General features: G+C 43.0%; 7 non-coding genes across 7 annotated transcripts; 2 read left to right on the forward strand and 5 right to left on the reverse strand.

The window, feature by feature from the left end:
* Positions 1-30,805: 30,805 nt before the first annotated feature.
* Positions 30,806-30,964, reverse strand: LOC120933907. The gene has a single exon (XR_005748160.1). It is a non-coding gene; the product is annotated as a U1 spliceosomal RNA (small nuclear RNA).
* Positions 30,965-32,066: 1,102 nt separating this feature from the next.
* On the reverse strand, positions 32,067-32,225 carry LOC120933911. Its single transcript, XR_005748161.1, has one exon. It is a non-coding gene; the product is annotated as a U1 spliceosomal RNA (small nuclear RNA).
* Positions 32,226-34,586: 2,361 nt separating this feature from the next.
* On the reverse strand, positions 34,587-34,683 carry LOC120934222. Its single transcript, XR_005748367.1, has one exon. It is a non-coding gene; the product is annotated as a small nucleolar RNA U13 (small nucleolar RNA).
* Positions 34,684-37,184: 2,501 nt separating this feature from the next.
* Positions 37,185-37,281, forward strand: LOC120934223. The gene has a single exon (XR_005748368.1). It is a non-coding gene; the product is annotated as a small nucleolar RNA U13 (small nucleolar RNA).
* An 11,320-nt stretch (positions 37,282-48,601) lies between these two features.
* LOC120934219 lies at positions 48,602-48,698 on the reverse strand. The gene has a single exon (XR_005748364.1). It is a non-coding gene; the product is annotated as a small nucleolar RNA U13 (small nucleolar RNA).
* A 2,224-nt stretch (positions 48,699-50,922) lies between these two features.
* Positions 50,923-51,019, reverse strand: LOC120934221. The gene has a single exon (XR_005748366.1). It is a non-coding gene; the product is annotated as a small nucleolar RNA U13 (small nucleolar RNA).
* Positions 51,020-53,148: 2,129 nt separating this feature from the next.
* LOC120934224 lies at positions 53,149-53,245 on the forward strand. The gene has a single exon (XR_005748369.1). It is a non-coding gene; the product is annotated as a small nucleolar RNA U13 (small nucleolar RNA).
* Positions 53,246-64,078: the final 10,833 nt, after the last annotated feature.

The following is a 64,078-nucleotide window of genomic DNA, read 5'->3' on the forward strand; positions in this document are numbered from 1 at the left end:
GCCAACAGTCAGCCTTGACACCGAGACAGTGGCGTTGTGTTAAAACATATTGCCAGTCAAGAGTAAATAATGATAATATTGCAGTCACAGAGATAAATATAATTTTACTGCTGGTAAGCAGGAGGGGGGAATCCAGTAGAGCAGTGGTTCTCAACTTGGGGGTCGGGACCCCTTCGGGGGTCAAATGATGATTTGCCAGGGGTCACCAAATCCTGGGCTGTTCCTGAAGTCCGCACCACTCTCACAGCCTTTTTGCAGCTGCCCAGCTGGGCTGTTCCAACAGCTGCCCACTCAGCCTCTTCGCAGCCGCTCATTCAGTTCACGGCATGGCTGAGGGACAGACTAGAGGTCCGCTGACTGGTGAGTATTGTGAGGTGGGAGGGGCTAGAGGAGACCCTATCTCCTGATTTCTGCATAGATGTCACTGCTACGAGACACCACAAAGTCAGAGACAGTGGGTAACACTACCTGTGATTCTAGTTGCCATTAAGGGTCCCCACTACAGTTCTCGGATCAGCAGATGACCTTGATCAAGAGCACCTAAGGGTGATCAGAACTCCCTCCAGCATTGCCACTCATCCCATTCCTCCCCACCAAGGAGTAAGAGAAGGAATAAAAATAGAGAATACATGGAAGGGAGAGGAAAAGAGGCAGGGGAAGAATGAAAAATGGAGAGAAAGAATAAGAGGAAAAAAAATGGCTAGAGAGAGATGGGGGAAAAAAACAAGAAATTAGGATAGCGAGAGATAAAAGGGAAAAAATCCTAAAATGTACCATATGAGGTTTTAATACTGTACGAGTGGAAGGGGCTCACGGATCACTACATTTCCGTGGGTTAGGGGCGCAAATTACTTGTCCTGCCTTGGGTGCTGACTACCCACGCTACGAAAATAATTTTACTGTTAGGGGTCCCCACAACTTGGAAACTTTTATCAAGGGGTCATAGGTCATAGGGTCTGCATAGTAGTTTGAGTAGCAAGCCTCCTGGGTCCCCAATGGTGATCTGACGATGTTTTTCAGAAGTCGATTTTAGGCACCCCTGCAATAGAAATGTACGTTTTGGTGAGATACTTCTGAGGGGTTATTCACTTCTAAAGGGACGTAGACACTGCAGCTTTTCTCATTAGAACAAAGAAATTGCATCTGCTGATTAATAGTGAACCAGTTCCTCCCATTCAGAATGGGTATGAGATCAATCTGGTGAAACAAATAGCTATTTCTTCACAGCAACAAATGGTAGGACTCTGCTGCAAATTTTTTTAAAAATCCCCAAAATGTACTTTGATTTTTTTTTCTCAACAAAATTGGAGTTACCCTTTAATTGCATGTATATGATCAACAGCTCATACTGCTAAAAACATAACTGTTATTCTTGACCCTTATTAACAAAAACAGCAGATAAAGAGTGAAACAATACCATTCTGGTGAAAGTGGTAAGATAAGCAATAAGCTTTTAGGCTTCATTTCCACTGGCGTTTTTACAGCCACTTTTCTGAGCGTTTTTTACAGCTTAAAAACGCCTGTCCATGTTATTCTATGGCATCATGCCCACATAGACGTTTTTGAGCTGCAAATGGCATAGGCGTTTTTGAGCTGTAAAAAAAACGCAGGACCAGGGCGTTCTGAAGCTCCAGAGTAGAGCTGTAAAAACGCCAGACGTTAAAAAACGCTCAAAAAGGCTCAAAAACGTGCGAAAACGCTCAAAAACGTGCAAAAACGCTCAAAAACGCGACCGCGGCATTTTTAAAGCTGCAGCTCACAAAAAAAAATTTTTTTTTTTTTTTTTTTTTTTTTTACAAAATAAACATGGACAGGCGTTTTTAAGCTGTAAAAAAGCCTAAGGCTGCATTCACACCTGAGCGTAGGGCGTTCGGTCGTTTTTTCGGGCGTTTTTTTTCACGCGTATTCATGCTTATTTGCGCGTTTGCATACAGCGTCGTGCGACGTTTTTGTACTTCGGCGTTTCTTATTTTAGCCAATAGGAAAAATTATCATCTTTTCATCACTTGTTGCTATGTTGGTAGATTTTTTTTAATCTTCTGCATGGGCGACAAGTTCTATTGATTAAAGCGACGAAACGCCCATAGCAAACGCCTGTTGTCGCGCGATACGCTCAATACGCGCGTTTCCCATTACTTTCTATGGGGAAAAAAAAACGCTCAAACGCCTCTGTCGCTCGATTCGCGCGACAAAAAAAGGTCCGGGACTTGTTTGAGCTTCGCGCGACAGGCGTTTGGGCGTTCAGGCGTTCAGGTGTGAACAGTCACCATAGGGAATAATGTTAATTCTCCCCTCTGGCGTTTGTGAGCAGTGCGCTTCAGGCGTAAAAACGCCTAGGTGTGAATGGGGCCTAACAACAGTGGCTGTAAAAACGCCAGTGGAAATGAAGCCTTATTGTGTTACTGTGAGAAGGAAGCATCCTTTCCACCCTCTGGTTGTCCCTGCTCCCTGCACTTTAATGCAGGATATTCAGGAGTCAGACTGCGAGGATGCACATCATGAAGAATGCTGGAGATGCTTTCAATAGACAGCTTTGACCTGGAAGAAAAGCATAAATGGTTATATTTGCAAACATTTTTTTTAATCCATTTTTATTAAGGTTATATAGTAAGGTATAGGGTACAGAACAGTAAAAATGAGAGGGGAGTATCTTCACAAATAACCATTAGAAACATGTGATAGAAAATAAATCTCTGCATATTAATGTCACTAAATGTCAATGACAAGACCCATGCACGTTGTGCCCTAGCTGTTATAAGACGCCCTTTCAGTGACTGCCTTTTTTCTCTTTTTGCCTTATTAGTTTCTATTTTTTTTCTTATTTTTGATTTTTCTTCATATTAACCCCATTTCCATGTATATGATTTCAAGGGGCTTATTTACAATTTATTAGATGTTGGGTGCTTCAGAAGTACTATATATTGCTTTCCTCAGTCCACTGTGTCTGTCCTTATCTGGATTGATCTTAAAGCGGAGTTCCGGCCACAATTTCACTTTTTAAATATAAATACCCCTGTAATACACAAGCTTAATGTATTCTAGTAAAGTTAGTCTGTAAACTAAGGTCCGTTTTGTTAGGTTGTTACAGCATTTAGACACTTTATAAAATAGAAATTGACTGAGGCCATCTTAAGTGTGGGCATCATGAAGCCAGACTGTATGACTTCCTGGATTTCAGCCTTGCAGATCTCGCACATGCTCAGTGCTGCACAAGCAGTGTCAGATCAGGTTTCAGCACCTGTGCTGTCCAAGTCACATGATTCTTTGAGACTGGGAAGTACACAGACTCCTGGAAAGTTACACCCACTACATTCCCAGGAGTCTGTTTGGTGTAGGTTAGGAAGCATTAAGCACCTAGGTGCAGGAAGTGGGAAGATTAACTATTCTGCCTAGCAACAACAATTTGAAGGCATCTAAAAAAAAAAAAAAAAATTTCGGAAAGGACTAATGACATTTTTTTAAAACTACTGATGTAATGTTATATTTATGGGTGGAACTCCACTTTAAATGTTCCCTACTCAGTTTTAACGCCCTACACATAATACTATGGTCATATCTGTGAGTATGCAACCTCTGCATTTATTGTTTTTTGACTATATGTAAATTGTCTAATTACTTATGTGCAAATTCTGTACAGTGCACTAATTGTAATTTATCCCTTCATCAGGGTCCTCCTGATGAAGCAACTAAATGGCGAAACATGTCAAGACCTATGCTCATTTCACTGCATTTTGGCAAATTGCTATATAACTTTATATTCTGTTTGATATCTGTGTATTTTCTATTCTTTAGTGTTAGGGCCAAGCAGGACTGGCTCTTTAATTTAGGGATTACTGATATGTCAATATTGTGATATTATGAAACTTTATAATGATGTGAATAAACTTATCATTTTATTGAGGTTCTGTGATGACTCTTGTTTAGGGTTATGTTTGCCACCTCAAAATCCTTATTTTTTCTTTTGCTTTAATTAAACTGTCATAAGGAGGTCAAGGTTATATTTGCAAACTTGCTACATCTTGACTAAATTAACTAGATTAAGAGCCGGTTCACACACAGGCGGCACGACTTTAGGGGCGATTCGGCAAGGCGATCTCAAGGCGACTTGAGAGGCAACTTGCAAAATGACTTCAGTATTGAAGTCAATGCAAGTCGCCCCGAGTTGCCCCCGAAGTCGTACAGGAACCTTTTTCTAAGTCGGAGCGACTTGCGTCGCTCCTATTAGAACGGTTCCATTGACTACTGTGGACCGCGACTTGTCAGGCGGCTGAGTCGCCTGACAGGTCGCCCCTGTGTGAACCGACTCTTAGGTGTGTTCAAATGCTGTTCTTCTATACTCAGCCAGGATGTGCAACAATAACACCGCTACCAACACATGATTACTGACTTAGCAAATGTTTTATTGGATTCTGAGAAATTAGGGCCACATATAAAGAGGCATAGACTCCATCCCAGTATTGATATATAGTATATTACAGAATATGGAGGAGTGATGGCATCGAGCGTTCAGAAGACACATTAAGCAAAGCTATATATAAGCAATGACCTAACTATTATATAAGTTTGAGGATAGATTCTAATTGGTGCCATGTTTACATTCCTCCCATGCGATGCATCCTGATTAGATTGTGCTGACATCCCCTTCGGAATTTTACTCTGCCAACTGCATGCAAAGATTAAAGAAGTTCGCTAGTAAACATATTCATCCTTCTTCTGGGAACTACTGCCCCCCCCCCCTTCCTCCTCCTTCACCTCGCACAAGGCCCTTTCCATCTTATGGGCAGGAAAAGACAAATGCTGGGCCAGACATTACTGGGCAGTGCCATAGTCACAAGAGATTGCATCAATCTTGCAGCACTGAGACATATACAAATATGGGGAGAGAGTGAGAGGCAGATAAAGAGCAAGGGGAAATTAAATGAAAGCCAACAAGATCAATGGAATCAACTGCATGGTGGCTCAACTATAGAGGAGGTCATTTAACAAGACAACACCATGGGGTTTATTTATTAAAGCTGGAGAGTGCAAAATCAGGACAATTTCTGCATAGAAACCAATCAGCTTGATCAGTTAAGCTTTGACGATAAGACTTGGAAGCTGATTGGTTTCTATGCAGAGCCTGATTTTGCACGCTCCCGCTTTAGTAAATAAACCAACATGTGACAAGAAATATATATAGGTGAACTGCTAACGTATGCATAAAATACTGCAACTGAGGCTCTAGAAAAGTCCTGAAGGTGAGCGTGGGAGGAGGTGATGAGGGAGTTAGAGAGTAGGAGGTCTTGAGAAGAACAAAGAAGACGATTAGGTTGGTATTTTGAGACTAGGTCAGTGATGTAGCTGGGGGCAGAGTTGTGGATGGCTTTGTAAGTAGTTTGAATTTAATTGTTGGGTGAGTGGAAGCTAGTGGAGGGATTGACAGTGAGGAGTAGCAGACATAGAGCGGTTGGTAAGGTGGATGAGTCTGGCAGCAGCATTTATGATGGATTGAAGGGAGATAGACTATGTAGAGGTAAGCCAATGAGGAGGGAGTTGCAGTATTTGAGGCAGGAGTGAATTAAGAGCTTTGTTGTTGTTGCGGTGGTTGAGGCGGCAAGATTTGGACAGTGATCTACTTGTAATCCATGTCATTTGTAATACTATGCAGCCAGATAGCTTCTGTGTGAACTGTAGCCTCCTGTCAAATGATTCTGTGCTCCTTCCCCTGCTGAAAGGTGTGTGTAAAGCTGCAGGGTAATCAAATAGAGGGTGGTGCAGGAATTGTGGACTATTCCGCATTAGCAATCATGGGGCTCTGTTCAGCCTACCTGACAGGGTTCCCCTCCATTTAAGGAATACTTAGCACCCAGAAAATGTTAGAACAATGAACATTTTGGTCAGAAGCATGTAACATACAGTGCAGGGGCCAGATTGATTGATCACTGGGACAAAAAGAGTAATGCCGCGTACACACGATCGGGCTTTTGCCCGGCCAAATCACATCGAAATTCCGAACATGTTCTATATCTAAAGTCCGATGGAGTGCATCGGAATTCCCGATGAAAAAACTCAGATGGGGCTACATACGATCGGAAAATCCGATCATGTGTACGGGGCATAACTCTCTCTATCTGGGAATACAGACAGCAATAAGGGGTCTCAATTATTTAGCCCTCTATCCAAAACTAGAAAAAAAAAGATTTTGCTTTAGTAATACTTCTGTATTACTGTGAACCTTAAAATCTATACAGTTCTCCCCCAACCCCATTTGAACTATTGGTTCTGGCGGACTCGGCCCAGAGGGAATTGATCTCAGGGATATACACTATACTGAACGCCTGGCCCATGGAGGTGAAAGGCTAGCATGCATATATGACTAAATGGGAAAAGGCTCTTGGCAAGGAGATTCCCATGGAACAATGGCATAAGATCTGGGTACAGGCGGCAAAGAGCTCGATTTGCACGCTTTATAAGGAAAACATCTATAAAATTTTATGTTTCTGGTATATGACCTCAGACTTCCTCCACGCCATCTACTCCACTGGTTTGAACCGCTGCTGGGGATGCCTGGGGCGAAGGGCACACTCCTTCATGTTTACTAGAGCTGCCCACTGATCGCCCCTTTTTGGGACTCGGTCCGGCAGTTGCTGGAGCGACTCCTAGAGAGGCAGATCCCTTCCTCCCCAAAATACTTCATCCTAGGTCTCCCTCCGACAGGGCTCCCGCCCCCATATAAGAAACTGGCCCGACACATTCTCACGACAGCGCGATGCCTGGTGGCGTTGCACTGGAAACGCCGATCCCCCCCTCCCCCTGAGGCCCTGTACGCCAGGGTCAAAGATGTGGAGACCATGAAGAAGATGACCGCCAGATTGCGGGATCGATTGGAGGCACACGACGAGGTCTGGGAGCTGTGGCACCGCCGGGAGGACCCACCCTGAGGAGGTACGCAGGCCGAATTGGTGACACTCCCTCTCTCCCTTACTTTTTCTCTCTTTTCCCTTCTTCTCTTTCCTCTTTATCTCTGGAGACCCCTAGCATCTCCCACTGTTATGATATTTAGAAGCTAAGATTACTGCTCAGATTAGCCACAACATGCAGTTGGTCCGTAAGGACGATGGCCAGCTCAAATTCCGCCACGTTGGCGCCATGGGTTTTGATAAGCATGCTGGCATAGTGGCAAACGCAAAGCAGAGAAAATGCATACTCTTGCTTTACTGTTAATGTAGTTTCTCTTTATTTTGTCTTTACATGCTTAAAGCACTGAATGACTGTAAGTTGTGTACACTTGAACCTCTGACCAATAAAAATTGTTATTGATAAAAAAAAACTATACAGTAAATACAAATGTTTTCTAACTCTCATGCTCTCTCTACTGCCCCCCCCCCCCCAAAAGGGGTTTGCTTATTTTTTTTCTTTATTGTCTTCCTGTTTTGCTTTGAGCTCCTTTCATTATTAGCTGTAATTAGTAGGGGTGGAAATGTTACTGATAACATATCAAAAGACAGGAACTGGCTTATGCTAATTGTGTTCACCTCTCCTTCTGGAGACTGGGTTGATCTTGTGGTGTCTTCCAGTCAGCTAAGGGACCTTAGAGGTCAAGTAATCCGAAGATAGAAGGGATAATGGTCTGGTTTCTGCTGGTATAATAATGCTGAGGGTCGGCCAACAGATGGGAAAGTAATGCTGTAAGTCACTAGAGTTCTCTAAGAATTTGTCAGAAATTAGTTCATCAGACATTGGCAAATATTAGGCCCCATATTTTAAGAGAAGTACCAATTTGCAAGTAAAAAAATACTATTTTATAGGGTTCAAATCACCCATTAGTTTCGTATATCACATTTACATAGCTGGGTTGAGAAAAAAGCATGTCCGTCAAGCTCAAATTGAAATGCAATAAAAACGTTGCACCCTAAGGCCTCGTACACACGATAGGATAGCCAGAGGACAATGGTCTGAAGGACCGTTTTCATCAGTCCAAACCGATCGTGTGTAGGCCCCATGGGTTATTTAATGGAAAAGAGTACTGCTCCAAGCCCTGCGACCTATGCTGTGCTCCCGCCCTGTAGTACTGGCAGGTGCAGACTCTGCGCTGATCCGTGGAAAAAATAAATGCTCCTGGACTGCCGCACTCTGATAGGCGATTTATTTGAAACAAAATGAACAAAGGATAAAATCCAAAGCTGTATAACATCCAAAAGTTCATGCAACACTGCAATCAATAGTAGAAAGTGGACATAGGGGACAAAAAAGCTAACATGTTTCACATCACGGATAGATGCTTAGTCATAGCTGCAGCTATCTAGCTATCTATCCATGATGTGAAACATGTTAGCTTTTTTGCCGATAGTTAGTATGCAAAAGCATCGGTTAAAAATGAACTTTGTTTATTCAGCACGTCGTTGTGTTTTACATCACGGCGTTCTGACACGGTCGGTTTTTTAACTGATGGTGTGTACGCACGACGGACCATCAGTCAGCTTCATAGGTTAACCTAAGAAAACGGTCCTTCAGACCATTGTCCTCTGGCTATCCTATCGTGTGTACAAGGCCTAAGAACTCTAAATACACATTTGATCCATCAGAAAGGTAAAATTCCTTTTAAAACTTGGCCTTGTTTGTTTTAATAGGGAAAAAATTTTATTACCTAAATAAAAATCCCTTTTTCTGCACTTGTGTTCAGAGCTTCACCCACAAAACATCAGAATTCTAGATATCATGTCACAACTGATTAATACACAAAATAAGTGCTTATCAACACAATTCAACCAAAATCAGCAATAAAGGATAAGTGAAAATTTAAATATATCAAAGTCCAATGATGTGAAAATCCTCTACGTGCTTAAAGAAAGAACTAAAAAAGGTTGAAAGAGGTAAAGCATTCGGATAGTTTTGGATCAACTAATCTTTTTTATTTCTGATATTCTTGTATATAATAATAGCCAGTTATAGACTGGGCATCTAGCCTTTTTTTGATGCAACCCGCTAAGCTGACTTCCTTTGGAAGTTTATTCTAACCTGCCAAATTAGTGCCTGAGATTATGGGCTTTTGCTGGCATCAAAACTGCTTTCATTCCATAAAAGTTGATAGGAATGCAAAAATCTAGAAGAAGGTTGATGGAGCTTAGAAATAGGTAAAATGCAGGTTATATTCTAAAGGATCTCAAAAGCATGTAAAAGCAAGTTGCAAGGTGCATCATCCCCCACAGCTTTGTTCCACTTGACCCTCCCTTCTAGATTGTAAGCTCTAACGAGCAGGGCCCTCTGATCCCTCCTGTATTGAATTGTATTGTGACTGTACTGTCTCCCCTGATGTAAAGCGCTGCGCAAACTGCTGGCGCTATATAAATCCTGTATAATAATAATAATAATTTTCCCATAGACACAATTCTAAAGCCCATCAGCACCCTTATAAACACAGGCCCTTTGCTATTGCCATCATCTTGATAAAGGGAACCTGGGTCAAAGACAGATTATTGTTAAAGGCAAATTAGCACCTTTCCGGCCCAATCTCTTCCATTAATATTGATAAGGATTTCAATAAGCACAGGGAAGACAACCTGTTTGCATTGTCTGCACTTACATGGCCTTATCTGGCCCCAAATGCCTACAAGTACAGTACATCCCCTCTTGTGAAGAGACACACATGAGCACTTTGACCAGTTGTGATTTTCCCCCTGGTTTACTGCAGGAGCTAAAAGATTGTAGCTGGGCCTTCTGGACATTCACCAGGCCCTAGGTTCCTGCCTATGTGGCATTCTTAATGATCTAGCTCTGGTCTACTCTACATGTCTCCAAGAACTTATGTTACGACTAAGGCTGTTGCTGAAACGCATCAGCTGTTTTGCTTGTCACTTTTTGTAACCAACCATTAAAATCTCTATATGGACTACAGAGTTGCTGGGTTCACACTGATACTACACGACAGTCATATCGTACTTTGCTCTGCGACATCAGTCCTACATCGGTCCTACATTGGTCCTACATCCATCCATGTCTGAAAGGGCCCTAAGGCCGGGTTCACACTGATACTACACGACAGTCATATTGTACTTTGCTCTGTGACATCAGTCCTACATCGGTCCTACATCCATCCATGTCTGAAAGGGCCCTAAGGCCTGGGTTCACACTGATACTACACGACAGTCATACAACTTTCATTCTACTTTGCTCTGCGACATCAGTTCTACATCGATTTTACATCCATCCAACTTGAATAAACAGGATACTACTTTGATCCAACTTTGTGATAGTCTGACTTGTCCTTTGACCAATCAAAACCATCCCAGTGTGAGATAAATACCTTTTTTCTGCTGCTGTAATCAACATGTCGGATGTCAAAAGTCGGATAGTAAGCACAAGGATCCTACTTTGATCCGACTTCAATGATATTCAATGGGATGAAGTAGGATCAAAGTCGGACCAAAGTAGTACAGGGAGCATTTTCAAAGTCGTACTGACTTGTGTCGGACCAGTTAAGATGGCTCCCATAGGGAAACATTGATTTTCACATTTCATGCAACATGAGCTCCCAATGTCGGAGCGTTTGTCCTACCAGTGTGAACCTAGCCTGAGTTCACACTGATACTACAAGACAGTCATACGACTTTCATCCTACTTTGCTCTGCGACATCAGTCCTACATTGGTCCAACATCCATCCGACTTGAATGAACAGGATACTACTTTGATTCAACTTTATGATAGTCTGACTTGTCCTTTGACCAATCAAAACAATCCCAGTTTGAGATAAATACCTTTTACTGCTGCTGTAATCACCATGTCGGATGTCAAAAGTCGGATGGTAACAACAAGGATCCTAATTTGATCCGACTTCAATGATATTCAATGGGCTGAAGTAGGACCAAAGTCAGACCAAAGTAGTACAGGGAGCATTTTCAAAGTCGGACCGACTTGTGTCGGACCAGTTAAGACAGCTCTCATAGGGAAACATTGATTTTCACACATCATGCGACATGAGCTCCCAATGTCGGAGCGTTTGTCGTACCAGTGTGAACCCAGCCTCAATCCTTTTACTTGTTTCTCCTTAGACCTTAGTTGACTAAATATTCTTGGCCTTTTGCAATATTTGCCTATCACCACAAACATTAGATTTATGGCCAGAATGCCATCCAATCTCTGTTGGCTGCTTTGAACTTCATGGCCTAAATTCAGTTATTACAGCATCTTTGTTGGTGGTTGCAGACAACATTGGACTTATTATATGGTGACAGAAAAAATGTTTGTGCCTGGCCAGTAATAGTTATGAAAAACATTGGAACGTTAAAACTTTTGTAGCATTTGTTTTGTAATTGACGTAAACAATGGAGAAATTAATTGATTTGACTGATGTTGATTGTCTTAGAACACCAATTTGGAAAATAAATCCCTTATTGTGAAATCTGCCTCCTTTGTTCACTGTTTTATGTTCTTTACAAAACACGAGACAAAAGACAGATTTATGTATTGTGCGTGCCTTTGTAAAGCCACATCTGAGACTGCTTGTACAGATTAAACCACATAATAACAGACTAGAAATTAATTTCTAAAACATTTTAAGCTAGTTTGTGACTTAAACTTAGATTCACATCACATGGTGGCCATAAGCAGAGCAACATTTGTATGAGGTGCAATGCATTTAAAGGAGAAGATTGGACTATATAAACAAACATACATACTCACCTCCATGCTGCAGCATCAGTCTAATGCTGCAGCTGTCCAGCTTCAGCTCTCAGTATCAGAACTGAACAATCCCATGACCACTAATCGCTCAGGTCTCTGTTCACTCTGCCCCTTAAGGCCCCTTTCACACTGGGGCGGGAGGTGCGGTGGCTGTAAAGCACCGCTATTTTTAGCGGTGCTTTACCGCAAATTTTGCGGCGCTATTCGGCCACTAGCGGCTGAAAAAGGGTTAAAAACCACCACAAAGCACCTCTACAGAGGCACTTTGCCGGCAGTATAGCCACGGTGTCCCATTGCTTTCAATGGGCAGGAGCGGTGGAGGAGCGGTATACACACCGCTCCTTCACCGCTCCAAAGATGTGGCTAACAGGACTATTTTTCCCGTCCTGCTAGCGCACCTCTCCAGTGTGAAACCCCTCAGGCTTTCACACTGGAGAAACAGCAGCCGCTGTTTCAGGATGGTTTGCAGGTGCTATTTTTAGCGCAATAGCGCCTGCAAACCGCCCCAGTGTGAAAGGGGTCCAAGTGCTTACTGGAACTGATGGACTGGAGAGGGGATAGGTGCAGCAGGCTTTTGCAGCCAGAGCCAACTGTCATTCAGGCAGCTGGGTGGATCCCAACAATATGATCTATATGTTTCCAGAGCCTAAAGCGGCTCTGTGACATCAGCTGATAGAGGGCAATAGCCTGACTCTGGGTCATAGGGGAGCAAAAGTAAGTGTCCAGTCATGTACGGTGTCCCTCTGGGCTCAATCTTGGGTCCCTTACTTTTTAGCATTTACATAAATGTTTCTACTTGGCTAACTGCTTAGATCTTATGGGCTCAATTATCACTTCTATGCTGACGACACTCAGATCTACATCTACACTAAACCAGATTCTACTTTTGGCTGCTTCTCTCCTTTCTAACTGTATTTGTGATAAAAAATAAACTTGGATGTCCCATAATTTCTTTTTAATTAAACTGTGACAAGACTGAAGTCATGCTTATTGGCACCCCCCTATCAATTATGTAAGGCCAGTCCTGATAGCCTATCTATCGGTTGCGCTGTACTTAAGCTTTAGTCTAAATTGAAGAATCTAGGGGTGATATTGGATTCTAGTTTAACCTTCGATCCACTTGTACAAATGTTGTCGGAAAAACATTTTTTTTCCACTTGAGAAACATTGCTTGGCTGCGTCCTACGCTATCATACACTGTAGCAAAAAAAGCTGATCCGTACATTCTCAACTTGACTACTGCAATGTTCTACTCGCTGGCGTATCTAAATTCACTATTAATCGACTACATTGCCAGAATCCTCACCATGTCTGGTACAAGTGATCATATTACCCCTATCCTGGAGTCTTTTCACTGGCTACCTGTCAGGTTTCACATAGAATTTAAGATCCTCTTGCTCACCTATAGGGCTCTTCATGACTTGGCATCCCATTATCTGTCTGAACTTTTATCTACTTGCCCCCCTCGTAACTTCCACCCTTTAAATTCTGGTCCTTTGTGTTTCCCCCCTACTCACCTACACACGATGGGAGACAGAACCTTCCTCTGCTATGTTCCAAAATTCTGAAATCCACTTCCAAAGAACATCAGAGAATCATCTTCTCTAGACTCATTCAAGTCAAATCTAAAACCTTTTTCATTAGACAAGCTTTCACTTAATTGTCCCTTTTTCCTTTGCTTTATCCTGTGTATTTCATGTATTTTCTTTGTAGTGCTTTAGAAAGGTACCTTTAAAGGCGCTATATAAAAAAAAGTGTATTATTATCAGGGCTCAAAATTTCAAGTCTTGAGCCACTAGCCAGGCCTCAAGGGTTACTCGCCACTAGTTTCCCCACCCAACCCCTACCCTGCTGCGCCCCTAATTCTGCCGCTAATCACACCCTCATAAATTATCTTGTGAAATGTTTTATGCAGCATTAAGTTACAAAAATAAATATTAACAACAACTTTATCAGTTCCCCCTCAGCACAGCCTCGCCGTGCCCACCATTGCAAGCCAGATTATGACAATAGGAAGAGGAGAGCCGTGGGATCGCTTATCGGTATAGCACGCTGTTACAACTTAATTTGAAATTTCCTCCGCTCTGCTCGATCCCACAGCCCCGCCTCCTCCTGACCCCGCACCTTTAATAGACAGAATGCGAGTCCAAAGAGATATGTTGTCAATCACAGGCGCGGAGTCAGGAGGAGGCGGGGCTGTGGGAGTGAGCAGAGCAGAGGAAATTTCAATGTAAGTTGTAACGGCTTGCTATACCGCTCTGCGATTCCCACGGCTCTCCTCTTCCTCTATGCTCTCTGCCATCTGAGCGATTACTGGGAGAACAAAATGCGAGTAGGCGAGTGGAAAATTTGAGGTCTGTTATTATTATTATTAGTGCTGCTCCTGTGACCCAAAATTAAAGTATGGCCAAACACTTTAGCGATACTTCTCTTTTAAACATAGATTCTGATGGCCGCATCAGTATTATTATAGCTTATGCTTAGGGGTATCCATTGGTGTCATTAATCGTGATAGATAGATAGATAGATAGATAGATAGATAGATAGATAGATAGATAGATAGACAGACAGACAGACAGACAGATAGATAGATAGATAGATAGATAGATAGATAGATAGATAGATAGATAGATAGATAGATAGATAGATAGATACTGGAAATGTTTTAATCCTGAATTTCTCTATACTGCAAATTAGCCAGAAACACTTTATATAAACATCTGTTATAAATTGGATGATTATGTGGGCATATTTGCAGCATTATGTAGGTAAAGATGCTTTAGGTGGGATCTAGGAGACAGGAAGGGTAATGTATACAACCCTGTCGGTACAATAACACCATGTACTGTACATTACACAGGGCTATTATGTCACAGCATTGCGTACGTCGTCTCCCTGTCACCAAGATGAATGGGAAGTGTAGAAGACTGCAGCCAGAGGAAAACCCTATTGTTAAGAGAGACAGACGCGTTGTTCCTGTGCCAGCTCATTAATGCCATTAGCCAGCCTTTCTTTTAGGATTTGGCTCACATCGCTGTGTAGAGGTGTGCTAAGCAGCTTAGTACATAATAACAAGTAATCAGGCTAGTTACAGGCTCAACTTTCAAACTTTAGTTACACATTTGTTGTTGATGCAGTTTTGAAAAATCCACTTATCTGTGCAAATGTATGCTACTAAAACCTAAGATTTGTAACTCGAAGCAGAATGGACAGGCCCTCCTTGATGACTGATAGGACACGTGCTTAGTTTTTTTTTATTTCGTTGTTTGTACACTTTTTGAATTTTCCTTCCTCTGCCTGCGGCCCATATAAGTTTTTGGTTGGGGGATAAGTTGCGCTCTATTTATGAACTTTGAAGCCCAAAGAAAATATCATTGGTGGATTATTAAGGGGCAATTTTCCCGACCCAGAAAAAGGGGGCCTTTCAAAATCTAAAGTCCATTAATGGCAATTACACAAAGGAAAATAAGACTGAAATGATGGGCTCAGAGTATATTGCAGTGTCCTTCAGAAGAAACTTTGAATCTGTACTGCATCAAAAGTTGAACTGTACCATAGCCAAAGTAACTTTTAAGCCCCTGCACACTATTGTGTTGCAGTAATGTATGGTAAAATGAACCACAACATACTGTTACAGTGTCAGTCAATGTCCTTTTTGAAGCACTGCAACACAATCACACACATACAAAAATGGGAAGAAATTCTGGACAGCCGCACTCCAAAAAAATGTACATTTTTGAATAAAAGGCAGAAACTTTTTGGGAGTGCGGCTGTCCAGAATGTCTTCCCATTTTTGCATTGTTACATGCATTGCCAGCACCTGGGGCTTCTAATCTGGACTTAATGCACTTGCATTAATGCACAACCACAACCCTATGAAACGAGAATGGACCCATAAACAGTGCCAAGTGGAATGATCTGTATAAGTAAGAAATCTAGTAGCAGCAGAAGTTAAAGACTGGGTACAGCATATTTTCTGCAAAGGCTTTACATTTTTTTACTATGAAAAGCTATGAAGTGAAGAACATTTTAACATCCATATGGGGCCCCAAACAGCCACCAATTCTGCCCTTATAATCAACCATTTTAATAGGAAAATAACCTGCTGGCACCTACTGTATAGGCGCCCCACTTTTTCTGAATGCCAGGCTGTCCAGATTGGTCAATTTCCTAGACTAGAATCTGAGCTTGCTAGCTCTCTTCCAACCCCAATACATTTCATTTGGCTCATCAATATTATGGGCTGTCTCACTGGCCAGTGGGAATGCCAAGACTTACCAAACCTTAACTCAATCAGTTCAGTACAGTGCAGCAGAGGTGACCTAGCTGCACTACTTAACCGTATTAGAGCAAAGTTAAGTTACCTAGCTGCAGTAGTACTTGAAAAAAATTGAGGACTGAATGAAGAAATATAATTTTTTTTGGGCAAAAGTAACAACTCTCATATATGAGCATTCAGCTACTTGCCTAGCAGGGCCATGATAAGGAAGGGCATGAGAGGCAGCAACTCCAGGGCGAAGAGGGATGGGAGGCGTTGCTTTGCATGCATGCTCCTGATCAGTGGGCCTCATCTTTATGTCTGCTTTGACAGATACTGTTGTCACAACATGGTCCATGGTCCAACACACCCACTCACTGCTTTTCAGAGAGTAGGTGTGTTGAACAATGGTGTGACAGCAGTAGCCATCAAAGCAGACATAAAGCTGAGGTCCACTTGTTTCCAGCCACTGATTAGGAGCATGCGTGCATGGCATCAACCCCCCTCTCCACCCTTTGCCCTGGGACAACTGCCCATCATGCTCTTCCTTGTCCTGGCCCTGCTAGGCAAACAGCTTAAAGCGGTTGTAAACCCGCAATTATTTTTTTTATTTTTTTTCACCTGAAAGGCAAAAGCCATAATGAGCTAGTATGCACCGCATATTAGCTCATTATGAAATACTTACCTCGGAACGAGGTGAGAGGAACTTACCTGGTCCACGCCGAGCGAGATGTCATCTTGACTCGGCGTGTCTTCCGGGTATCGCCGCTCCAGCGCTGTGATTGGCTGGAGCGGCGATGACCTCACTCGGGACACTCGCGCACGGGAGACTTCAATTCGGCAAGGTCTGGCGGCTGCCGATCCTTTAGCCGAGGATCCCTGCTGCGCATGCGCCGCTGCAATCAGCGGCGCATTGCGGGGGGAATATCTCCTAAACCGTACAGGTTTAGGAGATATTCTTTATACCTACAGGTAAGCCTTATTATAGGCTTACCTGTAGGTAAAAGTCATAAAGTGGGGTTTACAACCACTTTAATGCAACCAGCGGGCCTCAACTTTACATCTGCTTTGTTGGTTACTACTTTTACACCATGGTCCAAAACACCCAATCTCTGAAAAGCACACAGCACATGCACAAAAACATCCTGTCTGGCAGGCAGGCGATTGGCCTCACCGTGGGTACACTATGCCAGCTGTTGGCAGCTGGAATACAGAAGGATGCAGAATGAGTACATGGCATTAAATCCATTCTTTGCCACATGCTAGCAGTGGGAAAGAGGGGCACAGTTCTGCTTCCTCACCATTGACGCTGGATGAACTGGTCCAGGTACCATTGTCTAGGATTGAACTTCAGGTCATACTAACAAAGTGACTGGTGGACCTGAGAAGTATGTGCCTTAGTTCACTGACCTTTTGGCAGGGAAAACAATTCCTACATACTGTGTGTGATTTCACTTTGTATTTAACTTGTGATATCCTTAATTTAATTATTATGGAGATTATCTGATTTTATTTGTGTCGCCCTATTTTTGGCAGTTGGAATGACACCATGTAAGTGCACACTCATAACTTGATATTCAATGGCCTTGAAGAGGATAGGTATATTCCCTATTCAGCATGAGTCAGCATAGCACTATTTCCGCAGTGTCAGGAACGCTAATTATCCAATTTGCAGCCATGATGTCACTTTGAAGGAATCTGCATTAGGCCATAGGATCACTTCAGTTCAACTGTCAATGTGTAGCTGGCTTATTCCAGCAAAAACCACAAGTCTAAACCAGAGAGTTACCTTAGAAAACCTGGTGGTCTCTGTAGCAAATTATGCCATTCTTCTTCATTAATGTGTCAGCTTTGGCCAAGTGTTCCACTTCCATGCCGACTCAGCAAACAGCCATTACTAGACTGCAAAAGAAGGTCCCATGTGATTCATTTTGCTTTTACTTTGTACAATTAGGGAACATTTTGTTATATTTCTGTGCATGCATCATAATTAGTTTAAGCTTTCTGTAAATAAATGCTGACATGTATTTGAAATAATGTGTGTGCAGAGTATCTCACTGTGAAATCCATGAGATATCATAAGCAGTGTCTATTAATAACAGGGTATTACATTTGCTTGAGTAGGTCTGAAAGCATATGAAAATGGTGCAACCTAGACTTGGCAATTATTTAAAGTTTCCACGTTTCACGTTCCTCACGTTTAACTATTTGTTCATTTAAGCCTGTACCCCTCATTTTATTGATGAACATTTTTATATCTCTTTTCTAGCTGGGAACTCAAAGCAGATGGTGAGGCAGCTATCTTGGGTGTGCTCAGTAGAATATCATATTAGGATCAATTTTAGACAAGGCACCAATTAACCTACCACCATGTCTTTGGGTTGTGGGAGAAAACTGACAGAAGTGCAGGAGGAACATAGAAATTCCATGCAGGTAGTCTCCTCCGACACTCGAACCAAGGACCCTAGTTCTGCAAGCAGAAATGCTAATTACTAAGCCACCTTGCTACCCATTCTGTGCAGCACAGTAGGACTGCACATTGTACCCTTCCAAATGAACTTTTTCTTTTTATTAATGTGTAAAATTACTATCATTCTTCATTGGAAAAAACAGCTGAGTTCAGCTAATAAGATGGGTCACAGACAGAGTCTTCCCCTTCTCCTATCTCATAAGCATTTAAGCACTTTTATGCCGCGTACACACGATCGTAATTTCCGATGGAAAAAGTCAGACGGACTTTTGCCATTGAATATTCCGATCGTGTGTAGCCCCATCAGAGTTTTTTCATCGGAAATTCAGATGAATTTCATCAGAGTTTAAGTTATAGAACATGTTCTATTTTTCTCCGATGGAATTCCGTCGGAATTCCGATGTAATTTGGCCATGCAAAAGCCTGATGGTGTGTATGTGGCATTAGGCTCAGTTCACATCAGTGCGACCATTCAGCAGGTAGGGCAGTCTGTTCATTTCAATTGGCTGCCCTATTCTCAGACCCTTTTTTTAAAATTGGCCTACACCATGTGGTTATGCGCACCAAAAAATTGCTAGTTTTACCATATGTGGTGAATCTACTAAAGAGCAGCACGTTTTGCCTGCAGGCTGGGAACATGTGATTTTGTGAGCATTCATGACCTCTGAACCTAGCCTAAAGAAGCAGCTCCATCATCTGTCATCCTAATTCTTAGTGAGATTTGAACAAATATGCACCCATAAATTTGGAACTCCTGACTTGCATACTTGTTGCAACTCGGCAACTTTCATTAGAAGTATTTATTTTATGTAGCATTTAAAGTCCACCTCTAGGCAGCAAAAAACGTACTCTTGAAGTGGCTCCCCTACCCTAAATGCTCTATTAGTTTAGGGGGTAGGAATAAACAGCTATACTTATTTCTTACACCCATAGGCTTTCTCTCTCCGGTTTCCTCTTTTCCTCCATACAAAGGTTTTTCAATGTCATCACTTACAATGCAGGACTGTTATGACTGCAAGGCAGTCTCTTGCTCTGGCTCAATATTGTATATTTATTCTAAATTTCTCAATAAGGAAGACTTGTAATATTGGATATATTGCGGTATATGTTAAGAGGTTTACTGATAGAAATTTTACACTAGTGGGTATGCGCGACTCTGTTCTAGTCTTAACCCTCCGGGTAAATTACCTGACACCCATCCGCTGTACATACCACCCTTATCTTTGTTGCTGGATAACAGGAGTAGTGCCCACAGTAGTGCTGATTGGCAGGTGGCTTTTGATATGGCCTTCTACCTAGCACCCTACCTGTTATGCCCTGCCTGCTGTGCTACCTGTTATTGGATTCCTCAATGCTGACCCTTGTCTTCTTGTACACTGACTACTCTTTCAATTCGGTTTGACTTAACATTGGAATTGTTTAGTGGCTTGCACCTGCTCACACCCTACCTTGGCTTTGGACTGTCCCTGGATTCTTCTACCAGCTACTGCCTCTTGTCTGAACAGGCTGAAGACAGCCTGAAGACCACAGGAACCATTTCTTACTACTTTTTCTCAGTCCTGGGGCTAGGAAACTATAGCATTGTATTCTAAGACCAGGAGGCAAACAAGTAGTGGAGTCTGCTAAAGATGGGAGAATTACTCTCCAGCTATAGTTTTTGATCTAGGGATTGAGCGGAGCTTCACAAGACCATCAGTTTTTCATTGTACATGAGGACAAAGATAGTCTCTCCCAAAACAACTGACAGTAGAGAAGAGCTCTGGCTGCCAGAGTAACAAGGAATAAGGTAAGTATTACAGCTTATTCAATTTAGTGTTGAAACACTGATCCTCAATCCAGCCAATCAGAAGTGGGTGTGAGACCCGTTTCCCGATAGGTCGGAAAGAGAAAACACCCGATTGGACGGCGAGGAGGAGGGAGGAAACAGAATCGGCAGGCGTGATGACCTGTAGAGAGCAGGAGAATAGAATGCCGCCACCAAGCAGGGGAAGCTGCCTGTGATGGAGTAATGCCCTGTACACACGATAGGTTAGTCTGATGAAAACGGTCTGATGGATTTTTCCATCAGTTATCCGATGAAGCTGACTGATGATCAGTCGTGCCTACACACCATCAGTTAAAAAACCGATCATGTCAGAATGCGGTGACGTAAAACACGACGTGCTGAAAAAAATGAAGTTCAATGCTTCCAAGCATGCGTCGACTTGATTCTGAGCATGCGTGGATTTTTAACCGATGGACGTACCCACAGACAATCGTTTTTTTCTATAGGTTTATTATCCATCAGATAATTTTAAAACAAGTTCCTATTTTTTTAACCTATGGATAAATAACCGATGGGGCCCACACACGATCGGTTTGGTCTGATGAAAACGGTCCATCAGACCGTTTTCTTCAGACTAACCTATCGTGTGTACGCAGCATAAGTGCTACCGACTGACCGGGGGAGGTGGCAAATTTCCACCGGCCACCACTGATAAGATGAGAATTGAACACTGCAAGAAAATTTTTTTTGGCTGACAGGAGTTCACCTTCAGGTTGACAGCACTGGAACTTGCACCCCAAAAACTGAAAGAAACAACAGTTCCATTATTCCTTCCATTTACATTCACAATCAGTTATCCCCTGCTACATTGGCCCACCCAGCACAATTACTTTTTCCCCATCTGGAAGGACTCTGAATGACACTTGGCTACTGATCAATGGACAGATATGCTTTGCCTCCTCCTTCCATGCGTCTCTATGTGGTTGAACAATAATATCTACTGTATTGGTGATAATCTGCCCACTGACACTGGAGTTATATGGGGTACAATCAGCGGCGCCTGATCCATGCAGGGGGGTGGAGCGTCGCCCCCTTAATCTGCATGCACTGGCCCCTAATCTTCATGTGGGGCACTGAACTTGTGGATTTCTATGAGTTGTTTTTTTTTGTTTTTTTAAGCACATGATTAAGGCCTAAGGCTCTAATTAGCATCAAAAAGTTTGGGCTTGGGGCATAGAGCCCACCTACTTGTGACATTAGCGAATATTGATTCGCTATTGTTTTCTTGCTTATCCTCCCAGCCAACCGGTACAGGAAACAGGTCTTTAAACCAGATTGGCAGGGAGGAAAAGTGACTGAATTGGTCAGGAGGAGAAGCCGGGGGAAGCTGCCAAAGCCACCTGTGACCTGGATGGGGTAAGTGCAAGGCTGGTTTATTTACAATGGTGCTCAGTAGAATATGTTTCCCTTTACATCGATGGTCAGTGGGTGAAATTACCCATTATATTGGTGGGCAGTAGGAGATATTATCCATTACATTGGTGGTCAGTAGGAGAGGTTTACCTTTACATTGTTGGTTAGTAGGAGAAATGATCTGTTACACTGGTGCTCAGTAGAAGAGATGCCCCTTTACAATGGAGGTCAGTAGGCAAGGTTTCCATTTTCATTGGTGGTGAGTAGTAGAGGTTACCCATTACATTGGTTGTCCGTAGAAAAATGTCCTCCTTACAATGGTGGTCAGTAGAAGTGGCTCACCTTTACACTGGTGGTCAGTAGGAGATGTTCTCCTTTACAATTGTGGTCAGTACAGGAGGTGCCTCTTTACATCTTTACTTTGGTGGTCAGTAGGAGAGGTTCTCTTTTACAGTGGTGGTCGGCAAAGGAGGTGCCCTTTTACATCCTTACTTTGGTGGTCAGTAGGAGAGGTCCCTCTTTATTATAGATGGTTATAAGAAGAGTTTACCGATTACATTGATGGTCAGTAGGGGAGGTTCCCTTTTACATTGATGGTCACTATAAGAGGTTACCAATTACAATAATGGTCAGTAGGAGACATTTACCTTTACATTGGGGATCAGTAAAGGAGGTACCCTTTACATTGATGGTCAGTAGGAGAGGCAGCCCTTTACATTGGTGGTCAGAGTAACTCACCTCGTCCTTTCACTTTCCACCACACCCTGGTTGAGAAAGGCTGATCTAGAACAGGAAATTACATTGCACCAAGTAAAATTAGGAATAAAGGTTAAATTCTATTAAGAATTTGAAAAGTAGGAAGTTACATGCTACATGATGCCTGCATATAGTTTTCAGCACCCCTGCTCTGAGTCTGCCCAAATCCCAGGCCCTTGATCAGGTAAAGCTTTAGCACTTCCTGATTGTTGAAGATTGCCTGACCCCTCCCACACATTTCTACTGGCTGGTAAAGCAGTCCATCACAGTAATAGACCAATAGAAATGCATGAGGCACAGAGCGTTCAAAGCAACCAGGAGATGCCAGAGTTTTGCCAAGTCAGAGTGGCCTGCCCTGGAATAGCATGGGAACTAAATTCTACTTGTAGGCCTGCATTTTAGACAGCTATTTTTGTTAATTTTAAAGAGTAAGTCCACTTTCATTGGGCAAAAAACAATCCCATATAGGTGATTAATGTACATTAGGGGGATTTAAAAAAAAAAAAACGTTGTTGCAAATTCCTACCTGTTTCTGTCCTGAAGAAATAGCTGTTTGTTTCATCATGTTCTTTGCAGACTGAATCTGAATGGGAGAGACTGGTTTAATATAGTCACCTGGTGCATTCACAGTGTTCCCATGGGAAAAGATGCAGGGTCCTTTAACTGTTGGGGAGTATCTCATCAAAACTGAAATGCCTCTTGCAGGGGAGTCTAAAAGTTGACATTTTTTATTACATTTCTGGGAGCATTATGACAAAGCTGTAACAGAACACATCCAGGTTGTCATATTGCATTAAATAATTCTACAGTGCTACAGATTGAAAACAAAGGAAAGTCATAATAATATTAAATTACAACATGACTTGTGTAGCAATTGTCAGGGCCGGCCCTACCATGGGACCCGATGGTACCATTGTACCAGGCAGCACTTTCAGGGGGGTGTCAAATTGCCGCCCGCCCGCCATCCCATTCCGCCAGCTCCGCTCTCCACTCCACTGTGGGGCTAATTGCCGCCCGACCGCTCCTCCCGTTCTGCTCTCCGCTCCACTGTGGGGCTAATTGCATGAATAGAGCCATAACAGGTCCATTTATACTCCTATACATGTAAACAACCATAACAGGTCCTCTTTATACTCCTATATACATGTATAGAGCCATTATAGGTCCACTTTAGTTATCATGATATAAAATAATGGATGTGGGGGCATTTTGGTGGGTGTAATTTTTTTTGGGGGGGGGGGGCAGCATTTCATTCTTGGTACCAGGCAGCATAATGTTTTGGGCCGGCACTGGCAATTGTGTATGCTATATTATTTTTTTATTTGCTATATTTTTCTTCCCACGAACGTGGACTTTAATCAATCTTTAGCTGTGACGCTATTGTCTAGTAAGTCTTGCTATTGCATAATGAAACCTGCTAGCAACAACAAGCATGCAGTCAACAGGCATGAGTCGGTTTATGCTGTTTTTGGCAAAGTGTTCGAAATCTGTTAGGCCTGCTTTAATACTTTGCAAATTGTATTTATATAAGGCCATATTTTATTCACTTACGAAAACCATTTGTATCAATATTACTGACTGTATATTCTAAACTGAACCAGGGGGGCTCTAGCCTTTGTTTCTTCTGCAATGTTCAATTAAATTCCATGTAAAAACTGTCAAACATTCAGCCTCATTCAGATTGTTTGTTTGGCTTATTATTTAATAAGATTATAAAAGGGCTTTTTTTGTGTTCTTTGTTGGTTCCCCCGGCTGCTGAGTTCTTTTTGCAATATTTAAGGCAATGTCATGTTCAGATTAATGCATCTCTTGAGCATTTTTCCTAATTCTCTGTACTCTCTATACTATATAATACAATTATCCCTGCACATTAGGTATTTTTATCAGAGCATATGAATTGTACAATAAATTAGTTTTACATCCAGCAGTAAATATAATATGACGGGAATGTATTTTGCTGCCACCCAATGGTGTAACTTTAGAAGCCCATAAAGCTGCTATGGGGCTAACAACAAGGGGTGCCCCTTTCATTTCTATAAAAGAATTATACAAAAAATTACTCACATTCTATTATTATTACTATTAGAACTATAATTGCCTCTCTGTTATCTGATGCTTTGTCGGTCTGCCATTAAAGGTCATTTGGTTGGCCATTGGTCTTTCTGTATTCGGCTCAATAGATAACTGAAGGAGCATTAACAGCAGGCTGACAACCTCAGTTCTAATTGTGAGGAAGTAGCTTTGTGTTGTCAGCCGGCAACAGTTAGTCCTGTTACTGAATGGATCCCAGAGTAAAAAACTTTGCACCAGATTCACACATGATTTAGTTTACAAAACGTATATAGTGAGACATGATGCCAAACACAGTGATAAAAAGATTTAGGGTTTACATACAGGGATGGACTGGCCATTGGGACTACAGGGAGTTTCCCGGTGGGCCGATGGCTCAGTAGGCCGGCTTCAGTGACAGCGGACTGCCACCCTCCTCCGCTCCTCTGTCTCTCCCCCCCCCCCCCCGCAGCGCTCACCTGGGGGGAACAAAGAAGCAGGGAGAGGACCAGAGGAGCAGGGGGGATGACAGAGGAGCATGGGGGGAGGGGACAGACAGCTGACTCAACAGCTATGGCCTGGGAGTTTCTCACTTCTGCCTAATCGTGTCCCATAAGGGGGGCACCAAACTGATTCTTTGCCCCGGGTGAAATAATGTCTAGCTTCCCCACTGGTATAAGAGTAACAGTACCAGCCGTTCTACTCTAATAAAGTAGAACGGCTAGTGGCTAGTGAAGGGGGAGAGGGGGCTTGGGTGGCCGGGGGGGGGGTGCAGAAGTTGTCCGGCCACCATGGGAGAGACCTGTCAAAGTGGGCCATTCTGGATGAAGTCCAGGGCCAAATTTCTGTTCCAGTCCAGCCCTGTTTACATATACGTTAAGTGGTATCCCTGGGTTCTCTTCAGGGGTGCACTATAGGCTGCCCACCTATAAAACCAGGTCCCCAAATGTTGTAAACAGAGGTATATTATGTGCTACCCAATTCTGAACTGAAATAGGGGTGCAGTATTGACCATCTACTTTAGACCAATAATAATTAGTGTATAAATAGGGTTGGTTCCTTACGGGTATTTAACAGCCTTACTGGTGAAAATAGGATGGATGTGAATGTTATTAACAGAAAAGGAATAAGCATGAAGTATAAATAAGGGTGAATTAAATCTCCTGAAACGAATATCAAAATTATTCTCTGGAGTCCCTTGGTTTCCACATACTGCCCTACCATCATCCTACAAGACAAAGGATTGAGCTACAAGTCCTTGACAAAATGTCCATGCAGAAAGAATTATCATGTTAGGGGTTCTAACCATATTCTAACCATATTTGTACAACATCCAACCACACTGCACAAAACTTTTAGGTCTATAGGGTTGGGTGCTTGGCTAAACAGTGATGCCATTCAGATCCAAACATAGTGAAAATCCAGCGCTCCAATGGAACTTCCAAGATGGCTGTTTACTGAAGTCCCGTATCAGTAGATATAGCAATATTTCAAGGGAATGCAGACCCTTTTTGAATAAGGCCAACCATTGCCACCGAAGATCTGAAGACCCTACTTGCCGCATGACTGGCCTGAAGACATTTAGATAAGGAAAGTATAAAAAATACAACCGGGGGCTGCTGGATTTATTGGTTCAGTAATACCATTGTAATTATTTATGGAGCTGAAGACATACTTATCCTTTCCTTTTGGCAGAGCTGTCTTCTAAATATTATTTTATTGTATATACTATTCAAAAGGTGTAATGAAATGAAAAATTACCCTACTATAGTTTGATCAGTTAATGTTATAGCAGATACACATTTCATTCTGGAATTTGTACAATTTCTAACAGAAAAAAATAACCCAGAGAAACTTGTAGAACTTTTCATATAAAAACATTAAAAACAAAAAAGTATTATAATTAATGTGCATGCAAATTATTGTAATCACGAACCCTGCATACAGCTTTTCTATATACACATATACAGTGCCTTGCGAAAGTATTCAGCCACCCTTGAAATTTGCGACCTTTTGCCACATTTCAGGCTTCAAACATAAAGATATGAAACTGTATTTTTTTTTTAAAAAAAATCAACAACAAGTGGGACACAATCATGAAGTGGAACGAAATTTATTGGATATTTCAAACTTTTTTAAAAAATAAAAAATTGGGCGTGCAAAATTATTCAGCCCCTTTACTTTCAGTGCAGCAAACTCTCTCCAGAAATTCAGTGAGGATCTCTGAATGATCCAAGGTTGACCTAAATGACTAATGATGATAAATAGAATCCACCTGTGTGTAATCAAGTCTCCGTATAAATGCACCTGCACTGTGATAGTCTCAGAGGTCTGTTTAAAGCGCAGAGAGCATCATGAAGAACAAAGAACACACCAGGCAGGTCCGAGATACTGTTGTGAAGAATTTTAAAGCCGGATTTGGATACAAAAAGATTTCCCAAGCTTTAAACATCCCAAGGAGCACTGTGCAAGCGATAATATTGAAATGGAAGGAGTATCAGACCACTGCAAATCTATGAAGACCTGGCAGTCCCTCTAAACTTTCAGCTCATACAAGGAGAAGACTGATCAGAGATGCAGCCAAGAGGCCCATGATCACTCTGGATGAACTGCAGAGATCTACAGCTGAGGTGGGAGACTCTGTCCATAGGACAACAATCAGTCCCTGTATACTGCACAAATCTGGCCTTTATGGAAGAGTCACAAGAAGAAAGCCATTTCTTAAAGATATCCATAAAAAGTGTCATTTAAAGTTTGCCACAAGCCACCTGGGAGACACACCAAACATGTGGAAGAAGGTGCTCTGGTCAGATGAAACCAAAATCCAACTTTTTGGCAACAATGCAAAACGTTATGTTTGGCGTAAAAGCAACACAGCTCATCACCCTGAACACACCATCCCCACTGTCAAACATGGTGGTGGCAGCATCATGGTTTGGGCCTGCTTTTCTTCAGCAGGGACAGGGAAGATGGTTAAAATTGATGGGAAGATGGATGGAGCCAAATACAGGACCGTTCTGGAAGAAAACCTGATGGAGTCTGCAAAAGACCTGAGACTGGAACGGAGATTTGTCTTCCCACAAGACAATGATCCAAAACATAAAGCAAAATCTAAAATGGAATGGTTCACAAATAAACATATCCAGGTGTTAGAATGGCCAAGTCAAAGTTCAGACCTGAATCCAATCGAGAATCTGTGGAAAGAACTGAAAACTGCTGTTTACAAATGCTCTCCATCCAACCTCACTGAGCTTGGATGGAGATACCCCAAGCGACTTACAGCTGTAATCGCAGCAAAAGGTGGCGCTACAAAGTATTAACTTAAGGGGGCTGAATAATTTTGCACGCCCAATTTTTCAGTTTTTTTTTTTTTTTTAAAGTTTGAAATATCCAATAAATTTCGTTCCACTTCATGATTGTGTCCCACTTGTTGTTGATTCTTCAAAACAAATTACAGTTTTATATCTTTATGTTTGAAGCCTGAAATGTGGCAAAAGGTCGCAAAGTTCAAGGGGGCCGAATACTTTCGCAAGGCACTGTATATATATATTGCCATTTTTTTTAAACAATAGGTGCTGGAACTCAACCACGACCCCCCAAAACCCCTCCACCCACACACACCTTCCAAATCACATCAAATAGTGGGTGTGGTCAGTCAAATTTCACAAACAGTAGAAGGGTCTTAAAGGGTTAAAGGGGCATTAAATACCTGGATTGCATTACATACAAAGTGCAGCGTTCATGAGGGTTGCACACAGAGTGCAGAGCTGTCACTTGTTTACCAGACTTCTATGTTTACACATGATTGTGCTGAGCAGGCACCCCCAATGGTCTGCGTTTCCCCTGCAAAAAAGCCCTGTATATATATATATATATATATATATATATATATATATAGAAGTATTTTTTGGAGTATGATTTTAATGTATTTATATTATTATATATAAAAACAATTTAGTCTCATGTGCAGTTGGGCTATTTTTTTAATGTTTTAACATTTGTAAGTAGGGTTACACAGATACCTATATCAATATCGGTGCTGATATCGAGTATTTGCACGAGTACTGGTATCTGAGCCCATACAAAATTGATAAGTTCAAATCTCACTGCAAAAAGTCGCATGCAATTTGAACAGGAACACGGTGCAATTACTACAGAGAGAATATACACCTACATGATTTTGTTGTGTTTGATATTGAATTTTCTTTTTTTAATTGTCATTTTTTATGATTTTTGAATATCATGACTACAGGCTGTTGTGTGGTTACTAGTTATAAGCCTTTTTACTTACTGTCCCGTAGTTATCGTAAACTGTCTTTTGAAATTTGCTGCCATCTAGTGGTTATATTTTTTTTTAGCATTTCTTATCGTAGATCTTATGAACACCCTACAGTATTTTGATAATATATTAAGAAAAATTAGGTCATAGTTGTGAATGGAACCTGTCACGAAGCAAAATACATGCATTAGTAGCCTCCAATCAGGGGCTATGTGCTGATTATGGGGATATGAAAATAGAAGTTGTTGTTTGCTATTACACATCCGTACCAAAGAGCTATTAAGTAGTTCTGGATTGAGGTCATGGTAGCTTATCTTGTTTAAATGGTATAGGTTCCCTATAACTAGTTTTGGCCTTTAAATCGAAGTTACACCCAAAAGTGGAAGTTCTGCTTTAAGCACTCCTTACCCCCTTACATGCCAGATTTGGCAGGTTATTTTTCTTGGGGGGGAGCAGGTACCTAGTTTTGACAGGTACCTGCTCCCACTGCAAACATCTGTGGCCGCTCAACCTATACAAAGCAATCATAGGCTGACAAGTTCAGCGGCTGTTTGCTCATGTTGGCATGTATCCACACACCCAGCATTTACCTGTGATTAGGGAGAGATGAATCTGCCACAACGTGGGACATCCCAACATCAGTAAAACAACTGATACATCCAACTACTTCATAAAAATTTTTAGTATTATCAGGGATTACAGGAGAGAGATCTGTCATATCTATGGTCAAAATGTAAAATCATATATTCATTTCCACATTGTATTTCAATTATTTCTAGCCTACTTCTATTAATCAGAATGAAATTGTATTTTTATATTATTTTACTATATTACATTATTTATTTAACATAATATTTTTTATTATTATATTATATTATTTGTATTGCTATTATAATTCTGTTGTTATAATATTAAAATGTTCATGCTATGACCATAGATCTCCTTTAAATTCACACATGAATTAATAGGGCACATATTAGCTTATCCAAAGTTTATCTCATTATTATTGTAAAAAAAAAAAAAAAAAAAAAAACCTTGCTATGATTTAGCACAGATCCAGGAGTCCTCCACATTTTTTTTTTTTGAAAAGCCTATGGCGTGTGAACACACCCAAAAAAAACTCCACCCGGTGCAGAAAAAATGTGCACACACATAAAGAGTGTTCACAAAAACGTGCAGACGGGTGCAACGTCAAGTGGTCCTCCTGTGAAGAGGGACCCAAACCCTGATCCCCCGGGGCGTTAGGCTCCAGACGGGGACTGAGGTACTGTGGTCCGAGCAACCGAAGCCGACACGGACCCAACTTCCTCGGAGGGACTGCCGAAACAGAACCCTCCCAGTACTAGGTGGGGCTCCCCCAAAGGGAGACCCCATGAGAGCAGGCGAACTAAGCCAGAAGGCCATGTCCACCCACTCCCAAGACGTTCAGGGCTGGCCCGAGGACCCGCACCCTACTAATCACACAGTGACAAAACGTGCACAACAAAAAAAGACAAAAAAGTGACAAACACAGGCTTAAATAAAATAAAGTGGGGGAAGGGATAGTGGAGAGGAGAGTGAAAGAAGTGGCCATTGTGGTGAAACAATGACCAGGCCCTCCGGCCAGGAATAAAAAATTCCTCCGGTCCTAGCCAAAAGGCCCGGCCCAGGAGGCAGGTGCTAAAAAAAGCGTGTATCTGGTGCAGTGACCGTGGTATCCTAAATCAATGTGTCCCTCACACACAGTGATCTTCAGATACCCCTGGACTGCCACTCAGGGGCACATGCACCATAGGCTTTTCGTTCCATATCCGACCCCCCGACCGGCCAGTGCAGCCCTCCACCCCTGCCAGCCAACCCGGCGGATTTGCATGGTCCTACCCCGTCATATCCCAGGGCATTACCAGCTCCTCCTACCGGATCGCTGACAGATAGCACTTACACCAGCCAGCCAGAAGGCCAGACTAGAACTCGGCAAAAAGACTAAGACCAAGCGCAGTACCCACCCTCACCAGGAGCACCCTTCCAGATGGCTCAGACTCAACCATGGGCCGGCCCCCAGTATTCTATCGGGCAGCACAGCGTAGTCCCTGCTGAAACCATCCTTCCAGGTGCAATGACGTCATTGGATTGCATCCACCCTCCCCATGTAGGAGGTGCTTCAGCGCTCCGCTGACAACTGATAAGGACAGATACCACACCCAGTCCCAGCCAAAAGGCCGAGAAGCGGCAGGGAAGACAACCACGATCAGCACGGCCTAGAGTGTGCAATAGCCGTGCCTCGCCCTGGGAGAACCACCTTCATGATCATGGTATCTCACCTGCCAGGTAAGTAGGAGTCCTCCACATTGTTTTTTTTTTTTTTGAAAAGCCTATGGCGTGTGAACACACCCAAAAAAACTCCACCCGGTGCAGAAAAAATGTGCACACACATAAAGAGTGTTCACAAAAACGTGCAGACGGGTGCAACGTCAAGTGGTCCTCCTGTGAAGAGGGACCCAAACCCTGATCCCCCGGGGCGTTAGGCTCCAGACGGGGACTGAGGTACTGTGGTCCGAGCAACCGAAGCCGACACGGACCCAACTTCCTCGGAGGGACTGCCGAAACAGAACCCTCCCAGTACTAGGTGGGGCTCCCCCGAAGGGAGACCCCATGAGAGCAGGCGAACTAAGCCAGAAGGCCATGTCCACCCACTCCCAAGACGTTCAGGGCTGGCCCGAGGACCCGCACCCTACTAATCACACAGTGACAAAACGTGCACAACAAAAAAAGACAAAAAAGTGACAAACACAGGCTTAAATAAAATAAAGTGGGGGAAGGGATAGTGGAGAGGAGAGTGAAAGAAGTGGCCATTGTGGTGAAACAATGACCAGGCCCTCCGGCCAGGAATAAAAAATTCCTCCGGTCCTAGCCAAAAGGCCCGGCCCAGGAGGCAGGTGCTAAAAAAAGCGTGTATCTGGTGCAGTGACCGTGGTATCTTAAATCAATGTGTCCCTCACACACAGTGATCTTCAGATACCCCTGGACTGCCACTCAGGGGCACATGCACCATAGGCTTTTCGTTCCATATCCGACCCCCCGACCGGCCAGTGCAGCCCTCCACCCCGGCCAGCCAACCCGGCGGATTTGCATGGCTCTACCCCGTCATATCCCAGGGCATTACCAGCTCCTCCTACCGGATCGCTGACAGAGATAGCACTTACACCAGCCAGCCAGAAGGCCAGACTAGAACTCGGCAAAAAGACCAAGACTAAGCGCAGCACCCATCCTCACCAGAAGCACCCTTCCAGATGGCTCAGACTCAACCATGGGCCGGCCCCCAGTATTCTGTCGGGCAGCACAGCGTAGTCCCTGCTGAAACCATCCTTCCAGGTGCAATGACGTCATTGGATTGCATCCACCCTCCCCATGTAGGAGGTGCTTCAGCGCTCCGCTGACAACTGATAAGGACAGATACCACACCCAGTCCCAGCCAAAAGGCCGAGAAGCGGCAGGGAAGACAACCACAATCAGCACGGCCTAGAGTGTGCAATAGCCGTGCCTCGCCCTGGGAGAACCACCTTCATGATCATGGTATCTCACCTGCCAGGTAAGTAGGAGTCCTCCACATTGTCTAAAAGAAATGTTCAACTTTCTAGCAAAGTAAGTGCCATGTCTGTGCCTACCTTCACCCATCCTTCCCTCTACTGCACCTCCCTAAGGTTATTGAGATTGTCTTTAGGGATCGCAAGGAATAGAAGGTGGAATGCTGAACTATATAACAACTTTTAGTAGAGATACTATTTGGTTATTGAGACTGCCCATCACATTGCTGGAGCAAATGGGAGAAACCTAAAATGTGATGGCTGGGCATCAAATTGCTAAATTAGGTTAACATTTGCATAAGGCTCCTTGTGCACTAGCAGATCCTGAAGTTGAGTTTAGGAGCTTTTGTCGTTTTTTTTTTTTTTTTTTTTTTTGCCAGAACTCCTAAACTCAACTTCATAAAAAGCCTATGGCCCGTATTCACAAAGCACTTACGCCGACGTATCTCGAGATACGCTGCGTAAGTGTAAATATGCGCCGTCGTAGCTATGCGCCGTGCCCATAAACTGAGATACGCCTGAAAATAGGCTTCATCCGACCGATGTAACTTTCCTACGCTGGCGTATCTTGGGCGCATATTTACGCTGGCCGCAAGTGGCGCTCCCATTGTTTTCCTATGCAAATGAGGGAGATACGCTGATTCACGAATGTAGTTGCGCCCGGCGCATAATATATGCGGTTTGCGTAAGTCGTACGTCCGGTGTAAAGTTATTCCCCATATAGGAGGCGCAACTCATGCAAAGGTATGGACCAGGGAACACAGCCGTCGTATTTTACGTCGTTTATGTAGTACGTGAATATGGCTAGGCGTAGGTTACGTTCACATCGACGTATGTTAGGCAGTTGTTTCAACGTGATTCTGAGCATGCGCACAGGGATGCGGCCACGGGACGGCGCATGCGCCGTTCGTTTTAATTACTTCTATGGCGCTTGGCCCATCATTAGCATGGGGTCACGCCTCATTAGCATGGCTCACGCCCACTTCCACCTACGCTGGCTTACGCCGAGGAAACCCAGCGTAGATTGGAGAGTGAGTGGGAGCAAGTGCATTGTGAATACTGTGCTTGCCTCTCTGCGCTGCGTCGGCGTAGCGTATATTCGATACGCTACGCTGGCATAAATATGCGCCAATGTATGTGAATCCGGGCCTATGTGTCCATGTAAACATAGACTTTTAGCAGAGTTTAGGAGATGCCGCGGTTAGGCAAGGTCCCTCTTCTGAACACTGAAGAGTCACATTCAGGGCCGGCTGCAGGAAAACGCAATGTTTTCCCACAGTAACTGCGGGGCAAGTGTACGTGAAGCCTAATGCCGCGTACACATGATCATTTTTCAGCATGAAAGAAAACTTCGTTTTTCAGCATGTCTAAAAAACAACGTTTTCCCAACTTCATCGTTAAAATGACGTTGCCCACACACCATCGTTTTTAAAAAATTATCTAGCAAAGCGCGGTGACGTACAACACGTACGACGGCACTTTAAAGGGGAAGTTCTATTCGCCTTTGGGCTGCTTTAGCTGATTCCGTGTTAGTAAAAGACGATTCGTGCTTTTTTGTCTGTTACAGCGTGATGAATGTGCTTACTCCATTATGAACGGTAGTTTTACCAGAACGAGCGCTCCCATCTCATAACTTGCTTCTGAGCATGCGCAGGTTTAAAACGTCGTTTTAGCCCACACACGATTATTTTTTACAACCTGAAAAATAACATAGTTTAAAATGACGTTAAAAAATGCAGCATGTTCGAATTTTTTTTTTGTTGTTTTTCAGGACCTGAAAAATGATGTGAAGCCCACACACGATCATTTTAAATGACGTTTTTGAAAAACAACGTTTTTTTCATGCTGAAAAATGATCGTGTGTACGCGGCATAAGAGTGCCTGGATTTATGGATTCCTGACACTTTAGAGGACTTCTGATGCTATTAGCAATTTAAAGCTTTACAATTTTGTTGTTAAATGTGCATTTGTTTTATTACTTGAAAGTTGGTGCGCTTTGTGTATTTCTTCTAGATCTGTACAGTAATCCAGTGTGAAACTTTGCCTCTGTGCAGGAGATTCCTGGAACAAAGACCGGTCACTGCTGCTCTATCTCCTTGTGCAGGGTGACTGGTCTCGTCTCCACCCCCTCCCATCCTTTTCTGCAGGCAGCCTGTAAGTGGGTGGAGGCTGCTGAATCCCTCCCACAGATATTCCTTCTGCACAACCTACATGTCATTATTACTTTACAACCTAATTGGTGAAACAGTGGAATTACAACCATCACAATCAAAAATTTTAAATGAAGGCTTTTGCATCACCGCCTAGCATATAAATCAATGATTATACCCAACATTCTTATAACTACTGCATTAAGCAAGTGAAGTTTTATCTAGGTCAGAAGGGTGATGTGCTCAGTCGTAACAACTAGAGTTGCACATTTCACAAAACCATGTGACTACCCACTCATCATTCCCTAGAACCAGAAGGATCACAGCTGGACATACGCAGCCACAACCCACTTCCAAGGACCTCTGAATCAGAATAGGGAGACACAAAATCATATTCCCATATTGCGTTGTGCTATATTAACCACTTAAGGACCAAGTTTTTTTTCTGATACTTGTTGCTTACAAGTTAAAAGCAGTGTTTTTTTGCTAGAAAATTACTTAGAACCCCCAAACATTATTTATATCATTTTTTCTTGCAAAGACTCTGGGGAAAAAATGGCGGTCGTTGCTGTACTGGTCACCACCGTTTACGATATTCCCATTCCATCAACCCACGACAGCTTATTCGACACTTCACAATCTGACAGGCACGACCCATTCCATTTCCCAGAATAACCGAGACATAAGCTCTAGTCTTTCTGGTTTCAAAATGAATGAACGAATGCTTTAATGGTTAGCTTTCTTTTATACAGTACACACATGTTACAGTAATCAAAGGAACAAAGAAACTCTCCACCCACACATCACACAATGGGGCTTCACTCACATTCTTTTAGATAATGACATTCAGAGGAGTTAATAACCCCCCAGACGTCCGGACTCCGATAATAAGCGATTCACCTGCATAATACACATTCCTATGTCAGACGTTTTGGCACCGATCTGACATAATTAACATGACCTAATTACTACAGTTGACAAGTACATTCCACACACAAAACAGTAGTAGCATACATAATGAAGGGTCTTAGGAGCAGACCTAATTAGCACAATGGACACAAAACAGTATTAGCATCACACAATGGAATGTCTAGGAGCAGACGCAATTAACCCCTCAAAAGCATGTGTCCCCCCATTGAATGAAAACACTCCATTTGGAGTCAGACTTTAACAACTTGTAATATTTCAAGATATCCTGCAAAACATGAATTATCATTTATCAGTCACCCTATGCCCAAAAGGGGCACAGGGTGACCCTAGACCCAAGAGTCATTAGTGACGCTGGCACAGGAGTACCCCCCATCCTTCAAAAGTCTCTGGGTGTCACGGGTCATTCCGTTACAGTTGCAATATAGTATGTCACACAGTATTTGCGCACCGGTCTTTCAAGCGCAATTTTTTGAGGGAAAAAATACACTTCACTGAACTTTAAAACAATTTAACAGTAAAGTTAGCCAAATTTTGTTTGTATATTGGGAAAGATGATGCTACGCCGAGTAAATAGATACCTAACAGTGCGCACACTCGCGAAATGGCGACAAACTACGGTACTTAAACATCTCCATCGGCGATGGTTTAACATTTTTAACAATAACAAGTTTAGAATTACAGAGCAGTAGCTGGATTCACGTAGATGTGCCTAACTTTAGGCGGGCGTAGCGCATCTCATATATGCTACGCCACCGTAAGTTAGAGAGGCAAGTGCTGTATTCACAAAGCACTTGTGTCCTAAGTTACGGCGGCGAAGCGTAAATGTGCAGGCGTAAGCGTGCCTAATTCAAATTGTGAAGAGGTGGGCGTGTTTTATGTAAATAAAGCATGACCCCCACGTAAATGACGTTTTTAACGAAAGGCGCATGCGCCGTCCGAGGACGTAACCTAGTGCGCATGCTCCAAATTACGCCGCAAAGACTCATTGCTTTCGACATGTACGTAAATTACGGCCAGCCCCATTCACGGACGACTTACGCAAACAAAGTAAACATTTTAAAATTCAACGCGGTTCCGACGTCTATACTTGACATTGGCTGCGCCATCTTTTTGGTGGATTATCTTTACGCCTGAAAACGCCTTACGTAAACGGCATATCTTTACTGCGACGGGCAAGCGTACGTTCGTGAATAGGCGTATCTTGCTGATTTACGCATTCTAGGCGTAAATCAGCGTACACGCCCCTAGCGGCCAGCGTAAACAGACAGCTAAGATACGACGGCGCCAGCGGTCGTATCTTAGCTACATTTAAGCGTATCTCAATTTGAGAATACACTTAAATATACGACGGCGCAGATTCGGAGTTACGACGGCGTATCTACTGATACGCTGTCGTATCTCTACGTGAATCTGGCTACAGGTCTTTTGCTAGAATTATTGCTCTCACGCTGACGATCGCCACGATACCTCACATGTGTGATTTGAACACCGTTTACATTTGTGTAGGCATTTTTTGGTGCGTGGGCACGCGGGGCAGGGGCACTTTTAAAAAGATATTTATATATGTATATTTTTTTTTCTTTTTTATTTTTTTTACACTTTTCCTTTAAAAAAAAAAAAACACAGGCAACCTCTCTGCTTTCTCTTTGATTTTTTTATTGCCAAGTCAAGTTGAAGAGAAAACAGAGAGGTTGTCTGTCTCTAATGTATCAAAAGTGAAGATGAGGCCCATATCAAGCAAAGCAAATTATATAATAGATTTTTGTTTACTCCAGAATTGTTAGTGCCAATAATAATATAACACGGTGTGATATGGGAATATGAATTTGGGTCTCCCTATCCTTATCCAGGGGTCATTGACACTGGGTTTTAGCTGCGGGTTTCTTTCTATGATCCTTCTGGTTCTAGGGAATGATGAGTGGGTAGTCACATGGTTATGTGAAATGTGCAGCTCCAGTTGTTACGACTGAGCACATCACCCTTCTGACCTAGAAATACAAAGAGCTAGATTCAGATAGCTGCACCCCTTCTTACGGCGGCGCAGCGTATCGTATTTACGCTATGCCGCCGCAACTTTCAGGAGCAAGTGCAGTATTCACAAAGTACTTGCTCCGTAAGTTGCGGCGCGCAGTGCAAATGGGGCCCGCGTAATTCAAATGTGGAAGGGGGGGGTGTGTTTTATGCTAATATGTGATGATCTGACGTGATTGACGTGTTTTACGAACGGCGCATGTGCCGTCCGTGTACATATCCCAGTGTGTATTGCTTCAAATGACGTCGCAAGGACGTCATTGGTTTCGACTTGAACGGAAATTACGTCCAGCCCTATTCGTGAACGACTTTCGCAAACGACGCAAAAAATTCAAATTTCGAAGCGGGAACGACGTCCATACTTAACATTGGCTGCGCCACCTAATAGCAGGAGCAACGTTACGCCGAAAAAGCCTTACGCAAACGACGTAAAAAACTACCACCGGGCGCACGTACATTTGTGAATCGGTGTAACTAGGTAATTTGCATACTCTACGCCGAAAACAACGGAAGAGCCACCTAGCGGCCAGCGTGAGAATGCACCCTAAGATACGACGGCGTAAGAGACTTATGCCAGTCGTATCTTAGGCTAATGTTGGCGTATCTTGCTTTCTGAATACAGAAAGAAGATACGCAGGCGCAGCTTTGAATTTACGCGGCGTATCTATGGATACGCCGGCGTAAATCGTTGCTGAATCTAGCCCATAGATTTTGTTTATTGAATGTAGTCTTCTAATAGAAAATAAGTGTAGCAATTCTATGATGGTTAAAATGCATTTCTGTTTATGTGAAAGTTTTTGTTCTTTTGAAAGTAGTAGATCTCTAATATTTCCAGGGTGTTCTGTTATTCAGATTTTGATTTCATTAAGAAAGTTTGTTTGTCCTTCCCAACTTCTGTTTTTCTCTATTGGTCCAGCCATGTGATGGATTGGCTCAATAACCAATTGGGATGCACTGTGGATTGGATTGGATTGGGTTGGATTGGGTTGGATTGGATTGGGTTGGGTTGTATGGGTGGGCAATCCAAGCACCAACTTCACTAGGAAGTTCAAATTTGTATTGCAGAATATAGAAGACAGCTAAATCTGTGTATGGACACCTCGGAGTGTCTGCTATTATGTGTGAGTAACATTCCTGCCCTATTTACTTACTGTCTTCACTAGACAGGAAGACATGGAATATCTCCAACAACAACAGACAGAAAAGGGGAGCGGTAGGCTTCAACCCATGTTAACTTGCTCTTGTTGTCTGTGACCCATTGTAGATTTTTCCTGCTTTCTGGTGAAGCCATCGTCACTGTGACTAACGACAAGGCCTTGTCATGTGGGCCTCACACCCAGTTTTGCAGCTGGAACATGGCGGAACTCCATTGGGGTTGCACACTGTGCATAGTGAATCCCTAAACTGTGCACTTTATATGCAACACACCCCTAAACCCTGCATTCTGTATACAGCACACCCCTAAATCCTGCACTCTGTACACAGCACACCCCTAAACCCTGCATTCTGTACACAACACACCCCTAAACCCTGCACACTGTACACAACACACCCCTAAACCCTGCACTCTGTACTCAACACACCCCTAAACCCCGCATTCTGTACACAGCACACCCCTAAACCCTGCATTCTGTACACAGCACACCCCTAAACTCTGCATTCTGTACACAACACACCCCTAAACCCTGCATTCTGTACACAGCACTCTGCTAAACATTGCACTCTGTACACAACACACCCTAAACAATGCATTCTGTACACAACACACCCCTAAACCCTGCATTCTGTTCACAACACACCCCTACACTCTGCACTCTGCACACAACACACAACTACACCCTGCACTCTGCACACAGCACACTACTGAACTCTGTACACAACACACCCCTACACCCTGCACTCTGCACACAACACACAACTACACCCTGCACTCTGCACACAGCACACTCCTGAACTTTGTACACAACACACCCTTAAACCCTGCACTCTGTAAACAGCACAACCCTGAGATCTGTACACAACACATCCCTACACCCTGCACTCTGCACACAACACACACCTAAACTCTATACACAACACACCTCTACACTCTGCACACAGCACATTCCTACACCCTGGACTCTGCACACAACACACCCCTGAGCTCTGTACACAGCACACCTATACACTCTGCACACAGCACACCCCTACACCCTGCACACAATATACCCCTAAACCCTGCACTCTGTACACAGCACACCCCTGAGCTCTGTACACAACACGCCCCTAAACCCTACACTCTGCACACAGCAAACCACTTAACTCTGTACGCAACACACCCCTAAACTCTAACAATTAACTTTTTTTATCTGCTGCCTTTTAGTCAGTTTAGACTGTTCTGGGGGCGTTGTGACACTGCTTTATAGTACGAATCAAGGTTGTCTTATTGCATTAAATTTTACAGTGCTGCAGATTAAAAGCAAAGGTAATTTATAACAACTTTACATTACAACATGACTTGTGTAGCAATTGTGTATGCTTTATTAATTTATTTATTGCTATACTTTTTTTTCCACGGTCTGGTAAGTCTTGCTATTGCATAATGAAACCTGCAAGGCACCACAAGCACCCAGACAACAGTCACGGGTCGGTATGCAATTTTTGGCAAAGTGTTAGAAATCTGTTAGGCCTGCTTTAGCACTTTGGAGATTGTGTTTAGATAAAGGCCATATTTTATTCACTTAGGCATTAAGATCATTTGTAACAATAATACTGACTGTATATTCTGAACCAGGGGGGCCTCTAGCCTTTGTTTCTCCTGCAGTGTTCAATGAAGTTCCATGTAAACACTGTCAAACATTCAGCCTCATTCAGATTGTTTGTTTGGTTTATTATTTAATAGGATTAGAAAATGGCTTTGTCATGTTTTTTGCTGGTTCTGCCGACTGCAGAGTTCTTTTTCCAATATTGAAGGCAATGTCATATTTGGATTAATGCAGATCTTGAGCATTTTTCCTAAGTAATTCTCTGTAAACTTAATACTATAGAATAAAACTATCCCTAAACATTCTTATCAGAGTATAGGAATTGTACAAACAATCAGTTTTACACCCACAGTAACTATATTATAATGGGGATGTATTATGCTGCCATCCAGTGGTGTAACTATAGCCATTACAACCCATGAAGCTGCTATGTAGCTAATGACAAAAGCGGGCCCATTCTATTGCTATAAAAGAATTATACATTTAAAAAATTGCTCACATTCTGCCTCTGCCATTGCCTATTAGCTGCAATGTTGTCAGACTACAATGCAAGGTCCTTCATTTCACCATTGGGCTGCCTATAGATAACTGATGGAGCATGAACAGCAAGTTGACAACCTCAGTTCTAATTGTGAAGAAGTGGCTTTGTGTTGTCAGCCTGCAACAGTAAAGCCTCGTACACACGGTCGGACATCCGACAAACTTTCCCTTGGATTTTTGTCCAAAGTGATTTTCAGGACAAGCAAAACAAACAATTACTTGGGGCCCCGAGCTGGCCTGGGGCCCCCAACTTCCCCTTCCCAGGATGTAGCGTGGCCGAGCTCCTCTTCCTTCCACCTGGAGTCCTGTCAGTCCGGCTGGGTACTGCGCGTGGTACAGGAGATTCAGTTTCCTGTTCCCGGCCGGACTGACAGGAAGTGCACACTGAGTGCTCACTTCCTTTCAGTCCGGCCGGGAAGACAGGAAACTGAATCTCCTGTACCGAACGGTACCCGGCCCGGGCACTATCTGATAGGGGACTGGGGAAGAGGCAGGGGGAAGAGGAGCTCGGCCACGCTACAGCGGCAGCCTACAGGGAAGAAGGGGAGGTAAGAATAGAAAAAAAAATTGTGTAGCGTTAACGTAGGCTTTGCATGGGGGGGGGGGTGCTTGGGGGACCCCATTTTGCTTGGGGCCCCCAAATTCTTTCAAACGGCCCTGCACCCATAGCATACACACGCTCAGACTTTTCTGAAAACTTTTCTAAAACTTTCCCAACATCACGTGGTTTTTCTGCTCTTTTCTGCACTTTATCGCCACCCTTTGGTGAACTTCTGCTATTGTTGGTTGATTTTAACATTGGTTCTGGGCATGCGTGTTTGTACTTCGGACAAAAGTCTAGGCACCATCGGACTTTTGTTGTCGTAAAGTTTGTCCGTTTGCAGACTGAACTTTTTGTCCGATAAAAACCCGAAAAAATTGGTCCGATGGAGCGTACACACGATCGGACAAAATTGAAAACTTGCAGATTTTGAAGTTTGTTGGCCGAAAGTCCGACCGTGTGTACGGGCCTTAAGTCCTGATAATGAATAAATTCCGAGGTTAGACATTTTGCAACAGATTGGTTTAGAAAACTTTTTACAATAAGACATGATGCCAAACACAATGATAAATAGATTTAAGGTTTACATACTTTAACTGTTTCAGGTCAGTCCTATAGCAGTTTAACTGATACAAGGCGGCACCTGTGCACCAGATTATGTATAGCAAACACTTCCACGTAGGGGGCCCACATGCTCCCCACCAGCGGGTCACGCATCCGCTGAGATTATACATGGTGGAAGGCGATCGGCAGGTGCAGAGTATTCAATGTACTCAGGCATCCACCAATCGGCAGGCAGAGACACAGAACTGGGTTTTGCCTATGTAAACAAGGCAGATCGCCATTCAGACAGGTGGGAAGGGTGGGAGTTTGTGGACCTGCAAAGCAGGGAATAAATTCCCTAGTAAAAGCACCTCCCACAGTGTCATAAAACACTGGCTAGGCACACAATTAACTCTTTGTTTGCCCCTGATGTTTAACCCCTTCCCAGCCAGTATCATTAGTACAGTGACAGTGCATATGTTTAACACTGATCACTGTATTAGTGTCACTGGTCTCCAAAAAAGTGTCAAAATTGTTAGTTAGTGTCATAATGGCCACCCCAAAATTGCAGTCCTGCTAAAAGTCACTGATCACTAGTAAAAATAAGAAGAAGAAGTAGAAGGAGAAGAATATCACATAGTTTGTAGACGTTAGAACTTTTATGCAAACCAATCAATATCCGCTTATTTTTTTACCAAAAATATGTAGCAGAAAACATATTGGCCTAGGTTTATAAAGAAGTTTTTATTTTTATTTTTTTAATGCATATGTTTTACAGCAGAAAGTAAAAATATATATATATATATATATATATATATATATATATATATATATATATATATTAAACGGTTGGCCTTTTTTTGTTTATAGCACAAAAAATAAGAAATGCAGAGGTGATCAAATACCACCAAAATGAATTCCTATCTGTGGGAAAAAAGGGACAGAATTTTTACTTAGTTACAGCAGTGCATGACCGCACAATTGTCAGTTAAAGTAACACAGTGCCTTATCGCAAACAAATGCCTGGTCATGAAGGGGGTTAAATCTTCCGGAGGCCAAGTGGTTAACTATCTGCTTACTCGGCACCTAAACCCCCTTCCTCCCCAGGCCAATTTTCAGCTTTCAGGGCTGTCACACTTTGAATGACAATTGCGCAGTCATGCTACACTGTACCCATATGAAATTTTTATCATTTTTTCCCACACAAATAGAGCTTTCATTTGGTATTTAATCGCTACTGGGGTTTTTATTTTTTGCTAAACAAACAAAAAAAAGACTAAAAATGTTGAAAAAAAAATGTTTTTCATTGATTGTAATAACATTTTGCAAACAGGTAATTTTTCTCCTTCATTGATGTGCGCTGATGAGGCGGCACTGATAGGCACTGATAGGTGGCACTGATGAGGCACCATTGGTGGGCACTGATGAGGCTGCACTGATGAGCACTTATAGGCAGCACTGAAGGGCACTGATAGGTGGCTCTGGAGGGCACTGATAGGTGCCACTGATAGGTAATGGTGGGTGACACTGATAGGCAGCACAGATAGGTGGCACTGATGATGAGGCACTGATGGACATCTGCTAGGCACTGCTTAGCAGAAGTAGGTCTGGAGTGTCCCGTTTACTCCAGATGGTAATCTGCTTTTTATTTAAGCTGATTAGCAGCTCTGTTTACATCACGTGATCACATGGTAAGGGGCTGGGATTGGCCCCTTACTTCGATGTGTGATCAGCCGAGTCTCATGGACTCACTGAGTGAGTGAGTGAGAAACGTATATAGCGCAGGGCGCTTAAGTATCCATTCCTTACTGTATTTTTTATTTATTTTTTGCCTTCAGAATAGATGGGTTTTGAGTTTATTCATGAAGGCCTGGTGATTCACCTCCATTCGGATCACAGAGCGATCCCCCTGCAGGGAGGACGTGCATGGACGCCCTCCCGGCAATTTAGGCCTGTGCTGTAGCTGTCTTTTGGCTATAACGCAGGCAGCAATAGGTTATATAGTATCACTGGGTTCTCTACAGGGGTGCATTATAGGCTGCCTACCTATGATCCCCAGTAGTTGTGTAGCGCCCCCTTACTTTCAGTAAAGGCACTACGCTAAAGTTAGTGGGGAATGAGAGAGATAATTTGCTCTCATTCCCGATCATATTAAATTTTGCTGTCGCCAAATCTGGATTGTTCTGTGGGTCAGACTGCGTTCTAGGGATGTGGTACCATCCCTGGGCGGCAGGTGGCGCCAAAGAGGTCCAGGCGGAGTCGCTTTTTCCCAGCAGCCAATAAGAGGAGTTTTCCCTCGCGGGGCATGCTGGGGAGGAGTATTTCTGTGGCGGAAGCCGTTGTTCTTGGTTCTTCGCGGGTTCCTGGTTCCAGGTGCGGCACCCACCTTTAGGCACATCGCGGGCCCCACTACTATGGCCTACCGGGCCTGGGGTCAGCCGCAATGACATTGCGATGGACAGATTGGACACTTGACACTTTTTTGGGACCAGTGACATTTATACAGCGATCTGTGCTATAAAAATGCACTGATTACTGTGTAAATGTCACTGGCAGGAAAGGGGTTAAATATGTTCCCTGGGAGGTGTTTCTAACTGGGGGGATGGGACTAACTGGAGGAGGAGAGAGATCTCTGTTCCTAATCACTAGGAACAGAAGATCTGTCTCTCCTCCACTGTCAGAATGGGATCTGTCTTTTTACATTGACAGATCCCTGTTCTGGATCTCTGGAGCGATCGCGGGTTGCCGGCTGACATCGCAGCCAACGGCCACACACGGGTCCTTTTATACTCCTATAAACACGTATAGAACCATGGCAGGTCCTCTTTATACTCCTATATACTGTACATGTATAGAGCCATGACAAGTCCTCTTTATACTTCTATATACATACAGTATATAGAGCCATGACAGGTCCTCTTTATACTCCTACATACATGTATAGAGCCATGACAGGTCCTCTTTATACTTCTATATACATGTATAGAGCCATGACAGGTCCACTTTAGTTATCATAATATAAAATAATGAATGTGGGGGCATTTTGATGGGTGTGATTTTTTTTTTTTGGGGGGGGGGGGGGGGGGGCAGCATTTCATTCTTGGTACCAGGCAGCACAATGTCTCGGGCCGGCACTGAAACCCCATATACTGTATCTCCTGTCCATAGAGGTGGGTGCTTGGGTAAGAGGTGATCGCTTACAGATCCAAGCATAGAGACAAGCCAGAACTCCAATGGACCTTCCAAGATGACTGTTTACTGAAGTCCCATATCAAGAGGATGCAGACCCTTTTTGAAAAAGACCAACCATCACCACAGAAGACCTGAAGAGGACCCAATTTGTCACGTGGCCGGACTGAAGACATTTAGATAAGGAAAGTAAAAAAAATACATATGGGGCTGCTGGGCCTATTGGTTCTATTGGTTCAGTAATACCACTGTAAATATTTATGGTGCTGAAGACATACAGTACTTAGCCTATCCTTATGGCAGTGCAGTCTTCTAAATATTATTTTATTTTTTATAACATTCAAAAGGTAAAAAAGAAGTGGGAAAAAATACTCCTTCAGTTTGATCATTAGTATTAAATCAACTAATGTTAGAGAAAATACACATTTCATTCTGCAATTTGTACAATTTATAAAAACAAAAAAACAAAAACAGATTGCACTGGTAGCTTAGAAAACCTTTAATATAAAAAACATTAAAAACAACCAAGTGTTGTAAGTAATGTGCATGCAAATGATTCTAATCATGAACTTTGCATACAGAATGGCCCGGATTCACATACATCGGCGCATATTTATGCCGACGTAGCGTATCGAATATAGGCTACACCGACGCAGCGCAGAGAGGCAAGCACAGTATTCACAAACCACTTGCTCCCACTTGCTTCCGAATCTACACTGGGTTTTGAAAGCGTAAGGCGTCGTAAGTGAAAGTGGGCATGAGCAATGCAAATGAGGCGTGACCCCATGCAAATGATGGGCCGAGCGACATAAAGATACGAATAACACACTGGGACACATCCCAGTGCGCATGCTCAGAATCACGTCGGAATACTCCCTAAGATTCGACGGATCACTGCCTACGACGTGAACGTAACCTACACCCAGCCCTATTCACGTACTACGTAAACAACGTAAAATACGACGGCTGTGTTCCCTGGTCCATACCTTAGCATGAGTTGCGCCTCATATATGGGGAATAACTTTACGCCGGACGTACGACTTACTCAAATCGGGCCGGATTCAGAAAGAAGATACGACGGCGTATCTCCTGATACGCCGTCGTATCTCTGAGTCCGGCCGTCGTATCTATGCGCCTGATCCATAGAATCAGGTTACGCATAGATATGCCTAAGATCCGACAGGTGTAAGTGACTTACACCTTCGGATCTTAGGCTGCAATTCCAGGCCAGCCGCTAGGAGGCGCTTCCGTATCTTTTATGCGTTGAATATGCAAATGAGCATTTACGCCGATTCAGAAACGAACGACCGCCCGGCGCTTTTTTTTTACGTCGTTTGCGTTCGGCTTTTTCCGGCGGAAAGTTACCCCTGCTATAGGAGGGGTAAGTGCGGCGTATCCTATGTTAAGTATGGCCGTCGTTCCCGCGCCGAGTTTTGAATTTTTTACGTTGTTTGCGTAAGTCGTCCGCGAATACGGCCGGACGTAATTTACGTTAACGTCGAAACCAATGACGTCCTTGCGACGTCATTTGGAGCAATGCACGCTGGGAAAATTTGCGGACGGCGCATGCGCTGTTCGATCGGCACGGGAACGCGCCTGACTTAAATTGTACACGCCCCCTAGCCGCGGAATTTGAATTCCGCCGGGGGATTTACGATACGCCGCCGCAACTTTAGAGGCAAGTGCTTTCTGAATAAAGCACTTGCCTCAAAAAATTGCGGCGGCGTAACGTAAATCAGATAGGTTACGCGAATCTAAAGATCCGCTAACCTATCTGAATCTAGCCCACCGCGTATATTATGCGCCGGGCGCAACTACGTTCGTGAATCGGCGTATCTCCCTCATTTCCAGATTTGAATAGGAAATCAATGGAAGCGCCACTTGCGGCCAGCATAAATATGCGCCCACGATACGCCGGCGTAGGAAAGTTACGTCGGTCGGATGAAGCCTATTTTCAGGCGTATCTCAGTTTATGGGCACGGCGCATAGATACGATGGCGCATATATACACTTACGCGGCGTATCTCGAGATACGTCGGCGTAAGTGCTTTGTGAATCCGGGCCATTGTGTATACTTATATACATTTGGAAGTATATTTTTAATAATATTTTTGAGGTATGATTTTAATGTATTTTTTTTACTATATATCAAAATACGGTAGTTTTATGTGCGGTTGGGTTATTTTTTAAATGTTTTTATATTTGTGAGTGTACAGCGAGATTATATACTTACATGATTTTTTGTGTTTGATATTTAATTCATTTTAAAGAAAATTTAATTTTCTATGGATTTTGAATATCTTGGTTATAAATTGATTACCCTTTGGGATCAATAAAGTATTCTAAATTACAAGCTGTTTACGAGTTATAAGCCTTTTTACTTACAGTACCATAGTTATATTGAAGTAGAACTATAGACAAAACTTTTTTTTACCCCCTCTATTGGAATCCATGCACCCATGTAGATTAGGGGGCCGGACCCATTGATAGTGGAAGCAGCGGCACCCATGCGCCCCTAATGGATGGGCCACCACTGGATCCAGGAGTCCTCTATAATTTCAAAAGAAAACTTCAACTAGATAGCAAAATTGGTGCCATGTCTGTGTCTATCATAAACCATCCTTCTCTCTACTGTGCCTTCCTAAGGTTACTGTATTTATCGGCGTATACCGCATACTTTTTTCCCCTTAAAATCAGGGGAAAATCGTGGGTGCGCGATATACGCCGATACCCGCTTCCCGCGCTCAGTTTGAATGCCTGCGCCGACGTATACCGAGTGCAGTACACTTGGCTACATTCGGCCAGGCTCGGCTTCGCTCGTGCTCACGCATAAACGTCACAGAGCGTGAGCACGAGCGAAGCCGATCCTGGCCGAATGTAGCCGAGTGTACTGCACTCGATATACGTCAGCAGAGGCGTTCAAACTGAGTGCGGGAATCAGCGATTCTACGGGGAGACAGCGCGGGAGAAGCCGGGAGGACACCACCGAAGCCGCAGACGGACGCCGGACCCGGCAAAGCCACCGATGGACGCCGCGCAAGACACCAAAACTGTAAGTACTAAAAAATAAATTTTTACAGGAATTGCGGGTCCACATTAGGGGTGCGCGCTATACGCCGGAGCACACAATACCCCGATAAATACGGTATTTAGATTGCCTTTACAGTACCGGAGTTTCGAAATCCGGACTGTCAGACTGATCAACAGTTTGTTTTGTTTTTTTTCACCAGGCTGTGAGAGCCCTCAACTCCAATTCTCTTTGAAACCTCTTCTACAACCTATAAATTGTGACCAGGAACGTCTCTTTTGGGGGGCAGGGGGTTGAGGCAGTGGACAGTGTTGGTAGGGCAGGGGGGAGTGGTGTCAGTAGTTCTAGATCTGTACAGTAATCCAGTGTGAAACTTTGCCCCTGTGCAGAGGATTCCTGGAATAAAGACCGGTCACTGCTGCCCTCTTTCCTTGTGCAGGGTGACTGGTCTTGTCTCCGCCCCTCCTGTCCTTTTCTACAGAGAGCCTGTAGTGGGTGGTGCTACTAAATCCCTCCCACAGACATCTTTTCTGCACAACCTATGTGTCACTATTACTTTACAACACATTTGCTGAAATTGTGGAATTACAACCATTGAGAATTAAAAGTTTTTTTTACCACTGTCTATAACAAGGAATCAAGATTATATCAACTATCCTTATAACTACTGCATTTAGAAAGCAGTCTTATCTAGGTCAGAAGGGTGATGTGCTCAGTCGTAACAAGTAGAGCTGCACATTTCACATAACCATGTGACTACCCACTCATCATTCCCTAGAACCAGAAGGATCACAGATGGGAATCAGCAGGCATAACCCACTTCCAAGGACCCCTGAACCAGAATAGGGAGACACAAAATCATATTCCCATACTCCCATAAAATGGAGGTCGTTGCAATATAGTATGTCATCCAGTATTTGCGCAGCAGTCTTTCCAGCGCAATTTTTGGGGAAAAAATACACTTCACTGAATTCAGGGATGGACTGGCCATTGGGACTACAGGGAGTTTCCCGGTGGGCCGATGGCTCAGTGGGCCGGCTTCAGTGACAGCGGTCTGCCGCCCCCCTCTCCGCTCCTCTGTCTCTCCCTTCCCGCAGTGCTCACCTCCTCTCCCTCCCTGCAGCGCTCACCTGGGGGGAACAGAGAAGCAGGGGGGTACCAGAGGAGCAGGGGGATGACAGAGGAGCATGGGGGAGGGGACAGACAGCTGACTCAACAGCTATGGCCTGGGAGTTTCTCACTTCTGCCTAATCTTGTCCCATAAGGGGGGGCACCGAACTGATTCTTTTCCCCGGGTGAAAAAATGTCTAGCTTCCCCACTGGTACTGCCTATAAGAATACCAGTACCAGCCGTTCTACTCTAATAAAGTAGAATGGCTAGTGGCTAGTGAAGGGGGAGAGGGGGCTTGGGTGGCGGGGGGTTGCGGGGGGTTGCGGGAGTTGTCTGGCCGCCATTAGAGAGACCTGTCAAAGTGGGCCAGTCTGGATGAAGTCCAGGGCCAAATCTTTGTCCCAGTCCAGCCCTGACTGAATTCTAAAAGAAATCATAAAAAAGTTAGCCCAATTTTTTTTCTATATTGGGAAAGATGATGCAACGCCGAGTAAATAGATACCTAACATGTTACGGTTTTAAATTGCACGCACTCGTGGAATGGCGACAAACTACGGTACTTAAAAATCTCCATCAGCGACGCTTTAACCACTTTAGCCCCGGAAGATTTGGCTGCTCAATGACCAGGACATTATTTAGGATATGGCACTGCGGCACTTTAACTGACAATTGCAAGGTTGTGCAAAGCTGTACCCAAACAAAATTTACGTCCTTTTTTTTCCCACAAATAGAGGTTTCTTTTTGTGGTATTTGATTATTTATGTGGTTTTAATTTTTTTGCGCTATAAACAATAAAAGAGCGTCAATTTTGAAAAAAAACCACAATATTTAGTACTTGTTGCTATAATAAATAGCTCCAATTGTTTTGTTTTTTTTAAACAAATTTTTTTCCAAGTTTAGGCCGAAATGTATTCTTCTACACATTTTTGGTAATGAAAATCGCAAAAAGCGCATATTAATTGGTTTGGGCAAAAGTTATAGCGTCTACAAAATAGGGGATAGATTTATGGCATTTTTATTATTATTATTATTAATATTTTTACTAGTAATGGCGGCGATCTGCGATTTGTATCGAGACTGTGACATTATGGTGGACATACCGGACACTTTTGACACATTTTTGGGACCATTGACATTTATACAGCGATCAGTGCTATAAAAATGCACTGATTACTGTGTAAATGTCACTGGCAGGGAAGGGGTTAACCGTATTCCCTAGTGTGTGTTCTAACTGTGGGGGGGCTGACTATAGGAGATGACAGATCATGGTTCCCAGCTCATAGGAACTCACGATTTCTCGCTCCTCTCCTCACAGAACTGAGATGTCTGTGTTTACACACACATGTCCCTGTTCTGCCTCTCGTGCCTGCGATTGTGCCCGCTGGCCACAAGCATTGGCACCCCCTGCTATTCCGCTTAAAGGAGCCGACGTACAGCTATGACAGCTCGCGGGATCGTGCCGACCTACCGCAGTATAATGACGCTGGCTGGTCAGCAAGCAGTTAAAAAATGTTATCGATTACAAGTTTAGAATTACAGAGGAGGTCTTTTGCTGGAATTATTGCTCTCACTCTGACTGACGATCACTGCGATACCTCACATGTGTGGTTTGAACAACGTTTATATTTGTGGGCGCAACTTATGCGTTTTATTTGGTGTATAATATATATATATTGTTTACACTGTCCCTACACAGCCTGAAGTGGGTGGTGCTATCGAATCCCTCCCACAGACATCCTTTACGCACAACCTACGTGTCACTATTACTTTATAATACATTTGTTAAACTTGTGGAAATATAATCATTGATATTTAACTGCCACTGCCTATAATAAAGAACCAAGATTATATCAACTATTCTTATAACAGTAACTACCGCATTTAGCAAGCAAAGCCTCATCTAGGTCAGAAGGGTGATGTGCTCAGTCGTAACAAGTAGAGCTGCACATTTCACATAACCATGTGACTACCCACTCATCATCCCCTAGAACCAGAAGGATCACAGATGGGAATCAGCAGGCATAACCCACTTCCAAGGACCCCCAAATCAGAATAGGGAGACACAAAATCATATTCCCATATTGTGTTGTGCTAGGGTGACCAGATTTTTTAAATGGAATCTGGGGACATTTTTTTTTTTTACTAGTAATGGCGGCAATCAGCGACTCATAGCTGGACTGTGATATTGCGGCGGACAAATTGGACACTAAGTGACACTTTGTGGGAACCAGTGACACTAGTACAGTGATCAGTGCTAAAAATATGCACTGTCACTGTACTAACGACACTGGCTGGGAAGGGGATAACATCTGGGGCAATTAAATGTCTGCCTAACAAGTGTTTTCTTACTGTGGGGGAGGTGCTTTTACTAAGGGAAGGCATAGATCCCTGTACCTGCTTTGCAGGAACATAGGATCAATGTCTTCCATACTGTCAGAACGGCCATCTGCCTTGTTAATGTTTACATAGACAGACCACCATTCTGCCTATGTACATAACGATCAGCGGGTACTGGTGGACACCGCCGGAGCTGCTGATTGGCTCCCATACACAGAAATGCAGGATCACGTAGATCGGCAGAAGAACATACGAGCGGAGCTGAATGGGCATGCGCCGAAACTGAAGAAATATTCCCTGCACCCCGACCGGCACATGATCATCAGAAAGGGGCACAGATAATGGAAAAAATACAACCCCCTAAGCTAGTAGGAGCGGTGAAGCAGGGGGGGGTTGTAATTAAGAATAAAAAAATGTTTATTCTACACTACAACTTTCTTTGAAATTGCCCCAGACCCTGTTCAAATCCAATCCGGGGACAGACTTGGTCCGGGGACAGTGTCCTCAATCCGGGTAAATGTCCCCGGAAACCGGGGATGTCTGGTCACCCTATCATTGATAGGCATGTGCCAAAGGGAAACATTTGTTTAGTTTTGTTTCGTTTTAATTCGTTATTTAATTACTTTCGTTAAGTTAGATTTGTTACATGTGTTAAATTAGTTTTCGGAATTCGTTCGTTTTCGACCGAATTTCGAAAAATCCGGTCGAATTTGAAAATATTTCGACCGGATTCAAAAACAAATAGTCTCTTTTCGAATAGAATTTGTTTTCGAATTCGATTTGAATATAATTTTTTTTTTTTGAATTCCGATCGAATTTCGTCCGCGGGTTTTCGATTCGGAATCAAAAACGTTCGTTCGGATTCGGTAAATTCGTTAATATTGCAATTTGGGAATTCGTATGCATCCGAATGTCCGAATAATGAAAAATTTGTCCGAATTTCGATTCGGAACGAAACGAAATGCACATGCCTAATCATTGAAGCACCAAGCAAAAGCAAGATGTAAACAGGACTGTAAGCTAAATATTTTATTTAGTGACAGGGGAGTTGACTGGCATTCAGGGAGCTTTAACAAAGCCTGTCCGAAGCCATGTTTTGAAGCAAGTGTAATCTAGCCCTTAAGCCTGGTACACACAATCGGATTTTCTGCGGACAAAGCGTAGGACTTTTGTCTGAAGGGCGTTGGCCATGAACAAATGCATACAAATGGCAAAGAATTGTCGGCCAACAAACACAAAACTACGTGGTTTTAGAGCTCTTTAGCGCCACCCTTTGGGCAACTTCTGCTAATGTTGTGTTATGCTGAGCATTGCTTCTTAGCATGCGTGTTTGTACTTTGGAGTTTGTTGGCAGAAAATAATTTTAAAGCACGCTATTCAACATTTTTTGGCGGTAAATTAGACAATTGTCTGATGGAGCGTACAAACGGTCGGATTTTCCGATAACAGCCTGTCATCACACAATTCCCTTTGTATAATCCGATCGTGTGTATGAGGCTTAAGAGACATAAAGCCTCTTTGCTTTCTTCTTTTTTTTTTTTTTCATTGCTTTTAATCTTTTTTCTTAGGTCAAGTTGTAGAGAAAACAGAGAGGTTGCCTGTCTCTAATGTATCAAAAGTGAAGATGAGGCCCATATCAAGCAAAGCAAATTATATAACAGATTTTTGTTTACTCCAGAATTGTTAGTGCCAATAATATAACACGGTGTGATATGGGAATATGAATTTGGGTCTCCCTATCCTTATCCAGGGGTCATTGACACTGGGTTTTAGCTGCGGGTTTCTTTCTGTGATCCTTCTGGTTCTAGGGAATGATGAGTGGGTAGTCACATGGTTATGTGAAATGTGCAGCTCCAGTTGTTACGACTGAGCACATCACCCTTCTGACCTAGAAATACAAAGATTTTATTTATTATATTTATTTATTTATTTATTTATTAAAATTCTTAAAAGTACAAAAAAAGTACAAAACGCAGTCAGTTACCCGTAGGCCTCGATGCGCTGAGAACAACAATACAGCAACAACCAAAAAACACACACAGGCAGCGGAACAGATCAAATTTAAAATAGTAGCAGATCAAAGAACTATAAAAAACCTATGTAATTCCATAGGCTAGACTGAAAAGCTCAGTTTTTAAAAGCTTCCTGAACTTAAAAAGATCATTCTCAAGCCTTAATTTTAGAGGCAGGGAGTTCCAAAACTGTGCTCCCTGGACCGCACTCGTCCTCCCTCCGCATTTTTTCATACGAAATTTAGGAATCACCAAAGTTTCCAAATTAGCCGACCTTAAGGTACGGTTGGGCACATACTTGGTGAATTTTTCCTGCAGGTACACTGGCCCCTTGCCATGGGTAGCCCTGTGCACCATGCATCCAGTCTTAAACAGAACCCGTTCCTTCACGGGTAGCCAATGCAGGGCTCTCAGCGATGGCGTGATGTGGTCACGACGACCAACACCCGTGAGTAGCCTCGCAGCGGCATTCTGAATAAGCTGTAATTTGTGCATGATGTTATTAGGTAAACCCAGGTACAAAGCATTACAATAATCTAATCGACTTCCAATAATAGCATTGACCATGGAGATCTTATGCGATTCTTCAATGAAGCGAAAAGTCGACCTCAGGAGTTTCAAGTGGAAGTGACAAGAACTCACCACCTGGTTTACCTGTGGTCGTAGCGTCAATCTCTCGTCCAAGATGATTCCCAAATCCCTGACCTGGGTGACTGGCACTGGGACCGATGAAAACGAGTCCGGCCAGGTAGGGAAACCGCCCGACCATGGCTGATTGCATAAAACCATGCACTCAGTCTTGGAGCCATTGAGCATAAGATAATTGGCCCCCATCCAGGCTTGAATTTCCTCCAGGCAGGTGGCCAGAGTTATCTGTGCCCCCCCATCCCTGGGCAGAGGAATGTAGAACTGGGTGTCGTCAGCGTAGACATGAAAAGATAGGTTGTGGCGGCGGATGATATATAGCAGAGGCCTCAGATAGATGTTGAACAGGAGCGGCGATAACGCCGACCCTTGAGGGACTCCACAGAACAGGGGACTATCAGAAGAGCAGTGCAGTCCCAGCCTTACTCTCTGAACCCTGTCCAGCAGAAATGAGGTCATCCATGCCAATGCTATACCATCAATGCCTGCCACAGTCCCTAATCGATCAAGCAGTCTAGAATGATCGATGGTATCGAATGCTGCCGACAGATCCAGCAATACCAAGGCCGAAGCCTCATTTCTGTCCAGGGCCCAGAGTAGATCATCCTGAACTTTGGTCAAGGCGGTTTCAGGACCTCTTCCTGGTCGGAATCCAGATTGAAAATCATCGAGAATGGAATTGGACTCGAGATGGGGCTGAATTTGCCACACTGCGGCTCGTTCCATGATTTTTGCCAGAAATGGTAGAGTTGAAATGGGACGATTATTGCTCAACACGGAGCGTGCCAGGTTAGCTTTCTTCAGCAGGGGAATAATCACCGCCCGCTTCAGAATACCCGGCACTGTTCCAGTGGAGAAGGAAGTATTTACAATGTCGGCAATAAAGGGGGCCAATGTCTCTGCGGCGTCCTTCACTAGTTGCGCAATGCAAGGATCAAATGATGAGGACGAGGCTCTAAGAGACTTGAGGATATTCAGAATATCTAAAGTAGAGACGTCCACAAAACTAGAGAATCTTGTACCTTCATAGATGGGACAATATTCCTCAATATCTACTACTTTGATATTATTCCTAATAATTTCTATCTTTTCATTAAAATAATTTGATAAAATATTACAAAACTCTGGTGAAGCTTCTTCTTCTGGCTGTCTACATGCTGGATTAGCTAGATTTTTCGCAACTCTAAAGAGTTCAGCTGCTGCATTTTTAGCATTAGCAATTTTTTCAGAGAAAAACTGCTTTTTGGCAGTTTGTATCCCTAGTTTATAGTTCCTCAGGGATGCGGTATATACCTCCTTGGAGGCGGGCACCGGATTTTTTCTCCACGCTTTCTCCGCTGCTCTGCACTTCCATTTTAAACTTCTGGTCACCTGGGTAAACCAGAGGGGATTATTATTTGCTTGCCTAATGCAATGATTTCTCTTTAGGGGGGCTAAGTAGTCGAGCGCTTTTGTAATAGCCGCATTGAAAAAATTAATTTTCTCAGCTGCGACTTTAGTGGACTCAAACGATGCCTTATCAATATTCAACAGGAAGTGGTTACTAAAAGCCTTAACAGATATTTTAGTGAGATTTCTCGAAAATTTTGGAATACTGTTCCTATTAGGAACATGAGGTAACTTTTTGTGAAATTTATGGCTGTGATCAAATAATATTAATTTGTGATCACTCCATATAATCTCTTTCGGGGGATATACTTTCTCTATACATCCTGACTGGAAAAGCCAGTCCAGGGTGTGGCCCGCTTTATGAGTAGCCCCTATGACATCTTGGCTATAGCCAATGGAGTTTGCAAATGCAATCAACTGCTGGGCTTCCGAATTATTTACATCGTCAGCCCAGCAATTGAAATCTCCCAAGACTATAGATTGGGCATATCGCAGGAATTGAGTCGTTAGGAGTTCGCACATCTCCTCGCCAAACCTAGCTTTAGCGTTAGGAGGATGATAAATCACTGCCATTCCTATGGTTACTTCAGGGCTCAAGTTGCACTGCAGGAAAAGTGTCTCCATAGACGCATAAGAATCCTGCGTGCAAGTTTTTATAATTTTCAACTTAGCCTTGTATATGCAGGCAGTTCCTCCACCCCTCCCCGAGCTACGATCACAAGATAGTAGCTTATACCCAGGCGGGACCAATTCGTCCAGTCTGGGCGGGGAAGCAGGAGAGAACCAGGTTTCCGTGATTAGCAGGTAATCTAAATCATACTCTAATTAGTGTTGAGCAGAATATGCCATATTCGATTTCGCGATATATCTCGAATATATATTCGAATATTCGAGATATATTCGCTAAATTCGAATATTCGTGATATTTTATCGAAATTAATTGAATGCGATTTTTCGCTATTGCGAATGCGAAAATAATTGCGATTTTTTTAATAACTGCGGTAGGAGCGCTCTGATTGGCTTAGAATATTCGTGATATTTTATCGAAATATCGCAACATGCGAATGCGATATTTATTGCGCAATTTCGAGATATGCTGGAGGAGCGCTCTGATTGGCTCAGAATATTCGTGATATTTTATCGAAATATCGCAACATGCGAATGCGATATTTATTGCGCAATTTCGAGATATGCTGGAGGAGCGCTCTGATTGGCTCAGAATATTCGTGATATTTTATCTAAATATCGCAACATGCGAATGCGATATTTATTGCGCAATTTCGAGATATGCTGGAGGAGCGCTCTGATTGGCTCAGAATATTCCTGATATTTTATCGAAATATCGCAACATGCGAATGCGATATTTATTGCGCAATTTCGAGATATGCTGGAGGAGCGCTCTGATTGGCTCAGAATATTCCTGATATTTTATCGAAATATCGCAACATGCGAATGCGAAATTTATTGCAGATATTTCGAAAACTGCTGTAGCAGCACTCTGAAATCGAATATGTATGATATTTTAACCAAAATACATATTGCGATTGCGATTTTTCGATCGCGCATGCGCAATTGCGCGAACAACACGCGACCATTTCCTGGAGCCTTGCCAGTTTCCCAATATTACAGCAACATGGTGGGAAGCAATTTCACAAAGTCTGAGGAAAAGTTGCTGATTTGTGTAAGTATTTTGACCACTGTTATTTCATCATCTTCAACTGCATTTAAGTCTAGTTTAAAAGTTAGTATATATGATCAGATATTAGTATTTAACCAAAAATGTGTCTCCTGCTTTTACAAAACTACAAGTCCCAGCATGCCTGGACAGCTGCAGACACCCTGGTTGGCAAATGTGTATTTAGGCACTTTTCCTTGTTATTTAGCATAAATAATTTAAAATTTTTTTGGACATAGGACGTATGCGAACGTCCTGACTTCAGTGTCCTCAAGGCCCAAGGACGTTCGAATACATATTGCCCTTTAGATGTTGCAGAACTACAACTTCCAGCATGCCTGGGAATGCTGGCACTTCTAGTATTGTAAGTTCTGCAGGCCCACATTTTTCAGGCCTTTATGCACGGGTCTCTAAACTGTGGCACCCTAGATGCAGCAAAAGTAAAATTCTTAGCATGCACTGAAAGACCGTGGCTGATGGGAGTAGTAGTTTTGCAACAGCTGGAGGTGGACTGGTCTTGAAACCCAGAGTTAGGTAACAAACCCGTAGTGTTTTGCAACCATTCTGCCTCCAGCTGGTTATTTTCTGTTGAAAAGCCTGTGGCGTGCAAAACACAACCCAAAAACTCCACCCGGTGCAAGGAAAAATTTGCACACACCTAAAGAGTGACATCACAAAAAACTGCGACGGTTGCATACGTCAGTGGTCCTCCGAAAAGGTCCCGTCTCTGACCCCCCGGGGCGTTAGGCTCCTAGGCTCCTGACAGGGAAAAGAGTTACTGTGGTCCATACAGCCGAAGCCATATGGACCCATCTCGGTCCAAGCAGCGCAATCAACACGCGAACAACACGCGACCATTTCCTGGAGCCTTGCCAGTTTCCAACTTATGATCGCAGCGCAATCACACAGCAACATGGTTGGAAGCAATTTCACTAAGTCTGAGGAAAAGTTGCTGATTTGTGTAAGTATTTTGACCACTGTTATTTCATCATCTTCAACTGCATTTAAGTCTAGTTTAAAAGTTAGTATATATGATCAGATATTAGTATTTAACCAAAAATGTGTCTCCTGCTTTTACAAAACTACAAGTCCCAGCCCAGCCCAGCATTTAAGTCTAGTTTAAAAGTTAGTATATATGATCATATATTAGTATTTCACAAAAAATGTGTCTCCTGCTTTTACAAAACTACAAGTCCCAGCATGCCTGGACAGCTGCAGACACCCTGGTTGGCAAATGTGTATTTAGGCACTTTTCCTTGTTATTTAGCATAATGAATTTAAAATTTTTTTGGACATAGGACGTATGCGAACGTCCTGACTTCAGTGTCCTCAAGGCCCAAGGACGTTCGAATACATATTGCCCTTTAGATGTTGCAGAACTACAACTTCCAGCATGCCTGGGAATGCTGGCACTTCTAGTATTGTAAGTTCTGCAGGCCCCCATTTTTCAGGCCTTTATGCACGGGTCTCTAAACTGTGGCACCCTAAATGCAGCAAAAGTAAAATTCTTAGCATGCACTGACAGACCGTGGCTGATGGGAGTAGTAGTTTTGCAACAGCTGGAGGTGGACTGGTCTTGAAACCCAGAGTTAAGTAACAAACACGTAGTGTTTTGCAACCATTCTGCCTCCAGCTGTTTTTTTTCCTGTTGAAAAGCCTGTGGCGTGCAAAACACAACCCAAAAACTCCACCCGGATGCAGTGAAAAATGTGCACACACCTAAAGAGTGACATCACAAAAAACTGCGACTGGTACATACGTCAGTGGTCCTCCGAAAAAGGTCCCGTCTCTGACCCCCCGGGGCGTTAGGCTCCTGACAGGGAAAAGAGTTAGCAACGCATATCTCCCCTATACGTGTATCCTGTGTTGTTAATAATATATTCATAATTATGCAAATGATAATGGCTGCTATATTTATGCAAAAAAGGTGGCGACCGAAATGGCAGGATATAAAATCTTTCATGTTACCCCTGTCATTGATTAATAAGGCGAGAATGCTTCCAATTGTTGAATAGCATACATTTACGTCATATATCCATAAGGCTGTCAACAGAAGTATTACAATATACTTTGTTCTTCATCTTGCAGAAGTTCCTGGAAACAGGATACGATGAGCTGCGGCGGCAGCCACAGAAAAGGGCTGTGGTCAGCGCCCTAATCGCTGACTTTGGCGGCCATCATGACCACAAGGCCATTGTTAAGAAGTGGTCTGATCTAAAGAGGCGCCAAATGGGTAATGTCAGACGTCTTCGGGCTAAATATCATCCAGGTAAGTTATTGTTGACAGTTATGTTTTTTTTTAAAAAAGTGTATTTTGTGCGTGAACTCGAAAGAGAGAGGAGCCGGCCTGCAGGAGTTGGGAGGCCTCCCCCAGAGGCAATCTGCCACCTTTCTCCATGCCCCGGTTGGCAATGGCGGGTGTGAGGGGGTCCTCCCAACCCAACCTCGCATAGCACACCCACCAGTGGCGGGGCTGAGACCACCAAACTCAATTCACAGGTAGCCGAGAGCGGGATCCGAACCCCTAGCTGCAGAGGTGAATCAGTTGTCAGTGCAGTGGCAATCGCGTGGAGCCACCGCAGCTCCTTTGGTGACAGTTATGTAAGGTCATATGTAATTCATGTAAGGTCAGATGTTGTTAACCAAGATGCCATGTTGTGCTAACATATATCACCACCGGCCAAGGTATTCATAGTACTGTTGAAAAAAGACATGGGGCAGCAGACAGGAACACAGAAGTTATGTGGGAACATAATTTTCCCATTGCTTTGCATGGGACTTTAAAGAAAAACCCCGACCATGGCAAGTGGGGGTGGGTAAGGTTTAAACCACCTATCCTATGTTTGTGGCTGACATATAAGTAACCTGTGTGCCAAGTTTCATATAAATATCTTTAGCCGTTTGTACGTGATGCTGGAACATACATACATACATACATACATACATACATTTATGCACACACACACGTTGAGTTTTATATATATAGATTACCACTAAATTCCTGTGTTAGGAGTGGGGTTGTTATAGTAATCCCGTGTGCTCCATCAGGCCCTTTTTTTAACATGAGATGGTCTGAACAAAACAAAGTAGACAAAAACAGCTCATTTTAACATGGTTGCATCCCAGCTCACGCTCAGTCCCCTGTAGTGCCCACAAGACCCTTTAATATAACATTGTCCCATTGGTTAACTGTCTATATAAATCAATTTGTATTCATATACAATACAGCAGAGTACACAGAATTTGCATACGTCATTAGAAAACATTTTTATAATATATGAACATTGTGTTATTATAGGAGCTCCAATGCCAGTTATCCGCGCCAAGCGCAGAAGGCGCCAGGCCGATGAGGAGGAGGAGGAGGATGCGGCAGAGGAGGATGCGGCAGAGGAGGAGATGGATGAAGAGGAGCAGCCAGGGCCCTCCCACTCCCCAACCCCAGCTCCTGCTGAGGAGCAAGCTGAGGAGATTCCCCCCCCCACCACCCCAACTTCTCAAGCGGAAGAGCAGGAGGAAGAGAGCGGTCCTGTGAGCCTCGCTCAGGAAGGTAAATATGTGCACAATGATTAATAACATTTCAACAACAAAATGTAGATATAAAAATGGACAACATATAAAGCGCACCTGTCAGATTGTAGAACCATAATATGGTATTGATGCTAGAAGTATACAGGTAGTGCATAATTATTAGGCAAGTTGTATTTTTTGAGGATTCATTTTATTATTGAACAACAACCATGTTCTCAATGAACCCCAAAAACTCATTAATATCAAAGCTGAATTTTTTTGGAAGTAGTTTTTAGTTTGTTTTTAGTGTTAGTTATTTTCGGGGGATATCTGTGTGTGCAGGTGACTACTATTACTGTGCAGAATTATTAGGCAACTTAACCAAAAAATAAATAGATACCCTTTTCAATGATTTATTTTTAACAGTGAAACCAATATAACATCTCAACATTCACAAATACACATTTCTGACATTTAAAAACAAAACAAAAACAAATCAGTGACCAATATAGCCACCTTTATTTGCAAGGACACTCGAAAGCCTGACATCCATGGATTCTGTCAGTGTTTTGATCTGTTCACCATCAACATTGCGTGCAGCAGCAACCACAGCCTCCCAGACACTGTTCAGAGAGGTGTACTGTTTTCCCTCCTTGTAAATCCCACATTTGATGATGGACCACAGGTTCTCAATGGGGTTCAGATCAGGTGAACAAGGAGGCCATGTCATTACTTTTTTTTATTTAATACCCTTTCTTGCCAGCCACGCTGTGGAGTACTTTGACACGTGTGATGGAGCATTGTCCTGCATGAAAATCATGTTTTTCTTGAAGGATGGTGACTTTTTCCTGTACCACTGCTTGAAGAAGGTCTCTTCCATAATCTGGCAGTAGGACTGGGAGTTCAGCTTGACTCCATCCTCAATCCGAAAAGGCCCCACAAGCTCATCTTTGATGATACCACCCCAAACCAGTACTCCACCACCACCTTGCTGGCGTCTGAGTCGGACTGGAGCTCCCTGCACTTTACCAATCCAGCCACGGGCTCTTCCATCTGGCCCATCAAGACTCACTCTCATTTCAGCAGTCCATAAAACCTTAGAAAAATCTTTCTTGAGATATTTATTGGCACAGTCTTGACGTTGCAGCTTGTGTGTCTTGTTCAGTGGTCATCGTCTTTCAGCCTTTCTTACCTTGGCCATGTCTCTGGGTATTGCACACCTTGTGCTTTTGGGCACCCCAGTGATGTTGCAGCTCTGAAATATGGCCAATCTTGTGGCAAGTGGCATCTTGGCAGCTGCACGCTTAACTTTTCTCAGTTCATGGGCAGTTATTTTGCACCTTTGTTTTTCCACACGCTTCTTTTGTTTGATGATCACGCTTCAGAAGCTTTGCAACTTTAAGAGTGCTGCATCCCTCTGCTAGATATCTCTCTATTTTGGACTTTTCAGAGTCTGTCAAATCCTTCTTTTGGCCCATTTTGACAAAGAAAAGGAAATTGACTAATAATTATGCACACCTGATATAGAGTGTTGATGTCATTAGACCACACACCTTCTCATTACAGAGTTGTACATTACCTAATATGCCTAATCTGTAGTAGGCTTTCGAGCCTATACAACTTGGAGTAAGACAACATGCATAAAGAGGATGATGTGGTCCAAATACTCATTTGCCTAATAATTCTGCACTCCCGGGATGTGTTAGACACATAACAAGTGTATACACATGATAATGATTGATTAATAAGCAAAAAAAAAATTTTATTTATTTGGTAACGTTATTTTAAATCCAATTTTTTTTTTTATTATATCCTAACAGTATCAGGAAAGATGAGGAGGCAGACCGCGCTGATAAAGACAACCCACCAGAGGATCCAGGCAAATCAGCGCCAGATCCGCTACCTTATTCAGCAAAATGTGCTGCTGGAGCAGCAGCAATTAAAAAATATTGAGAAGCTGGAGCGCCTTCAGAAGCTCAATCAGAGTTATATCTGAAATTATGTTTTTATTAATAAATATTATTTTTTGGAAATGTTTCATTTCTTTTTGAGATAGATTTGTAGGTTTTTCAACACATCTAACTTAACATCAAACAAATCAACATCAACACATTTAACTTCATAATAAGCAAAAACATTTTATACTATTATTTTATTTAACAGTAACCTAGGACAAACTAAAGCACACGACACAGACACGACGAACACAAAATAAACAGTTGAAAAATGAACATAACAAAAGCAACAATATATATATATATACAAAGAGAGAGAGAGGGAGAGCAAGAAAGAGAGAGAATGCAGATGAGCTCTTGCAGACAGCCCAATGGTTGCAGTATAAATGCCGCAAAACAGTGTTTAACATAAGGTTCATTGTTATAGTTACACTTGCTGTTTAGATCCGGTCTGGTAGCTTGTAGCGGAGGCTGTTGGTGGATCCGCTGTGCCAGAGAGGTCATGAAGCTTTACTCAGCATGGAGGCAGCAGCAGGAGTATTAAAATATAATATAACTAGACAATGCATTTCCTGAGGAAAATGCGAGTGGGAATGCTGAATAGCTTAATTGGTGAGCCCCTTGCCAAAGACATTCACCATAACCACTACACTATCTTTAGGACACACAGCTTCTTTCTCTATCTGCAAAGTATAGCGTATGCTGACTTCCTGGTCGCCCCTCCCCCCTCAATAGGTTTCCCCTCCCCCCCAGGTCAGTGAGGAGGAATATTGCACTGAGGTCAGGAAAGTGATTTATAGAAAGAAATAACATTACAAACGCTTTTAATTCACAGATCTAATACATGATTTAAGCCTCCAAACAAAGCTTAATAAATCCTCAAACGTACATGCAATTGATACAACGACTACACCGTTTGAAATACACGGCCCTTGTAAACGCATCGATATGAAATTTATGTAGATAAACTTAAAAATGTGGCCATGTCTGCGATTTAGAAAAGAGCGTCTTTGTGAGTTCTGCAGCAACATTTTTTAGATAATTTAACATGAGAGTCTATGAGACATAATTTCTGGCTGTTGCTCCAATAACTAAAACTAAAATACGTATCGCAGACTTGATCACATTGCCATAAACCAGACAAGCATAGCTACGTTTTGATCTAAAAATTGTGTATGAAAAGTAGATCTTGTGGGCGTGAGACCAATTTGTTTCCCCTTTTTGTAAAGATATTTTTAATTACAAAGATCTAGAATGTTAAGGTCACATGACAGACTCTAAATCCCCTCCATAGGATTACATTATAACCTATCGCATTTTTGTGAAAAATTCGCAAAACGTAAATTGCGTTTTCACCAAAAAATTGTAAACGCTAACTATCTGAAAAGTCATAGCCGGATAGCTAAATATTTTGTAACCGCTTTACAGTTTTTTCAGTGTCTGTAAGTGAAAGTATGAAGTAGCTGAAACTTTTGGCAGGGCATGTGAATTCAAAGGGGAAAAGGATGTTCTCATTGACTTCAATGTTAAAAAAAGGGT

This window comes from Rana temporaria, chromosome 3 (genome assembly GCF_905171775.1).
Source record: "Rana temporaria chromosome 3, aRanTem1.1, whole genome shotgun sequence".
Classification (NCBI taxonomy): domain Eukaryota; kingdom Metazoa; phylum Chordata; class Amphibia; order Anura; family Ranidae; genus Rana; species Rana temporaria.